This window comes from Pteronotus mesoamericanus, unplaced genomic scaffold (assembly GCF_021234165.1).
Source record: "Pteronotus mesoamericanus isolate MK-2021 breed Mesoamerican mustached bat unplaced genomic scaffold, CSHL_Meso_final scaffold_85, whole genome shotgun sequence".
Classification (NCBI taxonomy): domain Eukaryota; kingdom Metazoa; phylum Chordata; class Mammalia; order Chiroptera; family Mormoopidae; genus Pteronotus; species Pteronotus mesoamericanus.
This window is the reverse complement of record NW_026555329.1, coordinates 17,138,675-17,210,763: the sequence shown is the minus strand read 5'-3', so window position 1 is coordinate 17,210,763 and position 72,089 is coordinate 17,138,675. Positions and strand designations below refer to the sequence as shown.

Genomic DNA, 72,089 nt, shown 5'->3' with positions numbered 1-72,089 from the left:
ATGTGTTAGATTGTATTGTGACAGCTGTTGTACCAGTGTGCACTAAAAAAACAACTATGGAAATGGGTAAAATTTTGTGTAGCCATTTTAATACTGAAGGTGCAAGAAAATACATGACATTTTTGGAATATTATGCGTTATTATTTCAAGAAAGGTAAAACTGTAACTGAAACACTCAAAAAAAGATTTGTGCCATGTATGGAGAAGGTGCTATGACTGATTGAACGTGTCAAAAGCATTTTGTAAAGTTTCGTGCTGGAAATTTCTTGTGGGGTGATGCTCCATAGGTAGACCAGTTAAAGATGATAGCAATCAAATTGAGACATTAATTGAGAACAATCAGTGTTATACTATATGGGAGATAGCTGATATATTCAAAATATCCAACTCAATAAAGTTATTGGTGAAAATGAAAAATGCGTCTTTTATTTTATGGAAAAAAAAAACAAACCATACAGACTCTTTGGCCAACCCAATATTTCAAGGCACTCTGGAGAACCCGTGGGTTATAGCAACACTCTGTCCTTTCCTCTGACTCCACTGAATAACAGCAACCACATTCTCCTTAGAAAATCCAAATCAATTCCTCCTACTAAAATGTAATATACAGTTTGCCTGATAGTACACAAGCAGAAAAAGCTAGGAGTTGTTGGTTTTCTCCAAGTTAAGAAACTACATCTGGATCAACTGAAGTGGGTGTAAATATATGATTAAGTTACAATCTACTCACATTCTTAAAGTCCATCAGTCATCTGTATAAACCAAACAGGTGGACTTTATGAAAATGTGGTGAAATAATTACTGTTCATAAGGACACTCATCTCTTCAGTCCTTCCAGAAATGTGAAATTGCTTTGGTTTGCTATTGTGGTATGAGAAGGAAACACTAGCAACTTCCACGTGGTCTTTCCTACAATAATGGCCCTCCCACCACAGGTCAATGAACTAATTCTTCTAATTACTAGCTAGGTCTATCCCAGCTCTGGACTCTGTAACTGGGAGATTAACCAAGAGGTGGGTTTATGGATTCATTGAACCCACTGTGAGATGAACCTTAGCCAAAACTTCAATAATCAACTGACTTGCATAGGCCTCCACTCTGACTGGTGAAACACAATGGTAGAGAACAGCCACTACAAAGCCTTTCAAAGATCCTGGTTTCCCCTCTATTTGAAAACTGATGTATTTTCAAAGCCTTGGTGAAGGGTGTAGTCCCTAGGCCAACCTGGGAGTGACAGTTAAGGGATAGCTATGTGGCTTGCACATAATAAATCCCATCTCTCCAAGCTTTTATATCCCTTTCTCCACAGTCCACCAAGGATGTTCTGGCATTTCATCTTCATTTAATGTATGAAATTATTGAGTCCAGATTTCAGTTAAACAATCAAGCAAATTGTTAGAACCAGAATCTCTGATTGTCACATTCATATCAATAGATTCAGTCTAATCCAATATACTATTCTTCCCACCCCGGTCTAACATACCTAGGAGTCATTTCCATACATATACTCTATGTTTCTACCAATTCAAACTGGCAAAAGATTGCAATTTCTCATGTTTATGGTGCTTCTCACAGGCTACATTTTGAAGCTGCCTCCTTGGAACCTGTCTGCATTTGGGTCCTGTCTAGAAACAGGCAAGGAGAGTTGAGCAGGATTAGCATTTATGCAGGACCTCAGGAGAATTTATTACAGATTCTTCAGGTAAGGGAAAGCTAACTTCCTCCAACAAGGGAAGAAGGATACTACTACTGGGAAGGGAGGCTCGGAAGAATTGGGAAGAAGTCCAGCTGTCCCCTCTCAAGCTTCAAGTCCCACTTCTCCCCTGTTAATGTTCCAACTTTCAATAGGGGATTTTCACTACCTTATGAGCCTATGAACTCAATTTGTGTTGTAATTCAGTCACCTACAGGATCTAGACCAGGTGGTACATGAAATAAACAATTCTTTCAAGGTATGAAAGCTTTCTGGGTCTTTACCTAAGCTTTGACTCCATCATTTTCTTTGTCTAAGTCCTCTAGCATACTTAGAAGCAGAAGAACTCCCCCACAAATCTTACATTCTTTATTCTCACCATCATGTTCTATTGTAGTAACTACCTGCCACCCTAGTCTTCTAGCAACATTTGACTCCAAGTAGCCACAGGTTGATCATGCAAGTATCTATCTGGCCACTGCATGCCATGAATGACCAGGCTCCCATTTATTGCTGATCATGGGGTCACAAATGCCTTTAAATCTACTCAGATCAGAGAACCAGTGGCAGATCCCTGTGACATTCTGTTTGTCAGTGAGGCAGAGCCACAATGAGTATTACTGGAATAACAGATTTAAGGTAGGAATAATGGGTTAAAGGAATACAGGAAGTGCTAGGAAAATAAAGTCCTGGAAGGAGGAATTTAAAGGATGAGAGAAACAGTCACTAATCATTTCAGCCTGAAGCACTGGCCTGGGAGGAAAAGCCAAAGATGAGGAAGGGCAAGGGAGGAAAGTCTCAGAAGCCTTATGCACCCAGACCCAAAAGGAATTGCAAGGTGGGAACTTGTGGAGGGCCCGTGATGTCCTCGGATGCTGGGGTGTCAGAGCTGGGGAGATATCTGCGATGCCCCCGCAAGTGTGATTTGGGCAAAGCCCTGCAGCAGCTGCCATGTCAGTGGGGATCAGCGCGGCAGCATCACAGTATCTCACAACTGTCCAGTAATGATAACTTCCACCCCATCTCCTCATCCAGAACTTTTCTACCTAGTTCTCATTGGTAAATTCTGGGCTAAATTCTTTAAACCAGAATCTAGAAGGGATTGATGATAGTGGTGGCAAGCTGACAATAGCCAATCCAGGTACAGCAAAAAACTACCCTGTGTCAGCAGTGGCCCTGGGAGATTTATGACCTCAAGCCAAGCCTCCCAGGAATCGCTGTGTGAATTTACACTTGTGTTGGCTAAAAATCTTCTAGTTGGAAATTGATTTAATATAATCTTGAGGGCTAATGGTCACAGAAATTGATAGAAGTAGACATAAATCCTCGCCAAACTCAAGCCATAATTCTTTATGACCCAACTGCCTCCCATACTGGCCAAACAAGAAAGATAGATGGAGATACTATGAGCATCACTATCCATCTATCTTTCAAGTCCCCATTGTTACGGCAGCGACAACTTCTGCAATTCTCCCCGGAGATGGGCTATTGCTCTCAGGCTTCTGTTTCTGTAGGAAGAGGGGTCTCAAGTGATTTCCACTTGGCCCTGAATATTCTTCCTCTAGAGACCACAGTGCCAATCTGAGAATTCTGACTGTTGCTCAAAGTATAACTCAGAAGTTCCCAAACTTTCTTGGGGTACAGTGTCCTTGTTGCCTTGGTCATTTTGACACAGTGTCTTTGGATCAAAAGACATACCTAACAGTTCTCTTAAGCAGTTAAGGTTAAACAACTTAATAAACATTTAAATCCTAAAAAAGTAGCAGCTGCTTGAAAAAATAGTATATGCCATTGAAAGAAACAATAGTTTTTTCTTATTCTTGAACAGACAAAAAACACTTACTAATGGATCATATGTATCTACAGGGCACTGCACACCTTCTCAAATCTTGGAATAAGATGAGAAAATGCCATTCATTCATTTCCTGTTCTACATTAATTTTTCACATAGTAGTTGCTTTTTATCACAGGAACAGCCAAAAATCCAGCTTTGCAAAGATATTATATTGACAAAATATATGAAAGTTTAACTACCTTGAGCTAATAATTCTTGTGATCTCTAACAGATGTTAAATATCAATATCGCTGTGTTTCCCTCAAATATTTAAAATATCCTGCCATATCCCTGTGACGGGATGCTTACTTAGCACAGTTTGGAATGATGGATATAGCTAGCACGTAGAATAGGCTAGTCTCAGGAGTGTGAACACAAATCAATCTACTTTCTTTCCCTGACTCTGAGTTGTATTTAGAGAAATTTTCTCCTGTTGCTGGAGTGTCTGCTATGATTCAGACACCTCTCTAAACGTGTTAGTAATATTAACTGATTTAATCCTCATAACCCCAAGGAAGGAGCTACTATTGTCCCTTCCAGTTTACAGATGATGAAACTGAGGCACTAAGAGGTTAAATAACTGGCCCAAGATCAACACAGCTAGTAAGCAGTTAATCAGGATTCAATCCCAGGTAGTCATTCAGTTCCCAAGTCTAACACTTTTAACCACCACATCACGCTGCCCCTTTAATGTGAAGTCACTATGCCTGCCCTCATCAGGCAGGGACAGCAACAATAACACAAACACTGGGTTCTGGGTGTCAACACTGACACTTCTGCCACCACTCCCTCAGGAAATTGCAGAGGCAGCAATCTCCCCTGCCTACAGAATGGATTTTGTTTGACACCTTTTTCTTTCATCACTAGCTTCTGACTGGTAGACCAGCCTAAGTCATATGGTCAAGTCCGGGCATTCTAACAAAACAGAAGATTAATAAGAGATTTATATTTTTATAGTGGAAGGTAGATCTCACTGGAGTTAGAATCCACCAAATGTGAGAAGAGCACAAATGTCTAGAAAGAATAGCAAATGCCTTCTATACAACACATAGCACCATGTCTTGCACACATGTATGAATACACGTGAAATATGAGCAGTAGCGATGATTGACAGTAATTATATTAGGCAGGGAATGTGTGTTCTTACATGATGTCTAGATCTTATTGTGATGGATCTATATTTATTTATGCTTTACATTTATCATAAAATGAGTCTTCCATCCATAATTTTTACTAACACATAGGAATATGTGCTAGGTTGTTTCTTTCATTAATATTTACCAAGATGACACTGTTATAGACTAAAAAAAGATATAAAATACATCAACCTACATGATTTTGAAAAAGAATAAAGGTTCTCTCTCCTCCCACTGGTAATTCCCTCTCCTCCACACTTTTCAAAATGTTGGTCTAAATATAGGTTTAGATGACTTCTCAGGGCACCACATATTACATTCCAACATATTATGGGCATGTTCATATTCTCCTGAAATCCATATTAATAAGAACTGGACCAAATTAAGGTTATTAAACACAGAAAACAATTACAAGCTTTAACATATCTTTCCAGTTGGTGACTCAAGTATTAAAGAAAAACCATACTCCATGAGAAATAACAGAAGAACCAAAATATTGAGTGTGTTTGTGTGTAAATATATGCACACTAACGAGACCAATAACCATAAAAATGGGAAAAATGCACATTTTATTATAAGGCTTCATGAAGTACATTATGGAATCAGACCAAAAGTCCCACCAACTTGTATTCTGTCTCAACAGGAACAAAAATAGTTCCTTCTACGACACGGGCAATTTACCAGGCCCACTTGAATTTTATAGATCTTACGTTAAAAAGCAGGTAAAATACCATCTACAGGAAAATCTTTTCACATCTATTCAAATAGCACCAATTAATGTAAAAATTGAATGATTATCAAGACATTTAAAAATGACTCCTGAGCCCTGGCTGGTATGGCTCAGTGGACTGAGCACCAGCCTGTGAACTAAAGGGTCGCCAGTTCGATTCCCAGTGTGGGGCACATGCCTGGGTTGCAGGCCAGGTCCCCAGCAGGGGGCACGCGAAATGCAATCATGCATTGATATTTCTCTCCCTCTCTTTTACCCTCCCTTCCCCTCTCCAAAAATAAATAAATAGAAATCTTTAAAAAAATATATGACTCCTGAGAAACAACCCTTGAATATTCTGAAAACATCCTGATCACTGGTATGGCAGCCTACTTCCTGCAGGATGGAGGATGGAGCAGCCTAAAGAATTCCAAAAGAGTATATAAAGAGGTAAGGGCTGCGTTCATTTGCTTTTCTTCCAGAAGCAGCAGCTCTACCCATCCATAGTTTCCTCACCATTCACAGTCACATGCATGTGTAGAAATGATGACCTTGGCAGGACCGGGTTGTCCCAACAATTCTCCCCTCAACCTGCTCCTCAGCCCTCTTCCATCTCCCCCCTTCCTGCTCCTCCAGCTGCATCCCACATCCTACCCCACCCCTCCCTCCACAGTGCCACCCCAAATCCTGAGTCACCAGCTCCTCTGCCGATTCCTCCAGTAACACTCTGCCCTTACCCCACCTCCGCCAGTTAAAGGTTTCTGTCTTTAGAACAGTGCCCTTAGGAGTTTACTCTATGTGCTTCTAGAACAGTTAAGTAACTAATGCATTAATGAGGAATAAGTTGTCAGTGGCAAATAATGCTGTGGTAAATCACTGCTCTAGGACAGCTACATCCTAAAAGAGAATGTTTGAATCTCTATATGGTCTTCTGAGTCCCCTGGGTGAACTCTCTTCACATCTTGTCTCCATTATATGATTTACATGTGACGTTTTCCAAAATTTATGAGCAGGTTAATTTCCGCTCTTAGATTATAAGGTGCAAGAGGACAGCCACAACAGATTTGATATCCCCCAAACATCCAGCATTGACTCTGCTGAATCGTATCAACCTTATGAATAAGATCAGATGAAGGAAGCAGGTTTTTCTAAGCACCTCAGGTGAATCTGCACAGGGCGCCTCCTATGCTACCGTTGCACAAAACCCACTGTGGATCTAGGCAGTGCGTGGAACTGACAGTCGCACTCTGTGGCCTCCCTCTTTCCTCCACCAGCAGTTTTTACACCTACGGATGTGAAGCTTCTCTTCTCTATCCAGCAGGCAGGCTAGTCAATGTAGGGTGATGTGGGGAAAAACAGCGAGGGAAAGATGTGCAGGTGGGAGTAAGGTCATGTACCAAAGAAGGTGTCAGGAAAATGACAGAGCAAAGTGGAAAAACAAGGGCTATGAAAAGTACCAAATCATTCCTCACCACTCCTGTGTTGTTCAGCAAGACCATATCCAAGAGGCTACTGAGTGATGGTTTTCCTGGTTGTGAAAAATAACATAGTAAGAAACTACTCCCACAGGGCTGGTCAGTCACTCAACTTGGGAAAATAAAATTCACAAGAGTCTAACAGTATGGCAAATCGCATTATGTTAATATGCAATAGGAACTGCAGAAAAAAGATGGCATGCCGATTAAATTTCAGAGAACCCCCTTATTAAGAGATATGATTCGTTTCATTCAAATAAGTGTCTTTGGAGAAAATATTCCCATTCTAAAATTAAAGTTCTCAGATCCAATAGCTAATTGGACAAAGAAGAAAGAAGAGAATGAGGGGGAGGGAGAGTAGCAGAAGAGGAGAGGAGGAAGGAAGGAAATGGGAGAACCTTTAAACATTTGAAATACATTTAAAATACTTCTAGAAACATAGCCACATGTCTGTCACATTAATAATTATTTTGAACCAACTTAATTCTTTCTAGAAAATACTGCACCATTTAAAACATAATCTGCACCTGTATTGAAGGCAAACTTACTGCTTTGAAAATGCTGAAAAGGTGGTCAGCTTTCCTACTTAGCTCCTAAGTGTATTAAGGAAACATTGAAAATATATCACTCTGCCCATAAAAAACTAGCATTCCAGAATACATGGAAATAGGAGGTATAAAGAAAAATGTTAGGAAAGCTCTGTGGTCCAAAGGCAATAAATACAACTTTATGTTCTGAATAAACCATCTGTCTAGAGGTAGGGGAAGAGCCAGTTATCAGAGAATTTATTCATTCATTCTTTTCATTTATTCATCCATTCATCCATGCCTTTTCTTCACTCATTCAACAAGTACTTGTTGAAAGCCCTTGACATGCCAGGTCATGGAAACACAGTGCTGAATAAAGGAAACACAATCTCATAGTGTAATTTTTCATTGAATTGTAGAGTTTAGCTTTTGCTCCAGGAAATATTATGCAGAAATAATATATTTTGGTCTTGTTATTAAATGATGAAGTATACCAGACACTGATGAACCCTTCAGGGATTTTAACTGGACTTGGTGTCATCAGGGATAAAATACTGATAGATTAATGTTGCAATAGAGTATATGGACATAAATTATAACTGGTCTCCCTCTTAAATATTTCAGGAAATATTCTTTAGCTGAAAAGAAAAAGAAAGAAACAATTTTAGGAAATAAAATTTCTTAAACTGATATATAGGGCATTCATTTCTTATTAAGTCTGAGCAAATCATTCACACAAATGTCAATGGTAACATAAAATTACCAAACTTCATTCTTTGGCTCTAAGGATTTTATGTTTTAAGTGTTGAGTTTCAAAATAAGTGGAAACCTGAGAAGCTTTTAAAAATCTTAAGGGAGCACAAAACAAGTACACATGCAACAAACACTGAGGTTGCCATGATACCCTTTACGTAGTGCGTTCAGCCACACTGCCTCTTAAACCCATTTTAGACCTTGCTTTACTCTTGTAATTTCACTGAGAATGTACTATCATAAATCTCAGTGTATTTCACCTGTAGATCATGTCTGTCTACTATGATCTAAGGCCAGAAAGTGCTCATTGGTGCATCTTTAATCTGAAATTCTAGCAGTGAACACAAATGTGGTATCTCTGTAAACGCTCTCCTTCCTAGTGTTAGTTGGTTTCTAGTCATCTATCGAACCATACTTTTTCCTCTTGTTAAATTTTTATTTATTGATTTTAGAGAAGACAGAGGAAGAGAGAGAGAGAGAATTGACATGTTGTTCCACTTATTTATGCATTCTTGGTTGGTTCTCATATGTGCCCTGACCAAGGATTACACCCACAACCGTGGTGTGTTGGGACAACACTCTAACCAACTGACCTACCCAGCGAGGGCCCTGACCATACTTTTCCTAGTCCCAACATGGTGCTTTGTCATCCCTTACATAGGTCTCCTTTATTCCTACCTCTCCATCCTGTCCTGTGTTCCTCCCAGCACTTGGAATGATCTATCACCTGTCCATACATCCAGTTTCTTCCATCAAGTTCTAACTTAATACGACTGTCTATTCACCCAAGGTCTTGGGCCTGATCAGGTTAACAATGATTCTTCTAGTACCTGTGAATTCCTTTGGCATTTGTATTTGTAATCTACACTTGAGTGTTTGGCCAACTATTGACAGCCCCTGTTCTTCAAAGAAAAAGAACTGTTTCACTCAATTGACAAAAGATTATAAAATAGAAATACTTGACCCAACACTTACACTTGGGTTTTAAGAAGGAGATTAAAAACGCCTCATATTTTCAATAAATATCTGTCTTTTCTCCACCATCCCCCTTTTTTAAAAAGCTGACTCCAGAGTACAACAGGAAATACTGAACCTAAAAGATAAAAGGTCCTATGTCCTTCCTTGTTCCGAGTATGATCTAAATTAGTCATTGAATTATTCAAACTAACCTTGCCCTAGGAAATTATGAAGTAAGCAAAGTTTGCCCACGTGTACCTCTCCTTTCCTTTTTAACTAGATGCTAAGTCACTCTCTCTTCCCAGCAATCTCAAAGTAGAACAACTATCTGCTGTCCAGATCAGGTAAACACCCACTCCACAGAATGTAGCCTTGAGCCAAGGATCAGGGGAGAGTCCCTTCTCTTTGCCAGGCCCCAAGTTAACCAGTAATTTTTTCTGGAAAACAATGAGTAAATATTCAGACTTCCACTACAGTGACATTAGGCAGAAAGTGTTCAATAAAGTCACTATTTGCTATTGAAAATAGCATTAAGGAACAATAATGCCTAACACTATTTGAAGACTCACATATCTTAGCTTATTTAATCCTCAAACCTTTAATGCAGATCCTACTTTTAATGTTTATCCCCCTTCCCCACACAACCCCAATCTATTCATACCACAGCAGGCAGAGTGACTTTTAAATACCCTAAATCAGATTATGTCACTGCTCTGTTCTAAAACTCTCAGTGGGGCCCAGTCTCTCTGAGTAAAAGTCCAAGTCTTTACAATGGCCTACAAGACCCTCCAGGGTCCTCTGTTCTCTCTCAGAATTGACTTCCTATTGCTCTTCCCTTGCCTGCTCCCCTCCAGCCATCCTGGTCCTCTTGCTGTCCTTCAGGCTCAGCAGCACCCACCTCCCTGCCACCTGCTGTCCCTGCCCTCGTTATTTCCACATGCTCCAATGACGTCTTCTTAAAGAAATCATTTTGAAAATTGCAACATCCATCTCTGTCCCACAATATTCTCTGTTCCCTTTATTCTGCTCTATTTTTTTCTAATAGTTGTCATCTTCTTAGATACTACATTTTTTTTGTTTGTATGCTGTTTCTTTATTAGGGTGTTTTTTTATTGCCACCCCGCCCCCCAATTCTGGAGTGTAAGCTCCATCAGGACCAGGGCTTTTGTGTTTTGTTCACTTGAATTCCTAGTATTAGAACAATGTCTGGAACACAGTAGGCATTCAGTTAATACTCACTGAATGACTCTATTAAATGACTGTATGGTAGAAACTGAGTTACAGAGAGGTTAAGAAATCTGTCCAAAGACACACAGCTGATAAGAGGCTGAAGTGGGATTTAAACGCTCCTTTAACAATCCAACCTCTACATAATAGCAGAGTGACTGTCTAAGGCTGAATTCCTCAAAGCACACCCTAATGCCAGGGTTCATATACAGGAGGTTTATTGGGAAAATGTTCCCAGCGGGGACCTGTAAAAGATGAGGGGAATAGGCAGGAAAGGGGAAGAAGTCAAGAATGTTGAGATCTCAGGCCAAGTCCTGAAGATTGTGGCTTCTGCCTGATCTCCCACAGGGGATGTCTGGAGCATGTCACGCTTCAACTCAGAGAAGTCCTAGTCAGACCTGAAGCAAGGGAGCTGGGTTTTCGCGACCCCTCACTTGGTAGTCAATGGCCACGAGCTGGGGGATGGGCAAGGTGAACATTCTCAGGCACGCCCTCCTGGCTCTCTCTGTGCTTAAAGACAAATTTCTACATTAGCCTGACGGCAGTTAAGAGTTAGAAGGGAAAGCAGCCACTGCAAAGAGAAGGAAGCTGAAGGTGAGGGTGGGAGGCATATGGGGGACAGGACACTAAGGTGTCTGCTACAGTGGTCCCTCAGTGGTTTTCGTAATGCTTAAAACCATGCCCTACCCTCCTGCCCCTGTGGGGCCGAGGACCCCACATCATCTACTCCTCTCAACCTTTCAAGCCATATCTTGTGCCACTATTTCAGGGCTCACTGACCACAGAATCTTTGTACCTTCTAGAATATTCCTCATCTCATTCTACATGAGTCTGCTTTTGATCTTTCATGGCCAGCCAAAATATCCTCAAAAAAAGAAAAAAACCCTTTCTTAGGCACTGAACCATCACACTTATTATTTCCTAGGAAGTAATTATCACTGATTTTTCTGTTTGTTTGTTCTCCGTTCCCCACTAAAATGTGAACATCAAGTTAAGGTCAATGTCAGTCCACTTGCTATATCCTTAGTGCCTCACACATTATAGGAGCTCAAAATAACTTTCAAACGAAAAGAAATCACTAACCATGCAAATTCACGGCTCCATCTAGTACTCAAATCTGTTAGCATAGATCTTCCCAAAGTTAATTTAGCCAAATAAAGAATGAGGTTGGATCCTGACTGATGTGCTTCAGTTGGTTGGGCGTCGTCCCACAAAGTGAAAGGACGTTGCAATTTTCAAAATGATTTCGTTCAATTCCCAGTTGGGGCACATGCCTGGGTTGCGATCCAGTCCCCAGGCATCAAGACATGTGCAAGAGGCAACGGATAAATGTTTCACATCGATGTTTCTCTCCCTCTCTTTCTCCCTCCCTTCCTCTCTCTCGAAGAATAAGTAAATAATATGTTTAAAAGAATGAAATTGGAAAGATAAAGGACATGCTAATTTGGTTAGTTGTCACTTTTACCAGATAATTTTAATATCGGATAAACACCCAGTTTTGCTTCACCCTCAGAGAAAGCATCACCTTTAGAGACACTAAGCAAGACTACAGGCCAAGACTGAGTGCTAAGAACAGAATGGGCTAGTGAAGCCCATAATTTTGCTGGATTAGTTAAAATTGCCCATGAACTTCAAGCAGAGGCAGCCCAGAAGTAGGTATACAAAACCCTGTACTCTCTCATATCCATTAACTTTCCCATTTCTCTCTTTCGTGAATTGGAAGATAGTGCACCAAAGAGAATGTAGAAGTAGTATGTTTGTATTTGTTTCAACAGTAGAATAAAAGCAACTCTTCTCCCCCAAAATATAAAGAAACAGTAATTTCTTTTCTCTTTTCACACTGCTTCAACAAACACAAATTTTACAACAGGTACAAAAACATAAAACGTGAATTTTATTTTAAGAATTCTTTGAAGTCAAAAGAAACTTCGAGCTTGTTGTTTTGACTATAGAAGCTTCAAAGAATTATTAATGTGTTGCTGGATTTGCCACCAATGACAAAAACTCCCAATATATGTAGTCTGTGAACATTTCCAATTTTACAGTTTACATACTTCTGGTAAGAAGTATCTTAGTACTGGCATACCTCATTTTATTGCAGGCTCCTTTATGGTGTTTCACAGGTGTTGCATTTTTTACAAACCGATGGCAACACCCTCCAACAGCAAAGAGATTACGACTCACTTGACGTCTATCCTTGCTTTAGTGTGGTGGTGTGGAGCTGAATGTGCAATGTTTCTGAGGCGTGCATGTAATTTCTTTGGAAAAGATACGTATTATCTATTACAACTAAGAATCCTTACTTGTACTTAAATTTAAAGTTTTATCTATTTAATCCCAATAATGGGATACATCAGCACACATCAGTGAGACTTCTGTTCTTATACTACATATGTAAAATAAAACTAGAATAGGTTTAAATCTACCCTTTCTTCAAGGCCAAGCTCAGTATGTCTTCTAGACAGATCTGCCCAGCCCCACAGTTCTAAGTAACCCACAACGCCTTCCTTAAAATTCCCAAAAGGTTCCTCCATCTGTTTTCAGGTGCTTACCTCTTTCTGCATCCATGTTAATGACCTCCAAGCAAATCAGTCTCTGACCCCCCAGGGCAGCAGCGTGGCATCCGCTGAAGGGCTGTACCCTGCAGCCACACTGCGTGGCCCCAGGCCCTGCCTCCAAAACCGACCGGCCTCCCAGGAATGTATGAGAAATGCAATTTTCTTTAACTCAGCTGCACCTGTAGTTCAATTCCTCATTCCACCTGCTACAAAGCAGATATTTATATTGATTCCAGGTTTCCCCAATCAATCCTGGGGCCGCTCCCTCCCCAACAGGAGAGAACTGCTCCCCAGTGTTGTATCTCTGCAAAGGTGCCTGCCATTGTCATCAGCCCTCAGTGGCCTTGTCTGAGAAATGACTCCTGTCCCCTGCACCTCGCTCCCAGCGCCCTTCACCCTGGCCCAGCTGAGATCTCAGCTGCTGTTAGTCCTCCTGGTGACACCTCTAGGTCTAGTGGCCCTCGGGGCTGTTGCTGTCCCTTCTGCCAATCTAAAGACAGAGGAACATTTTCCTGGTCATCTTTGTTTAATAATTTAAAAAGTAACAAGCTTCTCTTGTTGAACACTCACCATCTTTTCAAGCCCATATAAACATTAAAAAGCTGACCAACCAGCCCAGTGCACATTTACTTACATACACACACACACACACACACACACAGTGTCAGAGGGACTTAAAGGAATGTAACGAGACAGTATTTTCTATCACAATACTAACTTTTAATATGTGTTTGTCAAAGTCATAAATGCACTCATGGTAGTTGCAGGTGGCTGTCCCAACCCCCACTGCTTTGTGCCACCACACTAAGCCCTTCCCAGCTGCTCCTGGGCTCCTGGTATCTCTTGAAACAATAGGCTTTGTGAGCTCTTTGTTCTATCAGTTCCTGACATTTTCCACTAACTTCCTGCTATGATAGATAATGATTTATGTCACTTTACAATCACCTACTTCCCCTTCTCTAATGGTCCCAATTTGGACGGCTTTGTTTTTTCATTATTGGCTACTAGAAACTACCTGGATTCCTGGGTCCATCCACTACAGATAGCATTTTTATATTTTTAGTATGGTAAGATGCTGTCCTTCCTAATCTTCTCTCAGCCCTCCTCCACACCACTTTCCACTCTTAACTTCTGTCATCCTCACTTTTAATTTTATACTGTCAAGATTGATAACATGTATGCTGTTTTGTAGCTGTCATCTGGTCTTCTGTGTTCTGTCCATGCATGTTTTAGAACCATCAGTAAGATAACATTTCCTTTCTCATTCTTTTTTTGGGAGGTGGGAAGAAATTTATTCTAGAGTTTAATTGCCTTATTATTTAAAAAAATAAAAAATAATTATTTAAAAAAAGAAAAATATTTTCACCCTGGCTGGGCACCTTAGTTGGTTGGAGCCATCATCCCAGAAATCAAAAGACTGAGGGTTTGATCCCTGGTTGGGACATACGTGGGAGGCAACTGATCAATGTTTCTCTATCACATCGATGTTTCTCTCTCTCTTTCTCCCTCCCTCCATCCCTCCCTCTCTCTCGAAAATCAATAAATACATAACTGGGTGAGGATTTAAAAAAATTTTTTAAAAAAGAAAAATATTTTTTTCCTGAAGAAATAAATTGAGGAAGATACAAATAAATGAAAGCAATACCATGTTCATGGCTAGGAAAAATTAACAACATTAAAATGTCCACACCACCCAAAGCAATCTATAGGTTCAGCATAATTCTTAGTAAAATATCACTGGTATATCTCACAGATCTAGAACAAATATTCCAAAAATTTATATGGAACTACAAAAGACCCCAAATAGCCTCAGCAATTTTGAGAAAGAAGAATAAAGTTAAAGGTGTCACACTATCTGATATCAAATTATACTACAAGGCCACTGTAATCAAAACAACTTGATACTGGCACAAGAACAGTCATATAGGTCAATGGAACAGAATCGAGAACATAGAAATAAATCCATGCTTTTGTGGTTATTTAATATTTTACCTTTATGGTCAGTTAATATTTCACAAAGAAGGCAAGAACATACAGTGGGAAAAGACTGTCTCTTCAATAAATGGTGTTGGGAAAATTGGGCAGATACATGCAAAAAAATTAAAACTAGACCACCAACTTACATCATACACAAGAATTAACTCACAATGGATTAAAGACTTAAATGTAAGACAAAAAAACATAAAAATCCTAGGAGAAAACATAGGCAGTAAAAATTGAGATATTTCTCATAGCAATATTTTTGCCAATATATCTCCCTGGGCAAAGGAAACAAAGGAAAAAATAAGCCATTGAAACTACATCAAACTAAAAAGTTTCTGCACAGCAAAAGAATACATCAACAAAATGAAAAGGGAACCCACTGAATGGGACAACATATTTGCCAATGATACACTTGATTTGGGGGTTAATTTCCAAAATATATAAAGACCTTACACAATTCAACACCAATAAGACAAATAACCCAATTTAAAAATGGGCAAAAGACCTGAATAGACACTTCTCCAAAAAGGACATACAGATGGCCAAGAGACATATGAAAAAATGTTCAGTACCATTAATCATCAGACAGATGCAAACCAAAACCACAATGAGTTATCACCTCACACCCACCAGAATGGCCATCATCAATAAATCAACAAACAAGTGCTGGTGAGGATGTGGAGAAAAGGGAACCCTTTTGCACTGTTGGTGGGAATGCAGACTGGGGCAGCCACTGTGGAAAGCAGTGTAGAGTTCACTTAAAATATCAAAATTGAAACTGCCTTTCAACCCAGCAATCCCACTTCTGGGAATGTATCCAAAGAAACCTGAAACACTAATTTGAAAAAACATATGCACCTCTGTGTTCACTGCAGCATTATTTACAATAGCCAAGATACAGAAAGATCCCAAATGCCTATCAGTAGGTGAGTACATAAAAAGCTGTGATACCTTTACACAACAGAATACTGCCCAGCCATAATAAAGAAGGAACTCTCACATTTTGTGACAGCAAGCATGGACCTGGAGAATATTATGCTAAGTGAAATAAGCCAGTCAGAAAAAGACAAATACCATATGACCTCACTTACATATGATATCTAATGAACAAAATAAACCGATGAACAAAATAGAAAGCAGGGGTATGGTTACAGAGATCAGATTGACAGCTGTCAGAGGGGAGGGAGGTTGGGGGCTGGATGAAAGAAGGTGAAGGGATTAAATAAAAACTGTATATATATTATGTAACACACAGACACAGCCAACAACGTGGTGATAGCCAGAGGGAAAGAGGGGTGGGGGCTAGGTAAAGGTAAGCAAAGGGGGGATAAATGGGGACAGAAAGAGACTTTGCTTGGGATGATGGGCACATGAAGAAATGGGCAGATGATGTTTTGTGGAACTGTACATTGAAATCTGTATGGCTTTGTGAATCAATGTCACTCCAATAAATCCCGTTAAAAATAATTAATTAATTAAAATAAAAAATTTTTGAAGAAGAATATCTACATTTTTATGTGAGATTTTCAATGCATTACTAACTTTGTAAAGCTTTGGCAAAGATTTTTTTGTTTTGGGGGTTTGGGTTTTTTTTTTTTTTTTTTTTTTGCTTTCTTTCAGCCATACTGAGTTACGATGGGCATACATCACTAAATTTAATGTGTATAGAATAATGACTTCCTTTTCATGAGTGTTCCTTTTTAGAGTATTGCTTTAATCATTATTAAGCCCCAGGATGTTATAATTTAATGCCACCATTGTAACCTTTCCTCTGTTCCTTGTATCTACCCAACCGGGGACAAATCAAGTGGACTGCTGAGGCTTGGTCATGAGTAATGGAAACACAGTCAACAGGTCGACTATGTTTCCATTAGTCATGCTCCACAACAAGAACAAGAATATATGCTCTTGACTTTGTGGCTGAGAAGAGTCAGTTGGGCTAAAACCCCAACTAGCAATTTGAAGATGAAGAGATGTGAGGTTGTTAAGAAAAAAAATGAAGTAATTATACAGCTACACCTACATGCTTTACCATGTACAGATTCACTACTTACTAGAAAGAATGGCAATGATACAGTACATTGCTTTAAACTGCTAAAGATTGTTTATTTCTATTTTCTCCAACTTTTTACCTATCTAGCAAGTGCTTGAAAGTCAAAGGAGACTCGCAAAAGGGACTCTGCTCACTCGCCTGCCTGGCCCCACTTTCTCTGCAACCATGACAGACAAACCTGATCAGACTGTTCTGATCTGGCTGATACTGAGAAATTTGATAAGCCAAAATTGAAGAAGGCAGAAACGCATAAGAAAAATTCAAAACGTTCTAAAGAAATAATTGAAATGGGGAAGCAAACAGGCAAATCCCAGTGAGAAATGGGTCAAATAGGCATTGTACATTCCATAAGCATCACCGTTTTATCTCCTTTAGGTGTTTAACATTGTTAAGAAACAAGGAGGTTGGGTCAGATTTAAATGACTGTGCCACTCTGTTTCACACCAAAGAATCAAGAACTATTGACACTTACAGTCAAGATGGAGGCGTACATAAACATGGTTCGCCTCCTCACACAACCACATCAAAATTACAAATTATAGAACAACCGTCACTCAAAACTGTCACAAACTGAGTTGAATGGAAGTCCAACAACTACAGCATTAAAGAAGCCACATTCATCCAAACGGGTAGGAGATGCAGAGACAGGGAGATGCAGAATGGGCTGGTCCCACACCCACATGTGGTGGATAAAAATTTGGGAGGGATACCTTGGGAACAAGGAATCCCAACCCAACACAAGGACCCCAAGTCCAGGGTTCCAGTGCCAGAAGACAAGTCCCCATAATTTCTGGCTGAAAAAAAAACAGTGCGGATTCAATCAGTTAGAAGAAATTTCTGGAGTCCTGAGCTGTTCCTCTGGAAGAACCCACACACAGACTCACTCAGACCCACTCCCTCTGAGATCCTGCACCAGGGTAGCAACTTGAAGACACCAGTAGCATACAGAGAGGCACTGAATTGTTTGGTATCAAGGCTAGAGCTGGGGGACAGCTTTCTCCCAGAGAGAAAGGTGGGCAAAGGCCATTGTCCCTTTTCTGAACCCTCCCTCCACAGAACCACAGAGCTGGCAGGCAGGTGCCGTATCTGAAATTCCATCAACCTGGCTAACACTGTTTGACCCATCCTGGAGATTCCCTAAGGCTTCGTCCCATCCAACTTAAAGGCCCACCCAAGCTGTACAATGGCTTTTCCAATGGCTTATCTTGGCTCATGCTTTACAACCTCCTAAATCCTCTCAAACAAATGATAGCTGGCCTCAGTGAGGCCCCAGCCCACAACTCTTGCTAAGTGGCCCCAGTCCCTGCACTAGCAGAAGCCAGCTTTGGATCACAGTTTGGCTTCACCTGGGAACCTCCATGCTTAGCACAAGTAGCAGCCACCTGCAGATTGCTTTATTGCACATGTAGGGTGGCCCCAGGCATAACACAGATTGGGGCTGGCTGCTCACTCCCAGAGCCTGCACACTCACTGGATAGCTACAGACCACACTGAAGCACCGCCACCCTGACTCTGCACAGCTGATTCTCCACAGAGGGCAGACATTGGTGGTCAGTGGCTTAGCCAATCCTTGCAACTGACTGGCCTGGGTAAATCCCTTCCATTGGCCTGCCAATAGCAACCAAGGTTCAACTATAAGAGAAGGGCATACTCAGATCACACAAAGGGTGAACCCTGAGTACCCAGCTTGGGTGGTAAGGGAGGCTGTACCACTGGACCCTACAGGACACCCACTACACTAGGTCACACTACAAAGACACAGAGTCAAAGCATCTCTACCTAATACGTAGAAACAAACACAGGGAGGCTGCCAAAATGAGGAGAAAAAGAAACATGACCCAAATGAAAGAACAGATCAAACTCCAGAAAAAGTACTAAACAAAATGGATATAAGCAATCTATCAGATGCAGAGTTCAAAACACTGGTTATAAGGATGTTCAAGGAACTTAGTGAGAACCTCAACAACATAAAAAATCCAGTCAGAAATGAAGAATACACTAACTGAAGTAAAGAACAATTTACAGGAAAACAATAGTAGAATGGATGAAGCCAAGAATCAAATAAATATTTGGAAAATAAGGAAGCCAAAAACAACCAATCAGAACAACAAGAAGAAAAAACGAATCCAAAAAAATGAGGATAGTGTAAGCAGCTTCCAGGACAACTTCAAGAGGCCCAATATTTACAGAAGGATAACAGAAAGAGTAAGAAATTGAAAATTATTTGAAAAAATAATGAAAGAAAACTTTCCTAATTTGGTGAAGGAAGTAGACATGCAAGTCCAAGAAGCACAGAGTCCCAAACCAAATGGATGCAAAGAGGCCCACACCAAAATACATTCATAATTAAAATGCCAAAGCTAAAAGATAAAGAGAGTCTTAAAAGCAGCAAGAGAAAAGCAGTTAGTTACCTAGAGAGGAATTCCCACAAGACTGTCAGCTGATTCCTTAAAAGAAACTTTGCAGGTTAGAAGAGATTGGCAATAAATATTCAAAATCATGAAAAGCAGGAACCTATAGCCAAGATTGCTCTACACAGCAAAGCTCTCATTTAGAATCAAAAGGCAGATAAAGAACTTCCCAGACAAGAAAAAACTAAAGGACTACATCATCACCGAATCATTATTACATGAAATATTAAAGGGACTTGTTTAAGAAAAAGAGGAAGATCAAAACTATGAACAATAAAATGGCAATAAATGCATTATCTATCAACAACTGAATCTAAAAAAAACTAACTAAGCAAACAAGAAGAACAGAGACAGAACCATGTATATAGGGAGTATGTTGAGGGTTTCCAGATGGGAGGAAGGTGTGAAGGAATGGGTGAAGAGGTGAAGGAATGAAGAAGTACACATTGGTAGTTACAGAATATCCATTGGGATGTAAAGTACAGTATAGGAATGGAGTAGCCAAATAACCTATATGTGTGACCCATGGACATGAACAATGATGGGGGGAATGCCTGAGGGAGTAGGGGGTGTTGGGTGGAGGGGGGGCAAAGGGGAAAAAATTGGGACAACTGTAATAGCATAATCAATAAAATATAATTTTTTAAAAAAGAACTACTGACAGGAAAGACTTGTCTCTCCAAGGCACATCTGTCAGGGCAGGAAAGGTACTTGGACATTGGTGAAGCAGCTGGGTGGGAACACAGTGAATTTTAAGTAAAAGCCAAGCTGGCCAAAAAGGTGTCCTGCAGGCTACCTTTGATTAAATGCAGTTTAATCAGAGATCCATTTTTTTGTGGTGTTCAAATGATTTTAATATTGGATTTATTTCTGGGCTCTCTATTCTGTTCCATTGATTTATGTGGCTTTTTTATGCCAGTACCATGCTGTTTGATTACTATGGCCTTATAGTATAGTTTGATATTAGGTAGTGTGATTACTCCAAGACCAGCTTTGTTCTTCCTCAATATCGCTGTTGCTATTTTGGGCCTTCTGTTGTTTCACATAAATTTTTGAAATATTTGTTCTAGTTTTGAGAAATATGCCATTAGTATTTTGATAGGAAGTGCATTGAATCTATAGATTGCTTTGGGTAATATGAACATTTTAATGACATTAATTCTTCCTATCCATGAACACGGTATGTGCTTCCACTTGTTTGTATCTTCTTCAATCAATTATGTGGAATCTAATGTACAAACTAAACTAACAAGCAAATAGAGACCTACTCATAGATACAGAGCAGGCTGACAGTTTTGGGAGAGGGTGGAGGGATCAAGCAAAGAAAAAAAAATGGACTCATGGACATGGACAACAGTGTGGTGACTGAGAGGAGGAGGAAGAGTATAAGAGGGATAAATGGTAATGGAAAAAATACAATAAAAAATAAATTTAAAAAATATACTGGAATGCACACTTCTTAAAAATATGTAAATAAAAATTTTTAAATATCATGAAACAAAAGTCAGAGGACTCAGCTTCACATCCATGCATCACTATTTCATGCTTCAGCATTCTTCAGCAACAAGAACTGACATTGATGCAAAGATAAATCATGACTGACAATGTAACAGTACAGGTTATAGCTGTATAACTGTAGCTGTAGTTCCAGAGTTTGGGAAGGTGGTGTCTCGTAGAACATAAAATGGCCCTACACAGATCCTGTCTTCTTATATAGTTTCTTTGTGACTTTAGATCAAATTAATCTCTCAAAGCTTCAGTTGCCTTGACAAGAAGACACTGATAATAATATTCACCTTATAGGGGTAGTACAATAATGAAATAAGACACTTAGTGTAAATCAGGTGAATGGTAAGCACTCAATAAAAAAAAATAACTATCATTATTGTCCCTATTCCTTATGTTCTTATATGGCCCAGCCTTTTCAGGCAGTTGCTACTGTTAACCCCTCAATCCCAGTCTGTTTGAAGTGAACCACACCTTAATTATGTTTTCTAAACTTATGAAGCCTGTATTCATAAAATACAGGCCAGCGCTGCAAGCTTATATATGTAATAAGAAAAGTAAAGGTACATTGAATATGGTTTTAAAAAACTGAGTTTTGAGTTAGCTAATTTCATTTAGTAAACAGAGCTAACCAGTCCCTGGAAATAGTCTTCTTACCAAGGTACTATGTCTCTCAGAGAAGCATTACATTTCCCCTAGAACACTTGAATACTGCAGTTAGAGTAAATAATAATGTTATGATCATTACTGCAATTTATTGTGTATCATTTTCAAGACTCTTTATTATGTAAGTATTTACTATATTTGATAATATGATTTCACATCATCATAAAAACCTTACAATGTAGGTATGTTAAACACACATGCACACACACACACTGAATTAGGCGTCGAGTTATATGCCCAAGGTCAAACAGCTAGTATATAATTTTTAAACGAACAGTCTATAAAGCAGGTCCATTTTATTGAAACATCTGTGTTTCCTTCCATTGTCTACATCCTTTTATCCTCTAATAGATTTTAAGTACATATGTATTAGTCATCTATGAATGTCAAAGTTTTAAAATGCCTATGCATTATATTGCTTAAAGTAGCAATATCCCATTAAACTAGAATTGATAGAGTAATTAAAGTGACTTTTCTTCTGTATGCTTAGCACTGACTTAAGAGATGTTGGTAGAACAAAGCTGAAGTAAGTCTGCCACTGGAACAAAATTTGAAAACCAGAAATAACTGGACTTGCTCTTCCCAGAAGTCTTATTCTAACTGATACCCTAGAAAGATGAGAGAAGAATCCAAAATGAAGTAAATGGGAGACTGGCAATAAATTTTTAAATGTTCCTCTGAATTCCTAGTAACTGGTAATGTTATTTGCTAATTTTGGAAGAATCGCTTTTGGATCTCTTGAATTCAGTTGGACCTTTACGTAAATTACTTCCTTATTATTAAAAATCCATTTACTCATAATTCTATTGATTATTCTTGTGGCTATCCCAGATGTAAATAAAATAAGTTGTCATTTCACATATAATTATTACTCCAGGTAATCGCATTCAGGGAGAGCTTTATGACTGATTTTTATACATCATTAACAGTGATTTGTGGCCTATATAAAACAACCAGAGTGGAAGGCTATAAGCTCTTTTACTTTCTGTTCATAGAATAAGCATATAGACTGAACTACCAGACTTCTCCATGGTTTATGCATTAGTGGCTTCAGCTTTCCCTTAAACTTTTGAAGATGATCCCAAGCATATAGTGCTAGATATTTTCCAAGGCAAGAGTTTATGATTTCTTTTAAATTCTGTTACGGGCTATGACAATCATTGTCAAAGTTTAATGAAGTCTTCCAGGCTTTCTCCCAACTTGAAAAATCAGATTTCTCAAACCCAAGGTCTTGCACAAAACTCCTTCCCACTTACAACTTTACCCACGCCTGCCCCTCTCTTGATTCCCCCTTACTGAAGTTTACACCAGTTGTGTTACCAGCGTATTTTGAAATATTTTCCTTCTTGTACTCTGTGCTTAGTGTTCCCTTCAGACAAATGTACTAAAAACTTCATGGAGCTTAACTCTAAGATTTCATAACTCATCAATTAATTAATTAGACTTTATGTAATTTTTAGTACATCAAAATTATCAGTATAAATACAGACATAAGATTATAGAGAAATTAAACATTTCTAGAACCTCCCTATGAAATTGTTCTGATCAAATCTGCAATCCTTAACAGTAAAGTTTTTTTCTCCTCTTCTATCTTAATTTGAAGATCAGTGTAGAAGCTCAGGAAGGATTGATAATGATATTTCTTTGCTAAGGACATACTATATCAGGGAATATATATATATATATATATATATATTCTAGGAAACTTAGCTATACATGTATTTCTTATTGTTTTAAAGTTAGACATTTCTGTACTTCTTAATAAGAAAATTATCTCTAAGTAAATATGGTTCAATTTTATTACATGGCTCTGACTAAAGATTTTTCATTGTTTTACTTTGTCTATCAATTATTCTATTTTAATTTTGATGTAACTCTTCTATAAAGGAAGTGTTTCCCTGGACCTCCACTTTTTTCTCCTCAGATAAATGCACTGTTACAACTCAAGACAAAAATAAAGACTTAAGGACTACTGTGTGTTTCCACTCAAGAAACTTGATTAAATGACAAGGTGGGTTTCACAAGAGTAGTACACAGGGAGGGTATTCTCAGTACAAGATAAACTGAGTAAGGGGGCTGCTTAAAAAATATCAATATATTCACAAAGCAAAGGGAAAATGATTTTAAAAAATGGAGGTGAAAAAATAGGACATGCTCATACGTTTGTTAACATGTATTACCTACCATGATCAGGCATTAATTTATGACCTGAATATAAAGTGAAGAACAAACTGACATATTCCTTACCTTTAAGAAATTTATATTCCAATAAAAGAAAAAATTAAACATACAGTCACAGTTCAGCAATATTTAAGCATGACATGTGTGAATATAAGGGAATCACAAACTTGGTACAGTGGTAGAAAATCTAGGAGGTACCCTGCTTAAATATGGTGATCACAAAAGCCTTTCTGAAGCAGAGACATTTAACTTGGGACCCTTACAATGAGAAAGACCAGCCATTCAAAGAGCAAGGGGATAAATACTCTAGCATAGAGGTCAAAAAAGATTCTGTAATGGGTCAAAGATAAATATTTTATGTTTGCTGGCCATTTGTTTTCTGTTGCAACTACTCAACAGTTCCATTGGAGTATTAGAGTAACCAGTGGAAATACCTAAACAAATGTGCATGATTGCGTTTCAATAAAACTTTATTGACAAAAACAGACAGTGGGCCACATTTGGCCTCTGATTGTAGTTTGCCAGTTCCTGTGCTAGGCAAGATATGTGACCTGGACAAACACAGGACAGGGACTGCTGTGCTCATGGAACTGAAAGGGCACTTTAGCCAGAGGAGAGTAGGTAGGAGGAGAGGGGCATGAAATGAGCTTGAAGAGGTAAGCAGGGCCAGGTCACACACAGCTTTGAAGGCCAGGGTGAGGTGTTTGGATTTTATTTAAGCCATTTAGTTGTAAGCAGAGTAACATGGTGCTCTTTGTGTTTTAAAAGCTCATTATAATTCCTATGAGGAGAATGGATTGGAAGAAATAGTTCTGAAGATATCATCATGGCCTGGATTCACATGGTGGCAGTGAAAATGGGAAGTGGATATACATTCGATACATTTAAAAGTCAGGATCCTAACTGACATGCGGGATGAAGCAGGGCATGATGAAGGAAAAGAGGGGAAAATTCACTTTAACTCAGAACTCTGGCCAGAGCATTTAGATTGACCATAGGTAGTCAAGTTGGGCTAAATTATAAATTTCAAAGACAAAGACTAGGGGGAGAAAAGCCTAAAAAGTTAGGTTGAGTCCATATCAGGGAATTAATATTATTAATCTGGCTTATTGCTTTAAGACTGCAGAGTCATGTTGAATAAGGAGATTACCTTTGGTCTTTTGGCAAATATATACAATGTGAATTCCTTAATGGCATGTAGAAGCAAAGGAAGGAAATCACATTTAATAAGTAATGAGCTAAGGCGATTGTATTTGTTTTAGTGAAAAATAGGAAATTACTGAAGAGTGTTGAAGAGCAGAATACTATAACCACAGTTGTGCTATAAACTGTGTTGCACTGGATAAGTCAGAGAGATAGGTAAGAAATCAGGGGGAAATGTTAATAAATTATTAAAATCATATATAAAGAGATAATAAAGACTTGGTCCAAGGTTATTAGTATTAGAAATGCTAAGAAATGTAAACTCAATTGGTATTTCGGTTGGAGAGAGATATACATACATATAATTTGAGGATATTTACAATAAACAATATAAATAATATAATTTTAAACATTAAAACATTAGAAGAGCCCAACTTTAAAGGAAAATGTTGAATAATTAGTCTCAACTAGAAAGTTAATACAGAGGGGACTCTTGCTGGTGGGCCAGGAGAAGGTGCCACATGGTTGTGGATTAAGAGCTGGAGATCGCGGCGACGCAGTTGATGGTGCTGAGACCGACCCATGGAATGTGCAACACCAAGAGCAAAGAGTCATGTAGACTATGGACTTCAGGGAAAATCTCTCTCATTCAGTCCTCTATATGTGCCTCTAGTGACTTCTGTCTCCCACAGAGGCAACCACTTCTCTGAAGTGGAAAAAGAAAGTTACCATGTGAGGCTTTGCTAAACTCAAGATCGACAGCAATGTGGCTTCCCCAGCCTTTCACGCTGCCCAGCCAGTCACTGCCACAAAGACCTCTCACCGCCGTCTGCAGCCCCTGAGTCCTTCGAGGTTTTAAATCCAAATCAAGTGAGGAAAGCAGATTTTTTTCATTTTACTTCGCCTTACACGTTGTGCTCAGTAAATAGTGATTTCATAGTGATGGAATATTATAGCCTAACACATAGACTTCAATTATTAATTTTATTATAGAATAGTAGTCTACAAAATAACATTTACAATGAATCTGTATTCAATGTAAATATCCTACACAATTAATTTTAGTTTTAAGTAAATCAAATAAACACCATAAATAATCTTATGTAAATATCACATAGATATTAACAAAGAAAATATATTTTAAATTCTTTATTTTAGTTTTCTTCTCTACAGACAAAGGGCTTTATATTTTTCATCTGAAAAGTATGCTTCCTGGCAAAATTAGCAACATAACCAAGGAAGTATGATTTCCCCATGGATTCATTCATTCATTCATTTATTTATAGGTTCATTCATCTACTGACTAAAGTTTATTTTCCTCCTACATGTCAGAAATATTTTTTGGTACCAGGAACATAATAAAGTATACTCCAGTAAACAAACAAAAAAATGTCTTCAAGAAGCCATGTGGCCATTGTTTTATAAGGCATGAAAAAGAGAAATGAGGCGAGAATTTGCAGTGATGCTATGAGCTAAGAATGCTGGTGCACGCACACGAGAAGCTTTGACAAATATATATTAGTTACAGCACATTTTGTGGACCACAAAATAGTAAACTAGGAATGTTGGTAGACACCTACCAGAAACTTTGACAAATACATATTAATTACAGCACATTTTGTGGATCATAAAATAGCAGACTTCTTGGGAATAAGCAAAATCTTACCAACATTTCCCGATTAAGAATAAGCTGAAGAGGAGGGCAGAAAGTAGTGAAATCGGGGGAAATATATTCTTGTTTCTAATCTTTTAGTAAGCTTCTCGCTGTCTGAAAGTGAAATGACCAGGGAATTTGGGGTCATTAATCAAAATTTATATATTTATTGAATAATATACTCCAAACAACTGCCATGCGTCTGTTTAGGTTTCTGAGAATATAGCAACGATCAAGTAAAACTGGCCTCATTTTCATGGAGCATACTAGTGGGAAGACTGATAGCTAACATAATCTAAAATGGACATAAAGAAAAACTGTGATATAAAGTATACCTTATACAAAATGATATGATAACAGAAACTAGGATAAGCCACAACATTAAATAAGGTGGCATCCTTCACATTCTCTATTTACCCATGCATTGCTGGCACTCTCAGGCTCCAAACATGGGCTTTCATCACTTGCCTTCTTCCTCTATTTTTGTATTGAGTAATAGACAAATTGCCCTTGGTTGATACAACACTCAAAATTGTGATACACTTACACAGGAGATCACTTTGTAAGTTATATAAATGTTTAACCACTATGGTGTACACCTGAAACAAATATAATATTGAATGTCAACTGTAACTGAAAAATTATTTTGAAAATTTATAAAAATATGCTTAAAGTTTATAATAAGATAATGGCAATTAATTAATTTGTTATATTCCCTGCTATCCAAACTGTGGCTGTATTGACATTATTGAATTACTGGTCTTTTTTAAATCAAAGTCTAAACTTCAAATATGGAAAATATTTACCATGGTAGTGGAATACAGCAAAATCTGACTGAATGAGCAAAGAAAATTTTCTTCTGCCTCATGATGGATGTGTTGGTTTTAAATAGAGCGATAAAAGTATTTTATAACTGGGCTATAAAGTGATTTTCATTAAAACAGTTATTATTTCAAGTTCATAACTGAAGGAATGATAAAATTCTATTAAAGGTCAAGATATTACAGGTATGGAAATACCATCTTAATTTCAGTAAGCCATTCATATCTTTAAATGACTATTCAGTATGTTAGTACTATTGTTTTATATCATTTGTGCCTTGCCATCTTCTGACTAAATACAGAGTCATGATTAGACAAAAGTTCATCAAGAATAGAAAGCAATGTTTTCAAAATTATGTACTGTAGATTTCACAAACCTAACAACTTTTTCTAACATTTTTCTTTGAGATTTTGCTTACTAGAAAGTGCAAAAATGGCACTCCTACAAATGTATTCTTATTGAGAACAATTAATTGTATACTATTACAGTTTTAGTTAATAAAAACAAAAAAAATTTAAAAAAAAGAAAAAAGAAAGTTAATACAATAGAATCTAAAAGTTATCTCTGAGTTCTTTGATAGCCAAGATAAATGAAATAAAAACTGGGGAGAGGTGAAAATGTTGGATTATATAGCTCCCATCTGATATAAGGAGATATATCAGTGTTCCAGGGGAGAAACACTGAATTATAAAAGAAATAAATCTCACAGTATTTTATATTAGGAACAATAAGACCACAGTAAACTGTATATACTCTAATAGCTATTTGATAAAAATATATATATGATCTTCATGAGCAATGTCTTATATTAAAAACTCTTGTATCTTATATACAAATTCCCAATTAAAGTTGAAAACATTATACTGTACACCTGTGATGGTATTTTTACAGAAAGTAGGAACGATAAAACCCCAAAAATGTTTTACAATGACTTGATTTGATTCTGAAATAAAACTTAGAAAACAAAAATAGATGGTTAGTTCCCTTAGATGTCTCCTACCCAAACAGCAGATAAATGACATCAACTCTTTAGCCACGCAGACAATGCTGTGGGTAAGAGCTAGTGGCATGGATTCTGGAATCAGATAGCCTGAGTTTATGGCCCATTTACCAGTAGAGACATTAATGGGAGCCATGTCAGCCGATGGGCTGCTGATGCCAAATGGCAAAGTGTTCACAGGCCTGGGGTAATAAGGAAGGAAAGAGTCCAGTGTAGACTATAGTTTCAGCTGGCAGAGTTAAAAGTCAACTGCTGGACACATTAACTATTAAATTACTGCCCAGAGGAAGAGATGAATAGGGTATGGCACCACTGGGTTTCTCAGTTTGACTTTGAAATATTTACTTCCCTATCTTAGGGTACCAGATTGAATCTAAATGTGAACATTCTGATCATTAATCTAGTCTAAATTATTTATTTCCTGATTTTTAACTAGTGTTCCTATGACGTGTTACAAACTTGACATTTTGCTAAGACAATTGGGCTGACTGTACCTAATTTTAATCAAATTTTTGACCTTAACCAAACTGATATCTGATTAGGAGTATTTTCAGTAGACTTATTAGTCTGGCTTATTGTTTTAGGACTGCAGAGTCATGTTGAATAAGGAGATTAACTTCAGTCTTTTGGCAAATATATACAATGTGAATTCTTTAATTGCACTCAATAAGCAATGGAAGGAAAACACATTTAATAAAATATTTTAAAGACTGTTATCTTGACTGTATGTAAGTAGTTCAAAAACTATCAAACTCTTATTTTTTTTATTCAAGAACATTAGTAACTAGGTGAAAAACAATAGCTGTGAGCTTTGCTTTCCTTCCAGAGCAAGTTATTTTTGATTGCTAATAGAATTTACTGATGTTTAGACTGAAAAAAAAGAGTTGATGCCACTTGACTTCCGTTTGTTTTAGGTCCCAATGCCTGCCCCCTCCAGCACTTACTTTCATTCATTCTTCTCCAGTGGATGTTCAACAGGATGTTCCTTACCTCCCTGCCTTTGCTTAAGCCATTCCTTCTCCCTGGAATGCCTTCCATTCCACTCCATCCCATTTGGGAAATTTCATTCCATGCTCCCCTAATACAATGTTCACTCCTATGTGATAGCATCCATTATATGTCTGCCTCCCTGACTTTCCTGATTTTTCCGGGGCAAAAACTGACTCATTCATCTCTGCATTCCCAGCACCATATTTGCTTGGAAAATAATAAATATTAAATAAATGTTTATTGAATTATTTCTCCTTGTGAAATTAATGTGCAGAAGGTTGGAAGGCTGGAATATTTTTTTCAATAATGATCTACTCCTGACTTTACTATACCAGGAACTAAAATTAGTTTTCCATAACATTTCATTATTTTACAACTGAGAAGTATTCCATTGCATATATGTACCACATCTTCTTTATCCAATCATCCATAGGTGAACAATGGTTGTTTTCGTATCTTGTCTGTTGTAAATAATGCTTCAGTAAACACAGCAGTGCAGGTGTCTTTTTGAATTAGTGAGTTTCCCATAAAAAGCAGCTTTCTGGACAAAGGGAGAACAACATAAACACTAAACTCTTGAAGATGCAGCATTATGAGACAGCAAGGGCAGCAATTAGATTCAGATACAGGGGATTGGTATCTGCTATGAAACTATGATTACATTACCTGGTTTTGAGTAGAACACTTAAAATTCCCTCCAGCCTACCTCAGATGGTGCAGAACCTTGTAATCCTGCCTTTGCGTCTATGGTGGCATCGCTTTTTCATAAAGTGGAAAAATGCTTAATCCTAGGAAAAAAAGAAAATCCATAACCAGCAACCAAATAAATCAAGAGTTACAATCAATGCAATAATCTCTGAGAACCTATAGACAATGAAAGAAACAGGACGTTCTAGAACACAGCAGAAAGGCCCATCACTGCGTGGCTCCACAGCCACTGTACTCCTTACTTTGTGCTCACCTTCCAAAAGTTTTACTGGTAAATTGACAAAATTCTGAGAATTCTCAATGATGCCTCACATGGAGAGAAGAAAACTGAGTTGGTAGATCAGTATTTTCTTCCAAAGTGCAAGGAAAGCAAGTGGCTGAGAGAAACCAGTAATACTAGGAAAGAAAACAAGAGAGTTGACTATGGGGAGCAGAGGGAGGGTCTCAGGCCACAGAGAGATCAAAGTCCAAGAGACACCCTCAGGAGAAAGGAACAGACCCTCCAAGTAGGCAACTGACAAGGAACAAGACGCTGCACATCTCAGGAGAAAGAGCAAAATCTAGGAGTCCAGACTGCACCGTGCCTCATCCAAGTTCGCATTCCTTCTCTGGAGCTAAGAAAAGTGAAAGGAACACAAAATATGTAACCCTTACAGGGGGGAAAAATCCCCCAAATTGTAAGAACAGAGTCAAGTTGTCACTCCCATTCTGTCTGTCCAGAGCCACCCAAGCAACCTCAAGATATAGAGAATGGCCCAGAAACTACGCAAATATATTTCACACTTGATTGGGATTCTCCAGAGAAACAGAACCAATAAGGTATGTGTATTGTGTGTGGAAAAAGAGAGAGGTTGATTTTAAGGAATCGATTAAGAGTTAAAGAAATTATCTCACACGTAGGGCTGGAAAATCTGAAATCTACCTGGCAGCCTGGCAGGCTGAAAATTCGACAAGAAGTTGAGTAGAGTCCAAAGGCAGTCTGGAGACAGAATTCCTTCTTCCTTGGGGTACTTTAGTCTTTTTCATTCAAAACCTTCAACTGATTGTCTGAAGCCCATGCATATAATGGAGAGTAATGGCTTAACCCAAAGACTACTGATTTAAATATTAATTGCATCTTAAAAGATACCATCACAGACACATCTACAGTTGTGTTTCAACAGCCTAGCCAAGTTGACACATAAAATTAACCATTCTCTCTCTCTCTCCCTCCCTCTCTCTCTCTCTCTCTCACACACACATACACACACACACACACACACACACAAAGACAACCACCTAGAATAAGTAATAGTTAACAATTACAGTGCTAGGCACTGTTCTTTACACTTCACATGTAATCTATTCATTTAATCCCCACAGAAATTTTACAAGGGAAGTACTATTTATCGTCATTTATTATCCTATTTGACAGATCAAAAAATTAAGGCAGAGAGTGCTTAAGTAGCTTACCCAGCATCACAGGGCTAGCAAATGGCTAAGCCAGTATTAAAATTGGTAATGCTTGTCCAAAACTCACACATTTTACTACTGAACTAGAAGAAAACGTAACTCAGGAAACAAAAGAAAATTCCCTTAATGACTTCACACTAAGAATATCTTAACAAGAACATAAATGAAATAAGAGCATGCCAATAAATGGATAAAGCAATTCAGAGATGAAAAAGTAAACTACTAGTTTAGGAAAACAACTAGGGGACTGTGCAAACTGATTATGGAAATAATAAGTAAATTAGTAAAGCAAGGTACAGAATAAACAAAAGTGAATTACTGACACAAAGAGGAAAGAGTTAAGAAAATCTAAGTGAATTCAGACAAAAAGGGCAAAGAATTAGAGCAATTTAGAAGAATATTATAGACATGAGATAGCATACAAATTAAAATATTTACATATATGTATTAGAAAATATGATTCAAAAAAAGACCATAATATTTTTGAAGGGAGGTTTCTACTCCAAAGACATATCTAAAGACATAATACGATAAAACTTCCCTAAAATGAAGCAAGAGAAAATTAGATGAAGGATGATTAACAATAAAACATGTCCCCTAATTAAACTATTGAATGTCAAGAATAAAGAAAGAATTCCTCAGATACTCAAGCAAAGAAAAGAAAGAAAGAAAGGAAATTTCATACAAGATGGAAAAATACTGTTCTATCTATGAATTCTCCATAACACTCAATTCCACAGACAATGAAGCAATGCCCATAAGTGCTAAGAAAAACAAAATGTAATTTTAAAACATAACTTATCTAGATGTCATTTGAGCTTAGAAGTCACTAACAGGCATTCACAAACATGAAAGAACTCAGGGAACACAATACACTTAATTTCTTCTCAAGGAAAGAAAAATTGCTTGACAATGACATCCAGCCAGATTAAAATAACTAAAAATAAACTCAAGAATGGCAAAGTTAGGTTAAAAGAACTGGTAGTGAACAATGAGTCTGTTTAAATAAATAGTAAACAACTAATGCAAGTATGGTAGCAAAACTAAATGTGAATATTATAAACCTAAGTAATGTTAAAATAATCATACAACTACAAGGGGGTGGTTGGGGAAGGGGAAATGGGAGAAAGTTTGAGTGCTAATGTCCTCATCTTTCAAACCAGGGAATGAATAGATATTATCTAAATATCTATTTTTTAATGTTACATGCTAGCTTCTTAATGTGTATCCCTAACTCTTATTTGTTTGTTTAACATTAATGGGTTCTTTTATGGAAAAAAATACCTTGTGGTGAGTAAATATCTTTTACTTTTGATTTTCTCCTGTTTAAGTTAAACCAAATATAAATAGTTTCATTAAAAATATTTTTGAGGATCTCAGCCCACTTTCATAACTTTTATTTATCTGTCTACTACTGTATTCTTATAACCATAAAATATGCATGGAAAGATGTTCACAATGATTTTTTTTTAAATGTTAAGGGTGGCAATTTCTGAGTTTGGAGTAATTTTTACAATAATGTAAAAATACATTATTGTACTTTTCTTCATTGTTTTGTTTTTTATAAAGAGTATATCTTATTTTACAGCAACAATCAGATGAATATTTTGCCTTTAAAAATTGTGAGCAGTACTTGTATACCAAGATATTAACAGTGGTTCATTCTGGGTAATGAGAAAATAGGTAATAATTTTTTCTTTGTACTTTTCTACAGTTTTTAAGTTTACAAACATAAAAAAATAATTATTAACTCCTTATTTTTTACTATTCTACTTCTTATACATATATTTTATTAAAATATATAATTTCATAAATTTGATGCTCTGGGAAATAAAGACTGCAAATATCCCAAATAAAAACAAATAAATTACAAATAAATAGTATAAATACCCCAAAAACAAATAAAGAGTATAAATGTCCCAAACCCTGCGATATTCAGGGAGGTGTGTCCATATGTGCATATTACTGAGAACACTGAGTCAGCAATTAATGAATAACATGGAAAAAGTGAGAAATGTATTCTTTAATCAATGTTATCTCATATTATTTATTACTCAATCCTATGAAACAGCTTTTGTGTTATGTACTGTGGAATATTTGCAACATATGGCATTTGAACAGAGTTATACACCTGGTTTCATTGAGCTAACAGAAGAATTGTGAAATAGCTATCTTTATTGTTACCTCATAAACTGCATCAACAACTGAGAAACAAAAATAAATAATCTGAAATCCTCCACTTTAGGTGTGGAATTGTACAGGGTGCAGAGGGATATGAATACATATTTGTTAATATTAACATAAGAACAACAATAACAATAATAACAGAAGGATAAACTAAAAACCTAAAAAGTGGCTACTAGAGAGAAGAGGTTGTAGGGACAGGACATAAAACTACACTTCTTCAGCTGCATTATGTTTTGAATATTTGAGTTTGGAACCATGTATTTTACATAATTTTAAAATGAAATTAAATGTAAAAAGCAATCCCTGAAACTCAAGAACAAAATAAGCAAATAAAACTATGTGTATGAGAGTTGGTAGCATAACCACACAGAGAAGAACATTTAAAGTAAAAAACACAGTAAATTGATTAAACATAACTAGCTCATGTGGTATATCTTAAAGGCAAAAAACTGCAAATAAAAACTCAATCTGGCCCTGGCTGGTGTGGCTCAGTGAATTGAGTGCCAGCCTGCAAACTATAGGGTCGCCAGTTCGATTCCCAGTCAGGGCACATGTCTGGGTTGCAGGCCAGGTCACCAGTAGGGGACACGCAAGAAGCAACCACACAGTGATAGTCTCCCCCTTTCTCCCTTCCTTCCCCTCCTTCTAAAAATAAATAAATAAAATATTTTAAAAAATCTGTTTCTAATAATCATATAGTTGGTCATGTTGGCATTATGTATTGAGATAAAGCAAGTGAATAATCATGTTAATATCACTAGGAACTGGAATTGTTTTGGCATGCTAGAAAAGATGCAAAACAGAAGAGGTCAAGGAAAGACCCTATAGTGTCTAGATTTGAGTAGAAAGTGTCAGTATACGTTCATAATCTTACACACACACACACACACACACACACACACGCACACAGATTTTCTACTCTGTTCATTGGCCATGCAACAATAAAGAATGCAGCAGCCATGTGCACCCACAATGCCCAGACTATAATCTCTAATTATCATTTCTAATTCAAAGAAAATGAGAGTTCCTTAAATGCAAACTGCAGGACTGAGAGAGAAAATACACAGGTTAAACCTAGAATAGCTTGCCCTGTCCAAAACCAAGAAAGCTATCGAAGCCTATTTAAGGCACATTGGAGTCTGAGGATCCCATTTGAAATGTCATCTGCTGGCTAAAAAAAGGGATAATTTGAGCATGAGTTAGACGAAGACCTGCTTCTATCTTTCTTTGAAGGACTGAAATATTTCAAATATGTTTAAATCCATGAGGTCATAATGGATTTCCCCTAAATCCATTTCCTAAATATTTCCCCTAAAATATTTGGGGAAAAAGACCGTATTTGAACGTGTTATCTCACCAACTTATTTTTTAAATTAATGAAGGGAAGTAATCAAGTACTTATCTTTCTTATATTTGCCATGTTTTGAAGTAAACATGTGATAAAAAAGTTTCTGTTTATACAGAATAGTCCAGCTAACAAAAATAAAGAATGAATGATAAAATCAGAATGACACTGTGTTGCAAGTACTAATGAATTAATTAATGGATCTAGAAAATGATCATCAATGGAGAAACAACCAGATATCATGTGCTTCCTGACAATACATATAAAGTAGCCTTGTCAGAAAAACTGAACTTAGATGGGATGAAGGTTCCCCATCTTCCATATACAACTACCAACTAACAGGAAATAGGACAGAGGAACAAGTTAAAAGAAACAGTAAAGAGGCAATCATCAAACTCCAGAATGTAGTACACTTCACTGATTAGTTTTATTCATATACTGCAAGGGGGGTAGAGAGGGCAGGTGGGACAGAAAAAAATCATGGATTAGGGGAGATCTTAGAGATAAATGAACCAAGTGCAGGGCATGAACTTCATTACAATTCTGATTTCGACTAGTAAACCATATGGGATAGGGGTTTATGAAAACAGTAGGAATATTTGAACAATGGACTGGATATTTAATGTTGTAAAGAATTTATGTTGCTTTAGTTGAAATAATGCCATGGTTGTGTTTTTATTTTTTAGAGAAATCCTTATCATTTATATGGAAATGCTGAAATATTTAGTTAAAGTGATGTCTTGGATTTTCTTCAAAATAATATAAGTGGAGAGGAAATATAAAGAGTTTGTAAGTGAAACTTGCAAATTGTTTCAAGTGAATGATTCTCTCTACTCTTGTATGTTTATAATGTTCCACATAAAAAGTTATAAAAACAAAAATTAGAATGCCTCTCATTGTAAAGCTAGGCCTAAAAAAATGAGGTAGACACATGGGACTTTCAAAATGCAGGGTTATTTTGCAGGGTTATCTGTAAAAAGAACAAGAATTAAAAAATACTGGCTTATATAAGTTGCAAAAATTATTTCTTTTAAAACATCAGAATTAACTGAAAAATATAATACTTACTAAGAGGAGAAAACAACTCCACCCAAGAAACATCATTTAATTCATTTAAAGATGAAAGAAATGAGTCTGCAAGGCAAACCATGGGCTCATGGAAAGCTGTGATTTCTGTACAGATGTTATTAGGTTGATAGTTTCATATTGTTAATGACCGCCCAATCAGCATCCTCACTGCATTTATTTTCATATACGAAATCTATGAATGATCCCCAGAGTCCTTTAGTGATACCCGGTAAAATCTTGTACCATTTTGCCGGTTCCTTAGTCTTAGCAAGAAAGGGCAGGAGAGAAGCACAAGCATGTCCTCTTCCAGACCCAAAGAGGACTTCAGTGTCTTGGAACCAAAGATGTCCTAAAAACGGTACCATCGCACTGACACATTCTACGTGCAGTGTCACGTTTACGTTCGCCTTTCTCGAAAATATAAAATACATCTGCCTCCATCGTCTTAAGTACTATGAGACTAAAAATCCTTTTATAATGGTGTAGAACGGCAGGTATTCCAGCTGACGTGGGAGTAGGACGCTCTGCTCACAGAAGGATGTTTTGTCTCAGAAACACGGAAGACACTGCAGATAGAAATAGAAAAAACAATGCCCCCTCCAGCTGAAGCGCTCCTGTCTTACTGCGGTTCCCGACACCTTAACATCTGAAGTTATTTGGCCATCCTAAAAAGTGTAACTTATCCTGACGTCCCAAAAGATGGAAAAGTTACCGAAGTCCGAGGAATGAGTCACTTTCCTCAATTTTGATGAGTAATCTCAGGTGTCATGGAACCCTGATGTGATCGGAAGACGGCGAGGGGAGGGGGCGTCAGAGCTGCAGACGGAAGAACACTGGCCGCTGGGGATTGGATAGCGAGATCTCGATTTTCTTAAAATTGCGTCATTTCGAACCTATTTGGGTCCACATATTATGGACACCGACGGGTTACCGTCTCGGAAACTCTCAATCAGACGCAAGCGAGAGGCGAGGGGGCGGCTAATTAAATATTGAGCAGAAAGTCGCGTTGGGGAGCGTGTCACGTGGGTCTCCAGGCTGGTGGAGCCCGGGATAAATACCGCGCGGCACCCAGCAAGCCGAACGCGCGCTGCGACCTTCTCCTCCACCGCCCGGGCGACTGAGAGTGCGGAGCGCCCTGCGTGCGCTCAGACCTGCCAGAGGAACCCTGTGGGTCTGTGCTCCACAGTAAGTGTCTGCGCCCTGCCAGGCGGCTTTCCGCGCCACCCAGAGCGCTCGGGTGGCAGCTGGCTGCTCTGGATGGGCCCGCTGTGGCGAGGGACAGCAGGGAGAGGGGTAATCCAATTGCCAAAGTCCCTCTTTGTCTTCCACCTGCAGAGCCTCCAGGCGTGAAGACGTGGATTGGTTGGTGGGTTGGGAGCTGGTGGAGTTGGTATCCAGGGAAAAGGGGATTTGGGAAGCTTTGGGGCATGATTCTCTTTCCTAAAGAGTACAGGTGGGACTTCAGCCCTTAGGCTTTTTATCTCGGTTCAATCAGCTCTTAGTTCCTTTGTGGGACCGGCAGTGTTGCTGCCCCAGCTCTTGGATAGCCACCCTCAATGTATGTAATTTCCCCCGCTCCAATCTCTTCTCCCTACTCTTCCCAGAAATCCAGCATGAAAATCCTCGTGGCCTTGGCAGTCTTTTTTCTCTTCTCCACTCAACTGCTTGCAGAAGAAATCGAAGCCAACGATGATCTGAATTATTGGTCCGACTGGTCCGACAGCGACCAGATGAAGGTGAGTCCAAGACCCAAGCTGGCCCTCGCCGTTCTTCCCGAGCTTGGGAGCTGTCACTTTCCCTCGCGGTAGCACCCTAGTTAGCCTGGTGGGCAACCACGACCAGTGGGACCAGTGGCGGTGGAGGTGAGCAGGAGGAGGGCGGTGTAAGAGGACGCCACCCTGAGTCTCACGTGAGGCTTTGTGCCCACCATCTAAGTTTCCTCCAAAAGCTACATGATCGGGTCTCAGGAACTCACTGGAGCAATAATGCCCTCCTTGATGAGCCCGGGGTCCTCACAAGGCTGAAAACTTAACAAGGTTCCATCCCCAAGTGAGGGGGATTTCGGGAACTCCAGTCCAGCCTTGCGAGACTGACGCTTGGAAATGCTGGGCAGGGGCAGCGGAGCGCACCGGAAGCAGGAAAAAGCGGGAGCAAGGGCGAGCTGCCGGGGGCTCAGAGGGCAGAGGTGGGTGGGAAGCTAACTTCCCGCAGTGACATATATTTTACGGACCTGAGACCGTAGCAGCAAGTTTTCCTCTGTTTGACTCGCAGGCTCTTGGTACAAGGGAGCGCGCCTCGCCAGAACGGCGAAAGTCGCGCCACGCAGGTCACTACAGGCGTTGTCACCCTCCCCCACCCCTGACACACACCTGTGTGCACTTAAGGTGGTGAGGCGTCTCCAAAGCCCGAGCCAGAGTCGAGGCAAAGTCAGGTGACTAAGAGGCAAATGAGCGAGGGTCCCCAAGCTCGGAGCAAAGAGCCGGAAGCGCCCCGGGCTCGGAGACTTTGCGCCTGCTGCTAACTCGCAGGGGTTTGGGGCAGGCTGCGGCGCTGGACTCGAGCTCCGCGGAGAGGGGCGGAGACAGGGAGCGCCCTGCTATAGCCCCCGCTCCGTCCTGCCGCGGAGTGGGGACGGTGACTGAGGGGGAGCTCGGCCTCCCTGCGGAGCTGGCTTCCGAGCCCTGGCCCAGCAGGGCCCCACCTCGGGCAGCCGAGTTTAGCCCAGGGCTGGAGCTCACCCCGGGAATGACTCTGGCTTCTGGGAACCTCGCGCAGATTGCTACACCTGGTTTGTCCTCACGTTTGTCCCCCAGGAGGAGCTGCCTGAGCCCCTTGACCATGTTCTGCTGCGAATCGCTCGGAGACCCAAGAATAACAAATTCTACGGATTAATGGGCAAACGGGATATTGGTGAGATGGACAGCCATCCCTTTCTCTCCGGGCAACCCGCCCATTCTGCTCGCTGATTCTCAGAGCACCCTGATCACCCCTTGCTCTTTGAGTAGAGATTTCCAGCCTAAAGCTTGTGGTAGCCTCCTCCCCTGCAGCGCCCTGCTCTAGCCTGCACATGCCTGCGGAGGGAGGGAGGCATCCGTTTAGCAAGCCCATTTGTTAGACCCAAACCACCAAGAACAGGAACCAGCCTTAGCTCCCGTGGCTCAAGATCCAAACTGACGAAGCAAGAGAAGGCACGGGTCCTCCAGGGGGTAGTACTCAGAATGTTATGAGTGCATGTGGAAGCCGATTCTAAACCCTCGGGGTTAGAATAGACTTTGCTGTCCCCTGTCACCAGGTAGGAATATTCAGTTCCTTTGAATTCGTCGTACTATCAGTGGAACCTGTAAATAGTTAGTGTCAATTGTTTCTTTTCAGATTCCTCAATTGAAAAACGAGTGGCCCTGTTAAAGGCTCTTTACGGTAATCATTTTTAATAAATATGTTACTGTTGTGAATGCTCATGTAGGGAAGTGAGAAAAGTCTTTAATGGGCTGAAATACAGATTCATTATGATGCCTATTTAATAAAGAGATGGATTTGTAATCTGTCTTTTCTGAGCATCAAATGGGTAGCCCTCCTTGAATACGTGCTTCTTACAGGGAAACAGAGGCGGTATTGCCTACCAGGTATTAATGAACAGGCCTCAGGAGTCTGTCTCACAGTCCTGGATTGGAATCTGTGGCCCATAGCAAGCACTTAAAATATTTTTTGTTTGTTAATATGTTTTGTTTCTATTATCAATTTTATTAGCGTTTATGGTTTGCTATATGCCTTAGGAGAGTTTATGAATGGAAAATGTTACATATTTTAAAAATCAATTTGCTGTTTACTTTTCCTTAAAATATATAATGTAGCATCTTTAAAACAAATTTATTGTGTTTGCTTATTTTTTCTTTCTTCTAGGACATGGCCAGATCTCTCATAAAAGTAAGTTCAAAATTATTTTAGCATTTATCAAATGCAAATGTTGAGATTGAGTTCCAGTTTATATAACACCTGCTCTATTTTCTGTTATAATTAAGGGTTTAACATGTTAAAACAGTGTAAGAATGGTGGAGACTTGTATTATATTTACATTGAGAACATGATTGTTTAAAGCTTTGTGATTTAAACAATTCATACTTTCCAATATTATACATTATGTTAAAAATTCTTTAACTACCACCTAAACTGCTGCTGAATTTTTGACTCACAGAAACTGTAAGATAATAACTATTTGTTGTTGTTTTAAACTGCTTTTAAAAAAACCTTTTAATGCCTATAAATTGTTAGTTTAGGTAAGAATTCCAATCCTAAAGGTAAAAATCCATCACACATTGACCCCTGACACCCCACAACCACCACTTCCATTGCAGAACAAAAACAAACCAAAAAGCCACACACATTCCTAAGTATCTTCTAACTCATTTCAAGTATGCTGCCATAACAACATCACTTATTAGGGCAGCGGCGCCATAACGACATCACTTATTAGGGTAATTCAGCCACCAAGAAGTTCCAGCGAATGTCTGAGTAGATAATCCTTACTAAAGATAAAGATGGAAATGCAGATTTTTTTTTTTCCATAACTGAATGGGAAACCTCAGTCTATCGAAGTAGAGTGAAACATTTCTTAGGGCAGTGAAGATGGCAAAATTGTGACTCTTGACGGCCATTAGATCCCAGTTTCCCAGTTAATGGAACCAGAGCTGACAGGCAGTCCCAGGGGTCCGTCTTAACTGTGCTGTGCACTCGCTCACTCTGCCTTGGGTGTTTGGCTCACTGGGTGGCATAGTAGGCCACAGTGAGAAAGCAGCCGTATTTTCAACGAATCCAGTATAAACAGGAGACATCCTCCTGCTAGACTTAAGGGAATCTTTCCCAGAGGCTTCATCTTTGAAACTGAATAAGTCATTCATATTTAGTTTATAAGGAGTTGAATTTCAAGGGAATTATATAGAGCAAAATTCCATGTAATTAAAATAATGCACTCCGTTAACGTCATAACTGACACACTTTCCAAAAGGAGTATTATTTAAAATCTACTAAAATAGAAAGAGTGGCCTTTTAGATGTTTATAATTGTCAAGTGTAGGGGGAATCTAACTTAAGGTTCAGTTCCTGAGAAATGAAGCATATTCAGTAACAAAAGGAAATAGGCTTCGAGAGTTCGCTGTCACACAAACAGGAAACTGACATCCTAAAGATCAAAGCTAGCTTCAATAGCAGCAATATTTAAAACCTTATATATAAAAACAGATAAAATATAATATGAATAAAGGTAGCTTGCTAATATTTAGATATAGAATTGAGAGAAGTGCTTTCATTGTATGATTTTAGTGTCATTTATAAGACTTATTAGGAACCCTCATTTCTTCTGACTCACCAAAACTTGATATATATATATTTATTTTATGCGCATATATTTGGAAACTTGCTTCTTTTGGTACTAGCTGTAACAGTTTATTTCCTCACTGATATACATATTAAAATACCCATAAATGTATTTTTCCAGGGCATAAAACAGATTCCTTTGTCGGACTAATGGGCAAAAGAACTTTAAATTCTGGTATGTATAAAATCATTATTGAAAATAGATAGTATCTTAAATCTACTTGTATTATTTTCTTTCTAAGGCATAGTTTCAAAGTATTAAAAAGGAATAATGAACTTAAAATAAGTATTTACGGTAAAAAACAATCTAACTGCAATAATTAAATCCAAGAATGGATTTATAGCTGATTAAGCTAGTATCACTATAATATCAATCTCTCTAAACTGCTAGTCTTACCTGCATTTGCCACATTTGATCATTACCTAGCCTGAGTCTTTGGGCTGGTCTAATAGTCTTTGCCTTCTATCTGTTAAATAAACCACACTTAACCTTCCTGAAGTAAGGGTGTGGGGGATGCAGGAAATAAGACCAATTTTCACTTGTTACAAAGGTAATTTGAAAGTCCTACAAGACATTACATCGGGCAGTTTCCCAACACAAAAATAAATAAGCAAAACAAAATGAATGAATTTATGCAAATTTCTTGCTCTTCACTAAAGAAGCTCAAATTCTAAAACATCCTGATAGATGTTTGGGGATAATACAGTCCATTCCAGTGCCTTCAAAAAGGAACATAATCAAACCGCCTTAGAGATACATATAATCAGTCCTGGCTGCAGAGCCCTTAGAAAGAAGGGATGCCACACACATCCCTCACAGTTCCCCTCACAGCCCATTTTAATTCAGAACAAGTCTTTCTCTTGATATGAAGGCCACATGTTTCCTTTCTTCTCTTTTGTCTCTATTTTCTATTTAAATGCTGCATACTTATATCTGAAAACTCATTCATCATAGTATTTTCAAGGTTAAATAACCCCTGTATCATTTTCATAGAAACTGATTTGTTGTTAAGCACATTCAGGCCTTATAGTCCCTAGTTTAGGTTCCTTGGGAGAACTATTTAAATTCTCTTCATTTTATGTTGAGTAAAAATGGAATTAAAATACTAATCATGTAATTAATTAGAAAGTAATTAGCACCTGTCTTATCCACCTAGAATATTTCAAATTTTTCTAGAAAATATGTAACAAAGATGTGCTGGTTTAATTCTCAGTTATCTGGAAAATCATGCAAAAATGATGTCTGCTAGTATTTACATTGGTTCTCTACCTTGCAAATTTAGACTACTATGTTGGTATTTCTTCATCAGTAATTTTGGGGCTACTGAAATTTAAATTTTAAAGACATTAGCAGTATACCTAATAAAAAACTTAAAATTGTGTTATTGATATGTATTATCTTCTGGCTTTTGGAAATTTAAACTCCCAGGCTTTATTCATACCAGAAGTGTGCGCTAGCCCTTATGTAGCTGTGGTTTTCTTAATGATGACATTAGTCTTCACCTCTCATTTCCAGAATTGGTATGTTTCAGAGCATGCTTAACTTCACAAATAATGCAGACACTGTACAATTCAGAACACATTAAGTGCTATTAGATATACTTAAAGTAATAATGTATTACCAATAATAAATAGAATAGAATCAGAATTACTTAATGACTAAATCTTTGTTCCTCTATTTTAGTTAAGAAATATAAAAGGAAAAAAACTGGGCAAAAATGTAATCTATATTCAATCAGAGATCTTTTCACATACTCAGTTGAGGCAAAGTTATTATCATCTTCTACAGCCACCTGATCCTTATCCTTTTGTGGACACAAACCCCTCTGACAATCTAGAAAAATCTAGAAACCCCCTTCCCACAGACACCCTCCTCTCCTCATTCATACACACAAACGTTTACATAGGGTTTCAGAACATTCAAGGACCTGGTATGAAACTCTTCTTGGAGTTAAGAGGATGTTCCAGCTAAATCTCTCATCTGCCTTGTTTAGTTCACATTAGCATTCACCTTACTTCTCTGAGGGAGAGAATCATGTTACCTAAAGTGAACTCATGCTAGTTATCCTCTTCCTTCACATGAACAAACAGGGGTGAGAAACGAACTGCTTGCTACCTTCAGAACTGCCCAGTTTGGGGCTCAGGCTCTTCTACCCCAGAAATGTATTCATGATTGACAGTCAGCTTATTGTTGACCTCACTCACTCACGGTTAGATGCAGAAGATCCTCTGCTCCGCATTGAAGGGGAAGTGATAACACTGGAAACTTGACCGAGCTTCTCTCTCAACAAATCCTTTCCATGATCACAATCAGTCTGATATTACCCTTTTGTGGTTCAGACCCCTTTGAAATTGTATTAATAATAATAATAATATAATATTTTGGTCTTTTTTTTTAGTCCAGGTAGGCAGTGTACTGAAATTACTTGCTAGGTGTACATTAAGTACTTTAGAAGCAGTAATTAACCTTTCACAGGACATTAGGGTGCCAGGAGGTAAGTGAAATTGTTTTGTATTTAGATGGCACAATTGTCCTACCTACAGACTATGAGGCTGTTTTCAGTCTTAAGGACACTAGGAGGCATCCACAAGACAGGAAGAAATGCTCACACCATAAGTTACCCCTGTAACAGGAATCAGCAAACTTTTTCTATAAAGAGCGACACAGTAAACACTTTAGGCTTCGTGAGCCATGCAGTCTTTGTGACAACTACTCAGCCCTCCCATTTCAATGCTGAAGTAGCCATAGACAATATGTAAAAGAATGGGTGGGGCCGTGTTCCAGTAAAATGTTACCTACAAGAAAAGGTAGTGGGCTGGATTTGGCCCAGGGCCGATAATTAACTCTGTCTTAGAAAAAAAGTCCCACATTTTGTTTCTATCCTATGACTATTCCTTAGTCACTGTCCTTTCTAGAAAGCACCAGGGGTGTCTGCGACTGCTGGAGAATGCTGCTGAGAATCAACATTGCAGTATTTTGTGCAAATATGCTTTTGGGGTACCCAGTATAAGGCGGATGAGTAAAGTTACTAAGAATTCTGCTGTTAGGTCACTTCCAGTCAGGGTAGAGACCAAGGCAAGACTGAAAGGTGTGCAAACAAAACTCTTGGAAATATTTCAGTGGAGGGGAAAAGTCATTATGAATTTTGAAAAAGTCATTATGTATGCCTTGAACTTTGTTTTATTCCCTCAGTGAATCCTCTTAAAGGACCCTTTCCCTTCTCTTTATTCTCAGCGGCTCATGAGAGGAGTGCAATGCAGAATTATGAAAGAAGACGTAAATAAACTACCTAATGTGTTATTTACTGAGCTCTCTTTGTGTCAATGGCCAATAAAAGGTAAAAAATGAGAAATGCACTATGAGTATTTATTTAATAATAATCATTGTTTTGAGTTGAAAACTCAAAAAGTATTTATTTTTCATATTGTGCCAATATGTGTTGTAAAAGTGTGTTATAATTCTAATATGATGACTCCCTTAGAAATAGAAATCAGTGGTAATTTCTCAACAAAGCACAGTGTCCAATGAAATTGTCAAAACCTGTCAATAATGTAGTCTCCAAAGAAAGGAATCATTTTTGTTTCTTGGAGGCAGTGATGGCAGCTCCTGCTGAAGAAAAGGAAACTCACAGGCAGGCTTGTGCTTCTCCACTAGTTTTTACAGTGAAAATGTATTGAGATTCGGTATCAAACTATATTTGTATCCCTGCAGCATGTTTTACATTTTGTGACTATATAGAGATGTTTCAAAAAGTTTTAATGTGATTCTAAGGTCTTCATTTCATTGTATAATATGTTGTGATAGTTGACATTTTAAATAAAAGAAAAAATATCTTGAGAATTGAGTCTTATTCTTTCCTTAATATTTAGGTCAAATCAGCAAACTTTCTTTTAATAGATGAAATATGTTCAAAGCTGTTTTGGCTGAGAAATAATGAAACATAAAGCTCCTAAATTTCTTTCTTTAAAAAAAAGACTAAAATGTTATCGCAATTTCTCACACGTGCACACATTTTTTTATGGACGAGTCAATTGACATGAGATCATTCATAGAAAAAACAATTATGTTTTGGAACCCAAAGAGTAACAGCTAAATTATGTTTATACATACCTATGATTCCCTTTTACAAATAGGGTAATAATCTATTTTAAAGATGCATTTCACTGATTGTTTTCTTTGTTGGATAAAACGTCAGCACACACTACCATTTCAATCCTGCATGGATCGAAGGTGTAAGTACATCAGTGTGTGAATTTCACTAGAATTAAGACACCAAATGAAATTGTCACAAAGGTCATCAGAAGATCATACAGAAAGATGCGGGAGCTGATAATATGGTATCACCCCCGTAACAAAGGCAAGAGCCCCTTTCCAGCATTTCTAACACCCGTAAGACTCTCCAGCAGAAACATATGCATTAGGAATAAATACAGAGCAAGCGGAGGTAGACTCTAGTGTATTTACGGGGAAAAATTGGTAAGTGTCCTTGGAACCACTTTCTGATCGCATAGAGAATGTAAAATATTGACAAGTAATTAAAACAATTCAGGACAAGCGTTGCTTGGTAAAATAAAACTTCATGAATTTAGCCTGGATAGGTGACTTTTGCTGATCAATGTTATAATCATTTGTGGGACAGGAGAGCCAAAGAATATTTTAACGTTTCTACCTTTGAATGAATAACTTGGTTTTCAAATAAAACTCTACGTTCACTTTCCTTATACAATACATTCAAATATTATAAACTATATTATGATAAGCAAAATGGAGAAAATTAGTTATCTTGAGGTCCACCCGTCAGTACTGTTAAATGTTCTATTTAACAATAACAATAATTGTGATATATGATAATCACAATAATAATAGCTATCGTTATATAGTCATGCACTGGATAATGATGTGTTGGTCAACAACAGACTGCATAAACCACGGTGGTCCCATAAAATTATAATGAAGCTAGAAAACTCCTGTCACCTAGTGACATCTCAGTTGCCACAGCATCATACTGCGCTGCATTATTCATGTGTTTGTGGTGCCGCCGGTGTAAGCGAACCTGCACTGTCAGTCACATGAGAATGCAGCACATCCAATTACATACAGTGGACGATCTTGATAATGATAAGAAACAACTATGCTACTGGTTTATGTATGTACTATATTATACTTTTTATCCTTATTTTAGAGCACACTATTTCTACTTATAAAAAAAGATTTGCTGTAAAATATTATACCATGTTATGCCAGCAGCTGTCTCATACCTACTGAGTGTACCTTGACTGTTGGTTGCATCATTTTCTCTTGTACTTGATTTGATCTCACGGTGCTTTGCCCAGTAACATTCTATATAGGTTTGTACCCGAGGAGCAATAGGCTTCACCATATAGCCTAGGTGTGCAGCAGGGTATACTATCAATGTTTGTGTAAGTACACTCTTACACAAACAACAACAAAATCGCCTAATAACGCATTTCTCAGAACCTATCCCCATTATTAAGCAGCACATGACTGTACATATATAATCACTCATTGAGGGAAGTAGTATTATCAACATCATCACTTTACAGATGTGGATATGAAGCTCAAGGAAATATTGTGGTAAGAGATTATAGTATGAGAGGAGTCAAGATTAGAAAAAAGAATTATAAAGGGAATATAGCAAAGTAAATTAATATCTCTAACAATGAGATTGATTAAGCAAACTGGCTTATTGCTACAATTAAATATGATGTCATCATTTAAAATGACATGGTGTGCCCTGGCCAGGTGGCTCAGTTAGTTGGAGCATCATCCAACACACCAAAAGGCTGTGGGTTTGATTCCTGGTCAGAGCAGATACCGAGGCTGTGGCTTTGATCCCCAGTAAGGGCATGTATGGGAGGCAACTGATCAATGTTTCCCTCTCTCTCTCCCTCCCCTCCTCTCTCTCTAAAATCAACTTTAAAAATAAATAATAAAATAAAATGACATGGTGTATTTGGTGACATGAAACAACATGTGTGATATGTTGGTAAGGACAAAGCAATATTTCTGCATTTATTTGCATATATATTTCTGTACAGATATTATAACAAGGAGGAAGAATTTAATGAGTAAGAGTGTGGGGTTCAGAGTCAAACTCCTCAGGTCTGCATCCCAGCTCCGTCACTTCATGGCATGATGGTGGGTGAGTCTCTAACTCCTTCCTGCCTTATTTTCCTTATCAGTAAAATTGGACAATGACAGCACTTTATCACTACTGTCACACACTACTATACACAGTGGATGTTATCTGCTGCGGAGCTCGGCCTGGGGTCATGAGACATGATGCCTGGAAAGCTTGGAACACAGGCCCTGGCACCAGCAAGTGTTCAGCGATTGGTACCTGGTGCCCTTGTTAGCTACTCACCAAAATGTCAGTGAGAAAATCAGCACTATATTTTCGCCACTGAATGTTTTCTTACGGGCATACTGAAGAAGCTGCAGCATGGAGGTGGTTTCTAAATCACTGCCACACAGATGAAATCTAGTGCTTCATTACAAATAGGGTAGCACTTGGTACTGTTCGTTTGCACACTGGACAGTCCCCCTCACCTCCCCCCCATCCCGCTTTCCTCTCTGCGATACTGTAAATCGCTGCCGCAGGACCCCTCAGGGACACGAAGGACCCACACCGGGGAGCCCTCACCCAGACCTGCGTTCCCTCTGCCCAAACCCAGCAACGGCCTGGGCCGGGAGAGGCAGGGGAACTCCAGCGCCGAGGCTGCGCTCATGAACTGTTTACCATCACTTTCCCTCTGTGGCATATTTCCTTTAACTAGAATAAGTTTTCGTCACCTATAGTCTCTCTTCAATATTTTATTCTGTTATGAAACGGCAAACAGACCAATCTATATAATTAAGTTACCCAAATACTTTATTGCTTTGGGTTTTTTGTTTGGTTTTGGCTTTGGTTTTTTGGTCAGGGCCCAGGACAAAAACAAATGACACTCCAAGCAAGTCACCTGAGGAGGACTGAATAAAGGCACCAATTACGAAGAGGAGGGTAGGGGCCAGAGAAGCCAGCAAAGGTGGTCGTTCCCCGAGCACGCAGCCTCAGGAGCCACTGCTCCCCTCCCTGAAGGAGCAAGGTGAGAACAAGAGGTGTAAGGCATAGACACGGCTAATCACTATGTTGTACACGTGAGATTAGTATAATACCATACGTTTTCTGTAATAGAAAAATAATTTTCAAAAAAAAAGATGAGGTAAGGGTCTCTGTGTGCAAAGGGCCACCTGGAGCTGCTGCCTTCAGTAGGATCAAAACCACCACAGGACAATCACGTATGTGTGGGAGGAAGAGGGTGGGGAGGCCACAGAATAAACATCCAGCTCATTCTCCTACTGCCGCCTGGTCGTCTGCCTGTGTTACCCACTGGGCGAGCCAACCAGAAAACACAGGGCTCAGAGGGCCCGCTGCTGCCCACACAGTCAGCAGCGCAGACAGGGCCCCAGAGCAGGTGCTGAAAGCTGACGGGTCCATTTGGAGGTGGCAGCGGAAGATGTCCAACACGCCATGTACTTCCCTTATTTCCGAACCAACAGAAAACTAACGAGAAAATATTCAAATAAAGAAATGTACCAAGTAAAAATAAAAGTCCTCCTCTGGATGCCCACTGCTGTTCCCCAGGAATATAGTTGGATGCGGACCCATCCAACAAATAGAATAATTTGAACACATACTAAAATCTCCCCTTTAACACCAAATCATTATAGATTATTTTAAGTTTTATTTTTAAAGAAATTAATAAGTATGTTGGGATTTATTTTTAAAAAGAAAACAGAGTAAGGACTTTTGGTGGACCAGAAATTATGGGGATCCCTAACTAAGACAGCACACTGGGAGCCACAGCGGGAGGTCACGGACCTGGCAGACGACCACTGGAGGCTGCAGGACAAGGTGCGACCCGGGATAGGGAACTCACCGCTGCAGAACCCAGACTCCTTACCAACAACACTGGGTGCCATGAGATAAGGGACCAAAGTCTAAAAATTCTTAAGGAAAATTATATTTAGCGAAAACTTTCAGTTAACAATGAGGATAACTTTGTGAAAGAAAAACCAACTAATAGCTGTTAGCTTAAGCCTTTACTAGAACCATCACAACAAAACAGCTCCAGGGACCTGTTCTGCTAAGAGCAGCCTAAAGAATTTACACGTTAAATTGATGGAGGTCCAAGTTCCACTGTCTTCTGAAAATTGTCCACTGTTCTGACTGGACTGCCATCCCCATTGGTATGGGGAACTTAGGCCAGATTAGTCACGGGGTGAAATTTGGGGTCGGCAAAACTGGAGCTAAGGTTTCAGCAGCTGTTAGTCAATTTGTATTTAGTAGGATTGGTGAAGAGGAAGAGGTGGGGCCCAAATCTTGCCATCAGTGGAATAATTCAGCCTTTCAGCCTCTTTCACAAATTAAGGGTATTTTCAAATATGTAAGACCTCAGAAAGTTTACCATCTGTCTACTTTGAAAGAATTACTGCAGGACGCATTTCAGCAAGAAGAAAAATAAATCTTAGGAAGTAAGGAGCAAGAAACATGGTAACAAAGAATAAAAAATATTGCTAAATTGGAATCGGGGGTGTGTGTGTGTGTGTGTGTGTGTGTGTGTGTGTGTGTGTTAAATAAATAATCTGGTAGTAAGATTCCATAAGATGTCAACATGGGAGTTAGTTGGAGAAGGGAGAGAGTATAAAAGGGAACAAATGCATGCTAAATTTCTTGTCTTGTTGAGAGGAGGGGTTGAATATAGGTGTATTTGACTCTAGACTTTTTTTAAAAGAAAGTGTAAGTTTCTATACGTGAGCTAAAATGTGCACAATCTGAACACTAAAGAAACAGATAAATGTATAACTATTAAAGCAGAAGGGGGAAAATGAAAACACAATCTAACAGAAAGCAAGAAAGCCTTTAAAAATTGTTGGCAAAACCAGAAAAAAACTGTGGCAAGAATAGATCAGAGTCTATCAATATATATATAAATATGAGCAATTTTATCAGAACTATTAAAAGACATGGTGAGTCAAAAAAAATCCTGTTATTATTAGCCAGCGACAAGTCTGAAAAAAATACACAGAATTGTAAAAATTAAAGATATTAAAAATATACCCACCAAAATATTAACTTGATAATTTTATAGCAATACTATCAGACAAAACAGGAGGCTAAAGCAATATATAATACTGATAAGAGGAGTAATCCCCTAAAAATATATAACAGTAGCAACCTTTATGAATGAGGTATATTAAAATTATATAAGTGCAAGCCAATAGAAATATCAATAGAAATATCAAAAAGTATTAAAATGGGAACATCTTTAATATTTGTGAGACACAGCACACTTTTTGTTAAACAACAAATTAGCCTAACAGCAAACAAGGGTAAGAGGAATTCAATAATGTAATTAAGAAACCTCATCAAATAGACATGAAGAGAATTTAGACAAGGAGACGTACATAATTAAAAATATTCATCAAATAAACATACTTTTAAAATATATATGTGAAACATTCAGAGAATTGAGCAATGAACACAATTGAACTTTTTAAAAATTTTCAAAAACTTCATCTCTCATAAGCTATAATCATGTATGATACTGCAAGAGAATCAAAAATCAACATATTGCCAGAAAATCCAAATATCAGGAAGGTTTGGGACAGACTCCTAAATAATTCTTGGTATAAAGGGAAGAATAAACACTTAAAAATAGTTTGAAATAAATCACCATATCTGCTGGGGATCCCCAAGACCATCCCCACATTTGGAGACTGGCTAGAAGAACTCATGGGACTCAACCTATAACTGTGCCCAGAGCTAAGATTTATTGCAGCCATCTAGTAAGGATACACAGCCAGGGCATAAGGGAAAAAGACAGTCTGCGGGAACCCTAGCGCAGGCTTCCTTCTGCCTTCTCTCTGCCATGAGGGGTCACACAATGCACACTCTTTCTCAGCAACACAAATGCATCAATAGTGTGGGATGTGTCTGCCCAGGGAAGCCCCCTGTAGACTTAGCACTCAAGGTTTTCACTGGGGGCTGGTCACAGAGGCACCCTCTGCCTAGAATGTTCCAAAACTCCAGACTCCCAGAGGGAAAGCAGATATTTCACAAAAAAGCAACTCGTTTGTAGAAACAGTTTAGGTATAATGAGCTACCCTTGTCACACAGGGAAAGTTTCATATCAGTGAAGTTCCAAAACACCGGCCCAGGGCCCAACTTGCCAGCAGGCCTGTAAGAACAGCAGCCTCAGGCCCACAAAGTGAACTGGCGTCTCCTTAACAGGTGAGGCCTGTTGCTAGGTATGCGGGCCAGAGCTATACGCAACGGGCAATTTAAAGCCATAAGTGAATTTCTCACAAAATAAAGACTTGAAATTTAATAAACAAGATTTCACTACAAGACACTGAAAAAAAAAAAATGAAGTCCAATGAAAATAGAATAAAGGAATCAAGAGATGTCAGATATTAATAAAACAAAAACTATAAGAATCACACAAAAATAGACTTGATCAATAACATAAACCCTAGTTCTTCAAAAGGAATAACTTTTAAAAAATAAAACTTTGGAAATTTATAAATAAGGAAAAAGTGACAGAAGGTAAAACTTGATATTGATAGGAAAATAGCTGTAAATACACAGGAGACTGAAAGTTTAAAGATAATATATAAAATGCTATACCAATGAATTTGAAAATATCATGCAAAGGATGGACTTTGGATATTAGAAATTATAAATATTAAAATTAGTTAAAATAACCCAATAACTATGAAAGAATTTTTAACCATACTCATTAACTACACCTCCTCTCCCACCCTGATACCATAAAGGCAGTAGCCCAGGCCATTTAAGAGAGAATATCAACTAATACTCCAGGAATAGAGAAATAAAATTTTCTATCATTCACAAGTTGTTTCAAAATTAAGAAAAAGGGGCAGGTTAACTACCCAACACAATGAATGAGTTGTGTCTAACTCTGAAAGAAACTACCTAACTCATTTGTAAGTCCAACCTAACTCTAAAGTCTTCACCAAAAAGCTGTTAGAACTAATAAATAAATTCAGTAAAGTTGCAAGATGAAAAATCAACATACAAAATCAGTTGTGTTTCTATACACTAACAACAAACAATCTGAAAAAGAAATGAAGAAAAACAATCTCATATACAATAGCATCATTACAAACAATAAAATATTTAGGAATTTAACCAAGTAGGTGAAAGATCTATACACAGAAAACTGTAAGACAGTGATGAAAGAAATTGAAGACTCAAATAAGTAGAAAGCTATTCTGTGCTCATGAATTAGAAGAATTAATGTTGTTAAAATATGCATACTATCCAAAGCAATTTATAGATTCAATGCAATCCCTATCAAAATCCCAATGGCACTTTTTTCACAGAAATAGAAAACAATTCTAAAATTTGTATGAACCACAAAAAAACAAACAAACAAAAAAACCCCACCTCCCTAAATAGCAAAAAGCAATCCTGAGAAGGAAGAACAAAGCTGGAGGCATCACAATTCCTGATTTCAAACTATATTATAAAGCTATCAAAACCATATAGTACTGGCACAAAAACAGACACACAGACCTTTTTTTCCTTAGGATCTTTTTTTTTTTTTTAGTAAATAATAAGTACTCCAATCATATTTGTTGAATAGTAACTTGGATGCTTTGACCCTTTCTTTTTTTCTTTTTATTCCCAGTCACCCACCTTCCCCTTTGGCAACCATCAACCTGCCTCTTGAAAGGCTAGGTGAAGCAAGTGTGTATGAGTATGTGATTACTACTATTGGCTGACTCTGACCCCAAATTCCTGGGCAAACTCATAACATTTTAATAAAATCTCTTCTCCTTTCCCCACACCCATGAGACTGTAAGATATTTTACGAAGTTAAGAGTTAAATGAAATACGTTATAGTAGAAACCTTGTAAGTGAATGTGCTCATGAGCCAAAATAATTTATATCAAAATAATTCGGGTTTGTAATAACGAAAAAATAAGAAGACAGTTGTTGGGGCAAAAAGTATAGGAAGAAACTAAAAGCTAAAGAGAGAGAGAAATAGACTTCCGGGCAATGGAGGTGTAAGTAAACATATTTCATCTCCTCGTGCAACCACGGACAGGACACTCTGAGGATTATGAACAATTCCCAATAATGCGACCCTCAAAGGATTCACACTCAGGAAAACATAAAGGAATGCAAGTGAATAAAAGTAATGCTACTTTTCACCTTAATTTTTTTATTGTAGTTGCCAGCACTGCTGTGTCATTCATAGTTCATTCATTAAGCTGTTCCAAAACCCACTAAATCAGTAACTCTGGGAGTTGAGCCCAGTGTGTAGCCTGGGAATCAGCAGCATTGTTAGCAATGGAGAATATCAGACCCAATCCCAGACCTACTGAAATGGAATCTGCAATTTAACAAGATACTCCACGTCTTTTGCTACACATTTATTGAACATCTGCAAGGCCTCAGTCTCTGAGACGGGCACCAGCGTCAGAGAGAAGGAGAGCGACTGAACTCCAGTGTTGTCTCTTACTGATCAATATATCAATAATATTAATATATTGATAGGCCTGTAAATGTCAAACTGCTGTCTTAGGTTAACTTCTGTAATTGACAAGTTGTAAAATGTTCTTTATCTTAACTAAAGATTCACTGCAATTTTTAAAATCACTGAACGTTTTCCCTATTTTACTTAGTATGCATTTACGACCACTATGTATTTGATAGGCTGAATAGAAAATTTTAGGTTTTAAGAAGACCAATTAGAAATTAAGCCACAAGCTTCTGGTAAAAGTGACAGCTGTACATATGATATGCTCCTTCTCTCCCTGAAACCTACTGAAATTAGGGAAAGAAAGGACAGTCTATGTATAATTAAAATATTCCAGTTTAGCTTCCTAACCAAGAAAAATTAAAAATGAACCCTGCAGCTCCTCAATAAAGTGAATTGAATTGGGACAAACACTCAGCCATCAAGCAAAAAAAAAGAAAAAAGAAAAAAAATCGTATTTCAATTTCTAGCAATATGGAATATCAGAGACCCCAAAATCATCTGACCTCAAACTATCTTAAAATATTTTGAGAGGAAAATATTTTAAAATATGCTTTTAAGTTAATGAAGATGCTGCGAAAAATTAAAATGAATCTTGCGAGGCTGGTAGCAAAGGGGGAACTGCAGCCTGGAAAGTTAGTTTGCGCTCTGATGATTCTCAAAGCAGGATCCCTGGACCAGTGGCATCATTACCAACTAGGAATGTATTAGAAATTCAGATTCCTAGGCCCTTCCAAAACCCACTAAATCAGTAACTCTGGGAGTTAAGCCTAACAGTGTTTTCACAGAACTACAGTGATTCGGATACTACAGCATATAGCAGAATCCTCTAAGGGCCTGTTAATTTCCTCAGTGTGCAGTCTGGGAATCAGCAGCATTGTTAGAAATGCAGAATCTCGGACCCAATCCCAGACCCGCTGAAACGGAATCTGTAATTTATCAAGATACATAGGTGACTCGTGTACGTTTAAGTGTGAGAAACACTGGTCTACAGCAATGTCTTTGCAAACTTTCTTGACCCACAGAAATTTTTCTTTATGACACATGCATTGCAGTAGGTCAGGGCTAGGGCTGATGAGTGAGGCACCCAGGGTGCACCGCTTGAGGAGGCACTCGCTCCCAGGGCTGTGCAAGTACACATGGAAGAGTGCTAATTAGGGGATGCGTGCGTGCGTGCGTGTGTGCGTGCGTGTGTGTGTGTGTCTGCATTGTTAATATCTCTACAATGAACCTGAATTAGTTCTATAATTTAAATGAGAAAAAAATTCCCTTAGTCTTCAAAAATAAGAGAAACAAAAACACTAAGACCCTTCTTCAGATTGTTGTGTTAATAGAAGCCTCATATCACAGTGAGGTGGGTATAGAGATATTACCATTGAGCATTTCATTCCTTTACAGGAAAACTGGAATCACTATATACAATGAGTCATTAATATCCTTACGTTGCAGAACAAAACCAGTTTTTTGACTGTCAGGAAGCCTGACTTTTAAAGCAATACAATAGTCATGGCATCACTATTCTTTCTTGGCACTGAGTTGGTGTGAGAAGCATCTCACACGTGTTTATGCCCAGGGTAGCAGCAAACACTCTTAAACTGGAAATAAACTGTACATTTGGTCTGCCATAAAGCAGAGGTAATATACTGCGGATGGATCATCTGAACTGTTTTTGTTTCCTCGTTTTGCGCAGCTTGCCCTTGCTTGTTTTGTTTTGAATAAAATAATGTAAGGATGATTCTACTTGAGATGGTTCACCTAAACAAGCCACATTTAACTCTCAAAAGACTTACAGTGTACAGATGATAGATTATGAAATTGTACGCCTGAAACCTATATAATTTAATTAACCAATATTACCCCAATAAATTCAATTTAAAAAGACATATTAATAAATCCTTCAACAAGGGCCAAGGTGTCTGTAAAGGTTTAATGTCTGTTCAGAATGTGGAACCTGCTGTTTTCTCAGGAACGCAGCACAGGTGGGTCAGCCCGGAAGTGGGGATGGAAAGACAGAGCCCTGTCTTCAGCAGGCCCTACAGCGTTATTTCCAGTAATGGCACCCCCTCCCTCCCCCACAATACTGCACGCAGAAGATGGAATTGCTCTTTTAGCAACAACATTTTGTCCGTTATAGGTAGAAGTGTCCAGAAAAGAATTACAGAATGTTTGAGCTAGAGAAACCAGAAGGATCTTACCTAACTGCTTCGCCTGTGGCTGAGGAAGCTGACATCCGGAGAGGTCAGGCCACTCCTCGGTGACAGAGGGGCAGTCAGGAGAGAGCTGGCTTCCTCTCAGTTTCCATGATAATTATTGGATTGTAGTTGTGCAAATATGATATATTGGCTTTTCTGAAACCCAGGCCAATTTCAAATTTAGAATCTGCTTTAGTTTCTGTTGCTATTGTTAACCTAAAAAAAAAAAAAAAAAAAAAAAAAAGCCAAAGTGAGAGGCAACCAGCTTTTATTTGAGATCCAAAAAGTTATTCAGGAAGCATTGATTCAGGCAAAAGTCCAAACAGTGTTCTGATTCAGGGGTGAAGGCACGGGGTACCGATGAGAAAGGGAAGGGGAACAATTACATGAATAGACAGAAGAAATTTCTATTGGTGCAAATAAGCTAACATAGCAATGCTAATTCTAAAGAATGTCTCTAACTTTCAATCCATAGTCAGGATGTCTGCTTTCTTGCTATTTTTTCAAAGAGTTGTTGTGGATACAGGGCTGCTGAGGCTCAGTCCAAAGGTTATTTTGCCCAATTTTAACATTCCAGAGGTTTGAGGGCTAAGACCTGCAAGGCAATTAGTCTGGGATGACAGCTCTAACTCCATTTTAAAGTGGCTCTGTTTATGTTATTTTTCACATTGCATAACAACCAACCACAGAGTTAGTGGCTTAAAACACCCCCCATTTATTAGCTCAGAGTTCTGTAGTCAGAAGTCCAGGTCCAGCATGGAAGGAATCTCAGATTTTCGCGGGGGCTGAATGAGGTCTTGGCCAGCTGCACCTTCACCTACAGCTCAGGTTTTCTTCCAAGGTGATGTGGTTGTGGCAGAATTCAGTTCCTTGACGTTGTAACACCGAAGTCCCCATTTTGTCGCTGATGGTCAGCTGAGAAACACACTCAGCTCCTAGAAGCTGTACATCCTCCTCGTCACATGGCCCCAAATATTCAAAACCAACAACAGAGAATCTTTGTCAGGTTCAATCCCTCTCATGCTTCAGATCCCCTGGACTCGCAATCCCTCTCTCCAGAAAGAGCCTCATTTCTTTTAAGGGCTCATCGGATTGGGTCAGGTCACCCAGAATTTCTCCCCTTTTTAAAGCCACTGTGTCATGTAGCATAATCTAGTCAGGAAAGTGATGACTTATCATATAGTATTTTAATTTTTTAAAAAAATGCTTATTGATTTTAGAGGCAGAGGAAGGGGAAGAAAAAGGGAGAAACATTGATCAATTGTCTCCCATTTACGTCCCAAATGGGAATTGAACCCGATACCTAGGTATGTGCCCTAACTGGGGGTCGAACCCACAACCTTTTGGTGTACAGAACGACCATACCCCAAAAGGCTCCAACCAAGTGAGCCACACTGGCCAATGCTGATAACCCACCATATTGACAGCTCCCTCCCACACTCAGGGGTTGGAGATCATCTTAGAATTCTGCCTGCCACAGAACCCATCCAATTCAGCTGTCTGTCATAACACTAGCCCAGCCCTGAGCTCCATCAAGCTGAACAGATATGCATCAGGAATTAGCACATTTCTGAGGGCGATGCTATTGATCATGGGCATGGAGATTAACAAACCACAAGTTCTTGCTCACTCGCCAAATTTCAAACAAAAATTGTACAGGCTTGCAGCCTTATGTAAAGAGAGGTACCCAACCTAAGTAACACAAGATTATTGAATGAAACAGGAACACTTAAAATGTCTGGTTTGAGATTACCTATATCAACTATTCAAAATTATATTGTTCCTGTAAAAGAGCTGTGTTCTGATTCTCCTCTTCATCATGAAAATAAGAGCAATGACGAATGAAGGCTATGCATACAGTAGAGACAATGCTCCATCTATGATGATCTAAGCCTTTTTTGGAGCTAACTCAGTAAAAGATGCATTCATTATACAGACCAAAAGACATGGCATCCTGCCAGCCGTGGTCCCGTCAGTCCATGGCTAAGGCTCGACTTCATGTCTCCTCTGTCTCCGAGACCCTGCATTAGCCCCTCGCCAGTGCCTAGGGTCCACTAGCATGCCGCGTCGTTTTTTGCTTGATAACCAGACGTGATGCATTCACTGGGTAAAAGGAATTGCTTGATAATGTGATGGTGAGGTGTGGGGGGAGGGGAAGCATCTTACAGTCCTATGATTAGGTCTCAGTCTTTCAGGGAGCCTGTGCTTCTGGACTTCACAAGGGTTCCTCAGCTGTTTTCTCCTCCCTTTGGTGGTACAGGAAGGCTAGGGTGGGCTATAGTTGAGTGTTCTTCTTCCCCAGGTCAGGTAAGCTTTGATGACATCCCAGTGAGTTAGGCTGTGGTTAATCAGTTTCCTCTTGCTTTAAAAAAAAAAAAGTGTTCTGTATTTTAAAATGGCTCCTTTTCACCTCTTCCTGCTGGGGGCACCAAAGAATTTTTGTCCAATATTTGCTGGAAGAGCCCAGCTGAGTTCCTACAGATAAATCTCACAAAATATGGTCCCCACCTTCCCCACAATGACTGGGGCCCCCTGGAGATTTATTCCTCAAAGTTGTCTACACTAAGCCTCCAGCCACTCATTATTTACAGCTCTGGCTTTCCTACCCCAGCCCTGGCTCCCAAGACCGGGCTCCCTGTATGCACTGTCTGCCTTTTCAGTTTTGGAGGCTATGGTTTGCTCTGTTTCCTCCCTTCTCTTGCAGATTAAGAAGAGTTGTGTTTTATTAGTAAAGATATGTATACCCCTATGTTCACTGCAGCATTATTTACAGTGGCCCAGACATGGAAACAACTAAAATGTCATTGAATAGATGATTAGATAAAGAAGATGCAGCACATACATATAATGGAATACTTACTACTCGGCCATAAGAAAAGATGAAATACTACCCTTTGTGACAACATGGATGGATCTTGAGAATGTTATGCTAAGCAAAATAAGTCAGAAAAAGTACAGAACCTTATTATGATTTCATTCATATGTGGGATATAAAACTGAAAGTAACAAATGAACAAACAAAAACTCATGAATACCAACAATTGTATTGTGGTTATCAGAGGGAAAGGGAATGGAAAAAAGGTAGTAAAGAGTAAAGGAGGTCAAATATATGGTGATGGAAGAGAAGTTGACTTTGGGTGGTAAACACACAATGCAATATATACATGCTGTATTATAAAATTGTATACTTGAAACCTATATAATGTTATTAACTAATATCACCCCAATAAATTTAATAAAAAGTTTTTTTAGAAAGCTAAGATAACTGATTGAAGTAAAAAAAATGACCATATATTGTATGATCCATGTGTATGCAATTTTCAAATAGGCAAATCCATAGAAACGGAAAGTAGATCATTGGTTTCCAGAGAAGGAGCATGTCAGGGAGTGAGAAATGACTACTCAAGAGTAACGGTTCCTTTGGGGCTGATGAAAATATTCTACAGTTGATTGTGGTGATGGTTGTACAATTCTATGAATATTCTCAAAGCTTTTGAAATACACACTTTAAAAAGGTGAATTTTATGGTATATAAATTGTATCACAATAAAGCTGTTATTGCTTTTTAAAGAAAAAAAAAAGAGTTGTTGATTTTTTCAGCCTGTTCAGCTTTTTAGTTGTTACAACAGAGTAGCAAATTCCAAGCAAACCTAGTAGGCAGGATGTTTTAAACTCATGTACTCTTACAAATCCTAAGACTTAGGATGTCATTAATGTCCAACTTTAATCGTATTAAACAGAAAATTTAATACTATTTCCTTTTAGTACTGTGGCTAAACCAATGCTTACATAATATTGAGAAATTACACTCAAAATCTACAGTAAATAACCAAGAATAATGTCTGTTCACAACATACATTTAAACAGCATTTGACCCAACACATAGATTTTTTCTGGAACATTTATTCTAGTACTGGCTTTCCACAAGCTTCACAAAGCTGAGGTTGTTTTTCTGCCTGCCACAGGAAGTTCAAGTTTTATTTTCAAATTTCCCAATATTTAACCAGTATTAAAGGAACAAAATAAAGGATCTATATTTAAGATGACAGCCTGTATTTGAAATATGCTATAAAGCATGTCTCTTAAATTATACTATGTAGGTGGGATGCTATAAAAAATGTTTTCCATTTTGTACAATGTACAGTGTTAGAGTATTTTAATATTTTGAAGGGTTTTTTAAGGAGGAAACACCCAAAATACTATTTTCCATTTTTCCCACATACTATTAAGTTTATCATGAGTTTACAAGTCAGAATTCAGAACCTGAGATTGTTTCATTTACAAGAAATATAAGCCACCCCTCTTAGAAAAATAAGCCAGCAGGATGAATTCGGTTAACTGTGAGTAGTTATAGTTAAACAGTTCTAAATATTTGATTCAATCCAGCAGAATACAGAAAACTAAAAAGGCATAAAGAAGTAGGAACCTAGAGAGTAGAAATGGGGGGTCTGAAATTAAAAAACAAAATTACCTGCATCACTATCAAATTAAGTTGATTTTAAATCTGAGGAAAGTTACTGACCCACCTATAGTGGCTTTTGCTAAATTATAAAGTATAACTTACATGCAAATGGGTACAGAAAGCATTTGTATGATTTAAGAGCAATAATAAAATAAACACTCATATGCCCTCTGCCAAGGTCAAGAAGCAGAATATTACCATCACCAGAAGCCACTCTGTGCTCTTCTTGATTGAATCCTGACCCCCTCATCTCCATCCTTCTCAGTGGCAACTCCTTTCCTGAAATTGTAATAATTCTCTAGTTTTTCTTTCTGTTTCTATAACCTATGTATCCCTATCATTAAACATTTATAATGGAATAATACTGCATCTTCTATAACTTGCTTCTTTTGTTCAAGTTTATGCCTTTGAGATCATCCATGTTGATGTGTGTACTGGATGAATCTTTTTCACTGAAGTGTAGTATTTTACTATGTAACTATTCCATTCTCATTTATCCATCTTACTGTTTACAAAGACTTGAATTTTGCACCTTTTTTTCCCTATTATGAACAACATTGCTGTAAACGTTCAAGTACCTGTTTCCTGGTACATGTGCCAAAGTTCCCCAGGAGTATATACTTGGTAGCAAAATGGCTGGGTCATACGATATAGTCATGTTCATCTTTGCTTGGCAATGCAAACTGTCTTTCAAAAGTGGTTGTACCAACTGGCATCTTACCAATAGGGATGAGATTTCCCACAGCTCTACATCTTTGGAGGCACTTGGTATTGTCAGTCTTTCTAGCTTCTGCCCATTTGATGGACTCTCTCTGCACAATTAAATAGCATTTCAATATTATTGTTCATTTTCTCTATTGTATTGGCTGCCTTTTTCTTATTTATTCACATCAGTTCTTTATCTATTCCAGATACTAACCCCTTGTTAATTAACCATTGTTCTGAAACTATTTTTCCCCTTTAGTGGTTTGTCTTGTTCCTCTCCTGATGGCACTTTCCCAATCTGTGAGAGAGAATCCTAGTTGCTGCTGGGAGGGAGGGCAGAGTGGTTCACTAGGGAATGTCAAAAAAAAAAAAATCAGGAGAGGCTAGAAGAAAAAGTCATTGTAGAGAATAGAGTTAATTCGTGGCATAAAGTTTGAATAAGCAGGGACAGACGGCATTTAAATATAAGTGAAAAAGAACCAAAAGTGTAGCTAAATGTTTTCCTCTAAAAACCTGTTGCACATTATATTAAATGCAATGCTTACTACATTTTTTAAGTTACCTATTTTAGGGGTATTTTTTTAAGATTTTATTTATTTAATTTTAGAAAGAAGGGAAGGGAGGGAGAAAGAGGGAGAGAAACATAGATATGAAAGAGACATAGCAATTAGTTGCCTCTTGCATGCCTCCACCTGGGGACCCAGACCACAACCCAGGCATGTGCCCTGACTGGGAATCGAACCAGCAACCTTTCAGTTTGTAGGCTGGCACTCAATCCACTGAGCCACACCAGCCAAGGCAGGGTTTTCTGTTGATGTTTTTTTAGGAGAGAAAAGCATGTTTGCCTCTACCTCAGACACAGTTAGGAAGATACTTTAAAAAATTCATGGTAGCATATTCAAATTGCAAACTTATTCCTGTGAGAGCAGGTGAACCCTATGGAAACAAAACCATGTGTAAGCATGAAATGTGATACTGATAAGCAGTTTGGGTTTTATTCCATTTTCACTCCATCTGTTCATAACAAATGAACATTCGTTTTATATTTTTCATTTCTTAATCTTCCCTCATCTCCTTTTAAAATTTCTGTTACATTGCATCATTAGAGTCACACATTTGGTTCACAAATGTTTTGAGCACCAACCAAGTATCAAGTTTTCTGCTGCCACTTACTCCACTAGTAACAAACAATAAAACTGGGCACTACCCTGAACCTTAAGGAAAGCAGCAGACAACTGCAACACAATAACATAAATATATTCTGGATGAAAACAAGGTGCTTTGAAAAGCAATTAACAGGGACATGCAACTTAGTCTCATCCAATCTCATTGCCTCATCCTGAAAGTTCTTCAATAACACTTTTTTTTCCTTCCTTCATTCATTCCCCAGATCCTCTGGCAATTATGATCTTTCAACTGTCTCCATAGTTTTTCCTTTTACAAAATGGCATATATTTAGAATCACACAGTATATAGCTTCTCAGATTGGCTTCTTTCACTTAGCAATATGCATCTAAGTTTCCTATGTCTTTTTCTGTGGTTTAATTGCCTATTTCTTTTTATTGCTGAATAATATTCCATTGTCTGAATGTACCACAGTTTATCCACTCACCTATTAACGGATAGCTTGGTAGCTTCTAAGTTTTGGCAATTATAAATAAAGCTGCTATAAATATTTGTGTGAAGGTTTTTGTTTGAACATAAGCTTTTAACTCATTTGGGTAAATTCCAAGGAGCACTGCTGCTGGAGCATATGCTAAGAGTATACTTAGTTTTATAAGAAACTACCAACTGTTTTCCAAAGTAGCTGTACTATTTTGAATTCCCACCGGCAGTGAATGAGAGTTCCTGTTGCTCTTCATCCTCACTAGTATCTGATATTATCTGTATTTTGGATTTTCACCATTCTAATAGGCATGTAGTGGTATCTTATTCTTTTAACATTTTTGTTTCAAAAGAAGCAATTACATTTTGACCATAAGCTTTGCCAAACTCTTCACCACAGGATTTTTGAAAGACTTTTAAAACTCTCTCATAAAATTTATATGTAAATGCAAAAAGCAAATAATAATAATAATCAAGATGCCTATAAAATAAGAACAAACTTTTGGAGGAAAATACCTATGTATCATTTGATGCCTTTTTAACTTATATTTAAATGCTGTCCAGCTGAGCTTAATCTGATCTTGTCAAAAATACCTCCAATATCAAGATTTATTATAAAGCTATAGTAATTGTTACATTGCAATATTGGCAATGGGATAGAGAAATGTATAAGTAGCACAGCATTCAGATTCTGGGGATATATGGTACCTACTCATATGTAGAAACAGACTGCTTTTGCAGATCAGTGGGGGAAAAAATGGATTCTTTAACAACTGTGTTTGTACAACCATATAAAAAGTGTTAACTGGTACTTCCCATTATACACAGCAATAAATTCAAGATGGATTGAGGACAAACTGTAACACTATGAAAATCAAAACTTTAAAACTTCAGAAGATAATTCAAAAGAATGTCTTCATGATCCCGATAAACATAAGGATTTGTTACACAAGGTTAAAAAACAAACCCACTATTCAAAGAGAAATAAATGCAATTAAAAGGAAATAAAGATAAATAAATGCAATTATATTAAAATGTCTATTGACAGACATCATAAAATAAAAAACAAATCACTGATTGGGAGGCATATAACTGATAAAGAGTTAGTGTATAGAATAAATAAGTAATTCCTGTAAGTTAATAAGAATGACCACTCCACCCCCAGCAATTATCTGCAAGAGTTTTAAATGCACAAATTCTACGGTCTATAGAATTTCCATTCTTAAGCATTTACCCTAGAAAAACTCATGCATATCTATCAGCAAGAGGATGAATAAAGAATTTTGAAAGATTTATTCAACAGAATATTATATAGTTAAAATGGCTAAATCTAAAAAACAGAGTTAAGAATATATTGAAAAATAAAAAAATATTGAGGAAGTATATGCCATTTTATTACAAATTTGAAATATGCAAAACGATACTATGTATTGTGCATAAATACCTTCATAAGTCATAGAAAAAAAGACAGCCTTAGTAGCAACGGTAAACCCGGAAATTTAGGATAGTGCTTACCTCTGGGCCTCCGCAGAATGTGTGCAGCTGACCCCTGAACAACACAAGTTTGAGCTGCAGGGCCCACTCAGACGTGGTTGTTTTGTTTTGTTTTGTCTCTTCCCGCCCCCCCATAAATACCGTGAACCCTTCCTATCTGCAGGTTCCGCATCCAATGATTCAACTAACCGCGGATTGAAAACAGTATTTTCGTATTGCCAACTGCAGATTCCCCAACGGGGATCAAAAACGGTATTTCCTACTCCAAACTGTGGTTTCCCAACGCAGATTCTCAACCACGGAGATGGCACCGAGGATTCAAAGCGCTGACTATAGAATCAGAGGTTATACCGGGAAGGGAGAGGGTTGTTATCCTGGGTTTTCCACTGCTCAAGGGGTCTGTCCCCTGATCGCCGCCTTGTTGAAGAATCAACTATGTTGTGTTATTTCGTAAGCTGAACGATGCGTGCATAGGCGGTCATTAGCCTCTTAATCCCTTTTCATATGTCTGAAATATTTCATAATTAATTTAATTAAAGGGTGAGAATTTCCTCTTTTTTTTTTTTTTTTTTTTAAGGAATACCTAAAATGGAAGGCTATGAGCAGGGTAGGACTTCTGATGAAAAGCCTCTACTTAAAGACCTGGTAAGGTCCCCACCCACCTTCCAGTGCACAGTCCACACCCAGTAAAAAACCCTTCAGATGTGACCAGGCTCTGCCTTCCATTGTAGCCTTGACCCCTTGACCTAGAGCCCTGCGCGGCCTTCCTCACGTTTTTTCCACGTTCACCTCCCCTCGCAGTGTTCCCTGACTTCTGTCCTTACCCAGCCACTCCCACACCACGGCATCATCCTGTCTGGCTTGGCTGCTGCCAAAAGAGGCCTCAGACATGCCGCTCTAGCTGTTCCCACTTTTCTCTGGTACATCTCAATTTGCATAGGATGCTTCAAGGAGCCATTTTTAAAAGGCAATTTTGAAACAGCCAGTAACATGGCATTAATAAAACATTCCTCCCAACACAGGCGTTTACTGAATGTTCTCATTACTAAACCTCAGATGGTGTCTGCAGAGTGGCTGGTTTTCTTGAATAGTCCTTGTTTATGTACCCAGCTGGCTTTCCCATTTGGTATTCTGCTTAAGTATCTACAACTCTGTTTAATAGTTAAGGGCAAAAATGTTCAATGTCTACAACTCTGTTTAATAGTTAAGGGTAAAAGTGCTCCAAGTTTTATTGCCACCACTGGAATTATTTTCCAGTGCTCCCTGTGCACAATAACCCAGCTGAACTAGCATTTGGTGAAATGATGCCACAATATATCATCTTTAAGAAGTTGTGTTTTTTTTTTTCCTGCAAAACACTCCTCCATTACTGCCAAAGGACATTTAGGCTTTTGGAAATGTATGAATCCCCTAAAAATTGGCAAGGATGTTTTACAGGAAAGTTTTGGGTCCTAGTTACTCAAGCTAAGCGATGTTGCCACACCCAATGTGCACACAGAAAGTCAGGGTAACCAAAAACTACAAAAAAAAAAAAAGAATTTAAAATACCTTTTCAAAAGTTAGTGGAGAAATATAATTCAAAATGAAGTTCAACAACTGGAAAAAAAACAACAGTGAAGCGTCCTGATCTTGAAAGGTTTAGGTAACTAACATCACTCTGACCTTACACTCACCTCCCTTTTCTGTTCCTCTTCTCGTAGCCAGTACCTCCCTGTATCCCTGTGTCCTCATTCTGCCTGTTGCTGTAATGAATGGCCACAGCTGTGCCCACCTGGCCTAGCTCCTACAGAGGTGTTCTTAAAACGCAGAATCTGTCCTTCCCTTCCACATCACCATCAAAACCCACCTGTTCAGTGTCTCATCCATTCATTTTTCACAGTGGAGACCTCTCTGCTCTTACGGTGCTAATGGAAATTTATGGCACCCCCATTATACCTTCCACAGACATTTACATAAGCTTTAATTCTAGTAAACGGATCTTTGACATGCCATAAAAGGGAGCTACGAGGGACATTTGGCTGGGGTGTTGGCAGGTGTTGCTAAAAGTGCTTTGTTGGTTTCTCTAAATTACAACCCGAGTACCCAATAATGCCTTCTGCCCTGAAGCTCTGTAGTGGTTCAGCCTTGCAGAAGTAGACAGAGTCCTGCTTCTTTGTCTTGAGTGTGTGTGTGTGTGTGTGTGTGTGTGTGGTTGTCACCTTGAAGGAATTCCATGGCACCTTGATTGTGCCAAGCTCTTACAGGACAAGATGGGACAAGCAGATGGAGTTGGTCTCAACATTCTGCCTGTAACTCAGGCAAGCCCAGGACAGACGGCTTGCAGGCACTCAGGTGTCCTGGACTCTGAGTCCTCATCAGTGGCCACCCCACGCCTCACTTCCAGGTGCACCCTCACGGTCTACCAGTTCTGCACTTCTGGCCTGGCTTTCCATTTGAGAATTAAGCACTTTGGATCTGAGGATCTGCTCTCCATTTCAAATCTGGTCCAGCCTCACCCACTTACACTATATCTGGCTCTTCCAGGTGTCCATCCCTCATGATTCAAGCCTGACCCTGAGACTGCCACAGGGACAGCCTGTTTAGCTGGTGTTTCCCCCTGGCCTTTCAGAGCGTGAATATAAATCTCAGCTTCCACTTCCGTTCCTGTGTCTCTGTTTTAGCGGTCAGGATGAGCAGAGCCAGCCGTGGACGTGTGCGCAGGAAATGGTGAGCTGCACAGGGATTACGTGTGTGGTATGATTTGAGGAGCCATTTAACAGAAAAGTGGTTAGGAGCCCAAACCCCAGAGTTGGACTGCTTGGGTTCAAATCCCACATCCATTACCTATTAGCTATTTAACACTGGGAAACTTCATGTCTCCAAGCCTTGCTTTGTGGGAATGATGGTGAGACTTACTTTGTAAGCTGATAGTCGAAAATAAACAAGACATACAAATACTGTGCCGACCCTGGTAACCGGCATGTAGTGAATCATTACTATGGCCAAGTTTATAGGGACTCTCGCTTCCACTATTAGAGATCCAAGCCTGGCTGCAAGAAGAGGGCCCACCTCGGCCCCACCCCCTAACCACTATAAAACCCCCAAGCTAGTCTCCTTTCTTTCCTCTCTCAAGCCCTGCTCTCTCCAGAGAGCCTCATGAAGTATGTAATAAACCCTTCATACCCTGTGTGCGTAGCATCATCCATCTTGACATCAAAATTAAATTGTATGTGGGTGTATTTACGCTTCTGTGGAGTAATAACAGCACATAGTATACTGGACTACTGGAATAAAAGAGACATATTGTCAAGGAGTAGGCCTCTTCTGCAGCAATAAGGCAAAGGGAAATAGCAGAAATTCTTGCAAAGCGGTCTAGTTAAGACTAGAGAAGATGTAACTTGCCCAAAGTTTATTGTGCTCTCTGCCATGAGCTGTTACTACAAAATTAACAAAATTTTGCTCTGATATTGAGAACCATCCCCTGAGTATAGCCAGTTTACTTGGAGGAAAATCCAAGAAAAGCAAAATGTATCTCGATTCCTCACCGTTGCTACACAAAGCAGGAGAAATCCAGCCGGAAGTGCATAGTTGAGACACATATGCTACAGGCAGGGATTATTTCGTCAAAGCAGACACTTCTTTCATATTGCCTATAGTCAAAAGTTATTTTCCCAAAAACTCACACAAAATTACTCATCTCTAAATTATAGGAGGAGGATATTGCTTTCCTGCAATATTCCCATCCTATTGACAGGTTTAATGAGATCAACACTGCAGGCCCTGAAATCAAGCTTATCAGACTAAAATCCAAGTTGCCATTTTAGAGAGAAGTGTTCATCAATTTGGTGAATATGCAAAATAGAAAAATCAGTTTGTCATCCCAAAATATTTAGGGCACCACATTTGATAAATAGGAAACAAATGTTGTCAACCTCCTTCTCTGTGAAAAAGAAAAACCTTGTAAGAATACATTTCATTTTCACTCTGAAATGCTGAAGGAGCAATGCAGTAGATAGTGTCTTGGATTCCCTTCTTTCTTTATCAGGTTTTAGTATTCTTATTTCCTCTGCATCCTAGAAACTGAGAATGGGAGACCTCTGAGAGAGGGAACTTCAGGGAGCTCTTTCTGTCTGTGCTCTGTAACTCACACGCCATCCATATCTGTTACTCATGTCTTGCTAGTGACTAAGTGGGTGTCTTTCATCTCACTTTCCAGATGACAGCCCAGGAGATAGGTGAGCGAAGAGTTTGTCACTGATTATTGAACATCATCTATAGTTGTGATGAGATAGACAACAAAAAAAGGGGATGGGTTAATCCAGAAAAGGTTTCCTTCTCTGAAAGCTGGAACTTGCCTTCTGGGATAAAAATGTGTGTAAGAGCAGAGATGGGAGCATTTGAGTAACTTATATTAATTATCAATAGCTACTATCTTATTCACCCCAGCACTAACATACCCCTTGCACATGGTAGGCATGTGATAAATGTAACAGAAAATGAAAGTGTGCCTTAGAACCATTAGGGGTTTTCTGATGACCATCAAAGTTTATTTTATATTAACATGCACTGATGATTAAATATTGACAGCTAAGTCATTCTAATTTAAAAATTAGTATGACTTGCATGGTCTAAATTATGCTAGCAAAACACTGCTTATTGAGGACTGTAAGGAACATATATATATATATTCTCAGCATTGGAGGAGATTGGTCAGCGGATTGTTATTTTAAACTTTACTAAATATTGCCAGTTTGCTCTCCAGAATGGCTATACCAATTCAAACTTCCTCAAACCAAGGTAAAAGGGTGTTCATCAACCCACACCATTTGCTAGCACTTGGGTTCATCATTTTTTTATTAATTTTTACAGTGTGGTGGATGTAGTTGTTGTGGTTTTTATTTGTACTTTTCTTGATTTGTAGCAAGATGGAGCATGTTTTATGGTGACTCAGGTTTATTCTTCTGCTGTCCTGTGAATTGTCTCATAACTTTTCCAGTTTTCAGTTCAGGAGTTTATCTTCTTCCTATTGATTTGTAAGAATTGTTATGTGTCCTGCACTGAAATATATGCACTGAAATATATTCAGTGCATTGTCTTTTCCACTTGCTTAAAATGTTTTTGAAATAGTTATATTCTTCATTAAGAATATACAATATTTGACTTGAAAAAATAAAATAAATAAAATAAAATAAAATATATACTGTGTTCATAGATTGGAAGAATTAACATCATTATAATGTCCATACTGCCCAAAGCAACCTATAGATTCAATACAATTCCTATTAAAGTACCAATGGCATATTTCACAGATCTAGAACAAATATTTCAAAACTTTATATGGACCCAAAAAAGATCCCAAATAGCCTCAGCAATCTTGAGAAAGAAGAACAAAGTAGGAGGGATCGCAATACCCAATATCAAAGTATACTACAAGGCCACTGTAATCAAAACAGTCTGGTACTTGCATAAGAACAGACACATAGATCAATGGAACAGAATAGAGAACCAGAGATAAACCCAAGTCTCTGTGGTCAATTAATATTTGACAAATGGGGCATGAGCATACAATAGAGTAAACATGGCCTCTTCAATAAGTGGTGTTGGGAGATACATGCAAAAAAATGAAACTAGACCACCAACATACACCATACACTAAATTCAAAATGCATAAAAGACTTAAATATAAGTCATGATACCGTAAGAATCCTAGAAGAAAACAGGCAGGAAAATTTCAGATATCCCACATAGCAATATTTTTGCCAATATAACTACTAGCGTAAGAGAAATAAAGGAAAAAATAAACAAATGGGACTACATCAAATTAAAAACGCTGCATAGCTAAAGAAATCATCATCAAAATAAGAAGGGAACCAACCATATGGGAGAACATATTTGCCAAGGACACATCGGACAAGAGTTTGATCTCCCAAATATATAAAGAACTCACACAACCCCACACCAGGAAGGCAAACAATCCAATTAAAAAATGGGTGAAGGACCTGAACAGACACTTCTCTAAGGACACACAGAGGGACCATAGACATATTAAAAAATATGCTCAACATCACTAGTCATCAGAGAGATGCAAATTAAAACCACAAGGAGATACCACCCATCAGAATGGCCATCATTAATAAATCAACAAACAATAAGTGCTGATGAGGATGTGAAGAGAAGAGAACCCTAGTGCACTGTTGGTGGGAATGCAGACTGGTGCAGTCACTGTGGAAAACAATATGGAATTTCCTCAAAAACCTAAAAATGGAACTGCCTTTTTGACCCAGCAATTCTGCTGCTAGGAACATATCCTAAAAATCTTGAATCACCAATTCAAAATAACTTATACACCTCTATGTTCATAGCAGCGCTATTCACAATAGCCAAGTGCTGGAAACAGCCTAAGTGCCAATCAGTAAATGAGTGAATGAAAAAACTGGTACATTACACAATGGAATACCATGCAGCAGAAAGAAGGAACCCTTACCTTCTGCGACAGCATGGATGAAACTGGAGAATATTATGCTCAGTGAAATAAGCCAGTCGGTGAAAGACAAATACCAAATGATCTCACCTATAAGAGGAATATAATAAACAAAATAAACTAACAATCAAAGTAGAACCAAAGGCATAGAAACATGGAACCTCCTGAGAGTGACCAGAGGGGAAGCAGGAGGGGGATAACAGTGGACAGAAGGGAAGGAAAAGGGCCTAGTCAAAGGACATGTATGAATGACCCATGGGCATGGTTAGCAGGGTGGGCGCTGACTGTGGGGTGGGGGTGGGCTGGATGCAGGAGGGCAAAGGGGGAGAAGTTGGGACAACTCTAATAGAATAACAATAAAAAATGGTAAAAATAATAAAGTGTTTTGGATGTTGTGTTTATTTTAATATAATTAAATTTTTTGATCCCTTCTTTCATAATCCCAGGAGTATTATTTGCAATAATGGGGAAAATGGAAACATCCTAATAATACATCGCCAGGAAAATAGAAAACATATATAAATAAATCAGGTATATTCAAACAATGAAATGTTATGCAACAGTGAAGGAATTGGAGGTCCACAAATCAGAATTTACAGAAATCTATAATATATCTACTGACCCAAATAACATACCGGCAACCTGCAAAACTCAGAAACTATAGGAGAAGCAAAAATATAAAAACATAGGTCGTATCACCTTGTGTTCCAAGTGATCATGGAACACTCAGAAATATTGACCCATATTTTAACTCACATCAAAACATTATGTAACCAAATGCAATAAACCAGAAGTTCATAATAAAATTTTTAAAGATCCTTCTGCTTGGAAATTTAAAAAGTCAATATTAAACAATTGCAAGGTTAAAATAGAGTACAAACTGAAACTGCAGAACTTTTTTAAAATGTTGAAAATATTGCATATGAAAATCTACGGGTATAATTTAAGCAGTGATCAGAGGGAAATTGGTAACATTAAATACCAGCAAAATGAAATAACGAAAGTTAATTGATATCCAACTCAAAAATGAGAAAAAAAAACAAGAAATTAACCCCCACCAAAAACTCAGGAGTAAGTTAATAACAGCATAAATTAATGTTAGTAAAAAGAACAAATTAAAATGAAGAAATAAGATTATTTAGAAAGATAAAAACTAGACAAACCACTTAAATAACCTTACCAAAAAAAAAA

The 72,089-nt window shown here is 38.3% G+C and overlaps 1 protein-coding gene across 1 annotated transcript; it reads left to right on the top strand.

The window, feature by feature from the left end:
• Positions 1–37,102: 37,102 nt before the first annotated feature.
• On the top strand, positions 37,103–45,211 carry TAC1 (tachykinin precursor 1). Its single transcript, XM_054563890.1, has 7 exons — positions 37,103–37,223; positions 37,643–37,774; positions 38,852–38,948; positions 39,411–39,455; positions 39,939–39,962; positions 41,529–41,582; positions 44,643–45,211. The coding sequence occupies exons 2-7, from the start codon at positions 37,652–37,654 to the stop codon at positions 44,690–44,692; spliced, it is 393 nt and encodes a 130-aa protein (XP_054419865.1). The 5' UTR covers positions 37,103–37,223; positions 37,643–37,651; the 3' UTR covers positions 44,693–45,211.
• Positions 45,212–72,089: the final 26,878 nt, after the last annotated feature.

Coding starts and splice junctions, on each gene's coding strand:
- TAC1 (XM_054563890.1), top strand. CDS start 37,652: ATGAAAATCCTCGTGGCCTTGGCAGTCTTTTTTCTCTTCTCCACTCAA. Junction 37,775..38,851: donor CCGACAGCGACCAGATGAAG/GTGAGTCCAAGA, acceptor TTTGTCCCCCAG/GAGGAGCTGCCTGAGCCCCT. Junction 41,583..44,642: donor CAAAAGAACTTTAAATTCTG/GTATGTATAAAA, acceptor CTTTATTCTCAG/CGGCTCATGAGAGGAGTGCA.